The following is a 72,089-nucleotide window of genomic DNA, read 5'->3' as shown; positions in this document are numbered from 1 at the left end:
TAGGCTAAAACCTAGATTAGGCTAGCTAGGGCTGAAAAAATCACGGGCCAATACAGGCCGAAACTGCCTAAGGCCCATGTTTGGCCCAAATAGGATGACCAGTTAATAGGCCAAAATATATCTCGGGCCAGTTTCGCCCAATAAAATTATGGGCTTTAAGCAGGCTGGTATCCACGCAGGCCATAGGCCCAAAAGTTTCATGGGCCATTATCAGATGGGCTATAAGCAGGCCTGATTCAACGCTGAGTGTAATTAGGCCCAATTGTTCCACGAGCCATTAACAAGTCGATAGGCCTATTGGGCGGAAATTTATCCACGAAGACTACAGGTCTGTTAAGAGGCCTAAAGTTACTTCAGGCAAGAAATAGCCTAGTTTCTGCATGGGACATTAAAGGGCCTAAAGTTAAACCTGGCCGACAGCGTCCCAGATGCACCATGGGCCGCTAACAGGCTCAAATTATTATCGGGCCGAACTGGTTAACATGCATTTAACAGGCTGAAATACAAACGTGTCTTAGAATGGGCCCAAAAGAACAGTGGCCTGTTAATGGGCCGTAATTTGGCCCAAAACACGGCAGGATATGAACGGGCCTGATCTACGATGGGTCTCAATTTGGCCCAAAGGATGGCAGGATACTAACGGGCCAGCCCACTAGTGTCTGAAAAAACATGGTGCGTCTTTAGCTGGTCCGGCCTTTTCATCAGAATGCGCCTCTATTGGCCATGCCAAGTTAGTGGGTTATCGGATCCAAAACCGGACCGGATAGCTTAACGGCGACCCGTTACGGTCGATGCCACGTGTCGGTCACCCTTAATGGAAGCACTTCTATGATGTCATGGAAGTGGACACTTCAGTGATGGTAATTTTGGTAATGTCATGGAACACTTCTACGACAGCACAGGTATGACTATCTTGATTCTGTCACAAAATTGTCATGGATGTACATGCATGACAGAAAACGTGACCTACTGTGATGAACACGTATCATCACGGAAATGTCTTTTTTGTACTGATGGCTCTTCAGGATCCCCTCGCATGGAGCGACGAGATCTCCTGAGGTGCGGTCCGCACCGGCCGTGGGCTCGCCATTGATCCTGAGCTCTGCTTGCCGGACTGCTGCGCAGGGCCCCAGGTCCGCTCTGGAGCCGGACGTGCCGACCTAGGGCCTTGATCAAGCTTTCTTGGCATCACTTCTTCGGACCCCGGCCTGGGGCGTAGCTGGCGTGCCAAGGACTTCGCCAATGGTCATCGCCAACGGCTGGGCGACCCCAGCACCGGCTTTGTCTTTAGGCGGTGAGGCCGCGTCTCCCAGCACCTTTGCCGAAGCTCGCAAGGTGGTAGGGAAGGTGCCGGCCTCAAGCTCCCTGCCTGGGGCAAGCGGGCTAGCTCGAGCTTCCCCAGGAACCCTTGGCACGGAGGACACACTTGGACATGCACTGGAGCTTGTGCACGGGCGTGGCGTCATAAGCCACGAGCTCTTTCAGGGTGCGCTGGATGCGTTGAGCCGCCTCAGAGAAGAGCTCATGGCAGTTGACGCTCGCCTTGAGATGGAGGACCTCCGCCTGGCTCATGAGTGGCAACAATTGAAGGTCCCCATCAACCTTGGGCAGCTTCAGCACGAGTGTGACAAGGCAAAGGCCGCAGTGGCTCTCGCGGCATCCCGCGAGGCAAGCACTCGGGCCTTGGAGGAGGCGAGGGAGGCCGATCACTGTCGCGAGAGCGCCAAGAAGCGGGTACACGAGCTTCTAGCCTTGAATGCTGCCCTCGAGCAGCTGATCAAGGCGTGCAAGACCGTCTTGGCGTCGATGATGGGAGCTCCTTCCAAAGAGAAGGAGATCATGAAGCATGAGGAGGCTATTGCGCAGCCTGGAGCATGAGTGGCTGGAGATGAGGGAGCGCCAAGTGGCCTCGACTGAGGATGCCGTCACCATGCGCGAGGCCAGGATTCCAGAGGAGGTTGACCGGAGGGTGCTGAAGGTTCGTGCACATCTTGCCAATGAGCAGAGCCTGAGGCTGAAGTTCCTAGAGGCCGAGGTTGAGGGCAGGACCGCCACCCTCAGGACAAGGCTGGACGAGGCAGAGCGATGAGAGAAAGCCGCGGCGGCGGCTCAGGTCTCTGCCCAGGCCGACCTGGCCTCCGCTCGTGCCGATCTGCACTTGCTACAATAGCAGATTGATGGCACCGTGTCCCTCGCGCAACAGAACAGGGAGGAGGCGTGTAGTCGGCAAGCACTACAGCGTGAGCACGCCCCCATGCTCCCTCAAGCAGAACGTCCACCATCCCCGCATGGAAGATTACGCCAGCCACCTCTGCTTCTTTACCGAAGTCGTGACGCACCTGGAGGATCATGCTGCAAGGGCTCACGAGCTCGTCGAGGAGATGAGTCAAGGCCTCCTTGGGCGCGCATTCTCACATGTCTTCAGTCATCTTCAGAACCTCGACCCCCACTTTCATTTTGATGCCGCCATAACCCCAGTGCCCGGGGTTATCCCGGAAAACCTGTCGCACTGGGTGGACAATCATGTGGACGCCCTGGTTAGGGCGTTCGCCACCGAGGATGATGCGGTGGTGGCCGCGGTGGATGCAGATGGCGCGGTCAATGACGACAAAGACGACGCTAGCGACAGCGCTAGCAGCACGTACGAGAGTGAACAAGGTGATGCCGCGAGTAGCATGTCCAGTCAAGCCCGCACTTCTTCGCCTTGAACCTGCACGCAAAGACTGGCGCAAGGCCCCGCGGGGCGTGAGAGCATTTTGGAGGGGGAGCCCCTCGTGTATGTAAATAATGTTCTATTCTTCTTTTTCTTGTTTTAAAATTGAACCTGAAACACCCTTTCATGAGCTTACCAGCCCCTGAGCAGGGTTGTCGCTGTGACTTATCTTGATCCTAGCTGGCCTTGAGTGGGTCGTGAGGTTGTTGCCGCACCTTTCTCCTGAGGCAAACCCTTAGGAGCTCGCGGGCTCTGGGCCTCCCGAGGAGCCTATGGATCCTTCTGAGAGAGCCACGCCAGGAGCGTCCCGGAGACCTTATATAATGGAGTGATTATGTTTTTATCTCCACAACAAGTGTTTCAATTTGTGTACATGGCATTATAAAAAAGAAACTCTCTTTTTAAGGTGACTAACTGTCCGACTCCTACTTACCACTAGTAGTAATATTGTTCACTTGTGCTCCCCGGCCATCCATTCATTGAACAACCCCACGGGTGAATAAACATTCAGTACTAGAGTTTATATAGAACGAACAAGGTCAAACTATTTTTGCATAGTTAAATGTTGAGGGCGGGGCTTTTCCCGGGCAGTACACACAGAAGTTTTCGCATAGGCAGTTTAACAAAGAGGCGAGGAGGGTGAGGAAGTAGCGGATTGAACATACTTATTGCTGGAAAGGTCGGGTTGTGCGATTTTACGGTGCGTTACTGCTAGAAAGAGTTGTGATATCACTACTCACTATAGTTATGAATTACTGGCGCTATGACCGGGGTGATGCCCCCCTTATGTTCCGCACTCTAATCTGGTGCATGACACGTCGACCCGGATGCTGGCTCTCCCACATATCGGCGAAGTACATAGTAAGAAGGAGCAAATAATCATGTGGTATATACTAGTACTACTACTCACGTCAGAGCAGTGCGAACCATGGTGTCCAAAGTGGGGTTCCGGCAAACCCTTAAGGTTCGAAAACTGGGGTGCGCGCGAAGTCTTTCCTTCCCACCAATCGACGCCCTATCTCACTAAGATCTCGCGGGTGAACTCAACGAACTCGCAACACCGAAATACACAAGATTTATACTGGTTCGGGCCATCGTTGTGGAGTAATACCCTAGTCCAGTGTGGTGGTGGTGGATTGCCTCTAGGGCTGATGATGAACAGTTCAATGGAAGAACAGCCTCCTGAGGTTGAGGTGTGTGGTCTGAATGATCCGTCCCCTTTCTAAGGTGGTGGCTAGTCCTATTTATACGGGCCCTGGTCCTCTTCCCAAATATCGAGCGGGAAGGGAGCCAACAATGGCAGGCTAATTCGAAGGGGGACAACTAGTACAAACTATCCTGACAAAAGTGGTCTTCGCTTGCCAAAGGCTCTGGTGGTGACGCCGTCTTGGGCTCCATGATGACCTCCGTCTTGCCGTCCTCCTAGTATTGGTCTCATTGCACCAATTTAGCAACCTTTGCCTGATGCCTCGGTACTCTTCGCCTGTGCTGGCCTCCTTAGCACCAAAGAGGAAACAAGGACGCTACGAGCGCTGGCGCCCGCCAGGCGCCGTGCATCATGGCTCACATCACGAGGGTCTCGCGAGGTTTGCCCCACCTTCATATCTCCGCTCCTCGTGAGCCTGCCTAGCTAGGCTACTCGCGAGGAGGTCTTGCGTCGTCCGCCTCGCGAGGCTTGGACCCTCACGAGGGTCTTGGGTGCTTTGTTGGTGAAGATGGGCCGTACGGCCTGCTGGCTCAGCCACGCCGCGGGCCACAGGTAGGCAAGTCTGGGGACCCCCGTTCCCAGAACACTGACAGTAGCCCCCGGGCCCAAGGTGCGCTCGGGCTTAGCTTCACGGTGAAGCCAAGGGCCAAGTTAGGAGCACCGCGAGCCTCAAAAGCCTGAGGCCTCGATTGACGCGTGGCGGTTGATTGGACGTGGGCGTCTCCGCTTCCCCATGTTGCCTCGGCAACTGCATGACTTGACAAGTCCCTGCAACATGCAAGGAAACCATCATTACCTGCGATCATGGGGGACGCCGGTTGGCCTTCTCTTTCTATAAATGGGGAGGGCGGCGGAGCCCCCGTTGCCCATCTCTTCCTCTCTTTCTTGCTTTTTCCTCCTCGCTCCACTACTGTCAACAATGGCGCCCATCAGAAAGTTTTCTATTGAAGAGAAAGGAGAGGCTCCCCGCGATGATTCGGGGCCTCTTACACCGAAGAAGAGGTTGATCCATCACCGTGATGAGGCGGCGATGCAGCTGGTGTCGAGGCCTTGGTGCGAGCGGCCTCCTCCGGGGTACCCGCTACCCTTGTATGCCCAAGCCGAGGGCTCGGGAGAACAGAGTGACGAGCAGCGCTGCCCATGCCGCAGACAGAGTCGCCACGCCATGGCGACGCGTGCCATCGCCCCTGGGGTTCACGTTGTGGACTCGTCGCACGAGTTGGTGCTATGGGCGCCGATGCCTCCGAGCTCCTGGATCCGCTTCCCGCGGTTCTTCTCCTATGTGATGCCGCCGAGGGGTCCTCTCGAGCTCTGGCTGCAGCACGCCGACTGCAGCGCTCCAGTGACCGGAGCGAAGATCGAAGCGGTCCCCACCGGCAAGATCTTCATGACGCGCGGTTGGGGTGAGATCGCGTGGGTCTGCCGTTCGAGGAGCGCCCTCGCGATCCACTTTGAGTATGACGGAGTCTCCACACTCTTCTTCAAGGACTTTGATGCCGAGGGCCGCCGCCTGGAGTGCTGCTCCGGAGAGGAGCGCGCGGCTGATACGCGCCCCGCTTGCGACCACTCCAGCAACAGCAGCCCTTGGGAGTCCAGCAGCTCTCCTAAGCTATATGAGACTCCAGAGACGAGCGACGACAGCTACGTGCCCCCGAGCTCTCACCGCGCTCGGGGCAGGGCTGCGGCGTCCGGCCGTCGCCGCCACTGATATGGATGAGGATGGCGCCGGCCTCCCGTGGCCCACTGTTGATGATGGCGTCCACCACGGGAAGATGTAGATAGGATTCCCCTTAGTATCGGCTTTTGTTTCCTGCAATGAACCATGAATTACCCTGTGGGGGCATGTAAGGGTCCGTAATGTATTTTGTGCTTATCTTCCTTATTATGAGAATTTGGTGAACGCATGTCCCGTTAAGGCTTGGTCCTCCCTTTCTCTTCTCGCGATAGCTTGTTGCTCTACGCCGACAGGTATCGGTCCCAAGACAGGCTACAACCGTCGCTGGTACGTCAGGTCGCGTGCCATGGTCAAGGCCAGGAGGTGTGCGGCCCGAGGTCTAGTAAGAGCCCCTGAGGCGCGATGCTCAGGAGGTCCCCCTTAGTGCTCAAGCAGCCATGGTAAGGTGAGAAAGGAAGTTGACGTGGCTGCAACGGGGCTGCGGCAAGGCGTGAGTGACCATTAGGCCCAAACATTTAGCCCATTCGAGTGCGGGACTTATCTCGTTGATTTCGTGGTGACTCTTGACGTTGCGCTAGGGTTGCGCGCCTATTTCGTGCGGCATAGCTAGGCTGGCCCATACGAGTTTCCCTCCCCTCATCCTCTCCTTAGTGCTCTACATCCTCAGGTCCCGGCCCTTGAGCAAGCTCAACCGATGCTGGTATGGCAGGTCGCGATGCCATGGTCAAGGCCAGGGGGTGAGGGCTAGAGAGCCAGTAAGAGCTCCCGAGTCATGATGCTCAGGAGCCCCCCTTTATTGCCCAAGCGAATTGCACGAGAGGAAAGGAGACTCGCGGGGCCGCCTGCTATTCTTCCCTCAGGATCTCTACGAACAGGCACAAGAAGAAACACGGTTTGCCGTTACAGCTGTCAGCCTGCCTCTGGTTGCTTTGGATGAGGAGAAGGCACAGAGGGCTTCAATCTTCGGCCACTTAGTGAACTTGTCGATGGCGATGTAGAGGTATCTATAGCCCCCAGGCGCCTGAGGGAACGGGCTCAGAATATCCAGCCCCCAGACCGCGAACGGCCACGGGAGTGGAATGGTCTGGAGACCCTAAGCTGGCTGATGGATCTGCTTGGCATGGAATTGGCATGCCTCGCAGGACTTCACCAGCTCAGCCACGTCATTGAGCTCCGTAGGCCAATAGAATCCACTTTGGAATCCCTTGCCGACGAGGGTTCACAACGATGAGTGGTGACCACAGTCCTCGTCGTGTATGTCATCTATCAGCTCTTTCCCCTGCTCCATGGAGATACAACGCAGTGAAATGTCAATTGGTCGCTTCTTGTATAACTCACCGTCCTGGAAGCAGTATGCTGTGGCCTGATGGGCCACGCGCTCCGCGTCCTCCTCCTTCTCCGGCAACGCCCCTTGCATCAGATATTCCTTGAATTCCTTTGTCCAACATCCCTCCTGGGGCTGAAGCGCCAGGAGTAGGCGCTATCCTGAGGACGGGCCACAGGCTGGGGTTCCTGTGGCAGGAGGCTGCGGGGTTTCCTCCCGAGGCTGAGCTGTTCTTGAAAGCGGTGGCGTTGCCGATGGCTTGAAGAGCCGCTCCTCAAAGATGCCAGGCTCCTGGGTGGTCGCTTGGGCGCTCTTCTAGCGATGTCGTCAGCTTCCTGGTTGGCGCCACGGGGCACGTGCTGCAACTCCAGGCCCAGAAATTGCTTCTCCATCTTGCGCACCTCTGCGAGGTATGCTCCCATGTGCTCGTCCTTCGACTCGTATACCTTTTTGGAGAAGTTGACGTGGAGCTGTGAGTCGCCCCAGATAGTGAGACGCTTCACACCCAGCGCCGCCGCAGCCTTTAGGCCGGCTATGAGGCCTTCTTATTCTGCAATGTTGTTGGAGAACTTCTCGCCCTACTGGAAGCAGAGTTGCACGACGTAGTAGAGCTTGTCCTATGTGGGCAAGATGAGTACTGCTCCAGCGCGCGCACCCTGGCGCGCGACTGCACCATCGAAATACATGACCCAGCAGTCAGGCGCCTCGCTTCCCGGCGAGAGGGACCGGTCTTCGCCTTCTTCAATCGCCGGGGCGTCTGTCCATTCTTCCACAAAATCAGCGAGCGCGGCACCCTTGATGACCCTGGTAGTACTGAACTCCAACTGGAATGCTTGCAACTTGATGTTCCATTCAGCGACTCTTCCGACAGAGTTGGGGATCCTGAGAAGTCTCTCCAATGGGTAAGCTAAAACGTCCTTGATGGGGAGGCCTTGGAAGTCGCGCCACAGATTTCGCGAGGCCACTAGGAGAGCGAGTAGATGCTTCTGAGGCATGGGGTACCGCACTCTTGCGTCCCGCAACACCGTGCTGACGAAGTACACCGGGTGCTCGACGAGGGTTGCGTCTTCCGGAAGCTGGGGTGCCTCCCGAGGAGGTAGAGACCCCAACGCTTGATCGCTTGCCGAACTCGTTGCGAGTTTGGGGGCGTCGTCCTGCCGAGCCTGATCCTCTGCCACTGCTGCTACGGCCCATGTGGCGCCCTTCTGGTCTTGCGTCGTCTCTGCTGGAGGTGCGGCACGGCGTGATGCGCTCTTGGCTTGGTGTTCTTCCCGAACTGCCACCAGAGCTGCGCTGGCTGAGTATAGGGTGGCGGAAAGATAGAGCACTAGGGGCTCACGAGGTCGCGGCGCCACCATCACTGGAGGGCTGGTCAGGTATCTCTTGAGGTCTTGAAAAGCTTGGTCGGCCTCCGGGGTCCACTCGAATGGGCCCTTCTTTTTCATTAGCTTGAAGAAGGGTAGGGTGCGCTCTCCCAGCTTGGAGATGAAGCGCCCCAACACATTCACCCTACCAGCCAACTTGTGCATTTCCTTGAGGGTCTGTGGTGGACTCATGTCTTCAATGGCCTTGACCTTCTCTGGGTTTGCCTCGATCCCCCTGTGGGACACTAGCAAACCCAGCAGCTTGCCGGAAGGGACGCCAAACACGCATTTCTTCGGATTGAGCCGCTAGTCCACCTGGCAAAGGCCTTCAAAGGTCTTCTCCAGGTCTTGGATCAAGGTCCCCGCCTCCCGAGACTTCACCACGATGTCGTCCATGTAGGCTTCAGCGTTTCTCCCGAGTTGTCGCCCTAAGGCGATGTGCATGAGCCGCTGGAAGGTTGCGCCCGCGTTGCGTAGCCCGAACGGCATGCAAGTGTAGCAGTACACCCCACATGGGGTCAGGAAGGCCGTATTCTCCACATCTTCTACCGCCATCTTGATATGGTGATATACTGAGAACGCGTCCAGGAAGTATAACAAGTTGCACTCGGCGGTGGAGTCGACGATGTGGTCGGTGAGTGGAATCAGGAATGGATCTTGGGGGCAGGCCTTGTTGAGGTTGGTGAAGTCGACGCAGATCCGCTTCTTCCCGCCTTTCTTGGGGACGACAACGGGGTTCGCTAGCCATTCGGGGTACCGAAACTCGCGAATGACACCCGCAGCCTCCAACTTGCCGGTTTCTTGGACGATGACAGCTTGCTTCTCTGTGGACTGCCGCCTTGCCTTCTGCTTCACGGGGCGTATGTTGGGGCACACCTTCAGGTGGTGCTCTATTACCTCTCTTGGGACCCCTACCAGCTGAACGGGCTCCCAGGCGAACACTCCCTTATTTGCACGCAAAAACTTCACTAGCGCCCCCTCCTGAGCAGGCTCGAGGTTGGTGCCTATGGTAAAGGTTGCCCCTGAGGAACCGTCCTCCTCGAGCAACAGTTGCTTGGTTTCTGTCTTATCCTGAGGGAAGAACTGCTTCTTCTTGGTTGGTGCGGCTCCTTTGGCCTTGGAGGTGTCCGCGTTGGCGGGTCGTGCTATCGTGGTGGCCTTGAGGGCAAGCTTCAGCGCCGCCATGTCCTCCTTGGCATCCCATTTGATGGTGAGAACACCCTGGCTCCCCGGCATCTTCATGAGATTATAAGCAGGATGGGTTGCTGCCATGAAATGGGCCAGAGCTGGGTACCCGAGGATGGCGTTGTATGGGAGGCCAATGCGGGCGATGTCGAAGTCGATGAGCTCTGTGCGGTAGTTGCCGCGCGTGCCGATGGTCACGGGGAGGTGGATCTGCCCCAGGGAGCGGGCGGGGCCTCCGCCAACCCCCGAGAAGGGCTTGCTAGGGCGGAGCCGCTCGAACGGTACGTGAAGGAGGCTGAAGACTTCGACGGAGATCACATTGAGGCCGGCGTTGCCGTCGACGAGCATCTTGGTGATGGATATGTGGCAGATGGTGGGCGCGCATAGCGTCGGGAGCGCACCCGAGCCGACGGTGGAGGTGGGATGATCCTCCGAGTCGAAGGTGAGGTTGGCCTTAGGTGCGGCCCAGTCGGGTGGAGCCCCCGGGAGCTTCGAAGCGGCGCCGATCTGGCGAAAGTACGGCTTGACATGCCAATCTGAGGGTGGTGCCTGGGAACCACCGAGAAGGGCTGCGACAATGGGATCTGCTGGTTCCCCGAAGCGAGTGATGAAGAGGTTGCGCAGCTCCTCGTAGGTGGCGACAGAAAACTTCGGCAAATGGAGGAGCCCGGCGTGCGACGTGCCTACAATGGCCATTGGGAACCAGTTGGCCATGATCTTGTCGTCGCCCCCGGCTTCCAGGACGGCCTTCTCGTATGCTAGCAGGAAAGCCTACGAGTCCGCCGCTCCGTCGTAGCGCGACAGCATCTCCGGCTTGAACTTGGGTGGCTACTGCACCTGCCGCAAAGGCGGGGGAAAGGGCTCGGAGCCCTCGAGCGCCACCATAGGCATCGTACCTCCGGCTGGAGGGGCTCCCTCCATGGGGAGCGGGCGTGGAGATGGTGGAGCACCAGTTGACGGAAGGAAGACTCCGGCGTACCCTTACCTGGCGCGCCAAATGTCGGATCACGGGTTCCGGCAAAACCCTTAAGGTTCAAACTCTGGGGTGCGTGCAAAGATCTCCCCCCTACCGATCTACGTCCTAGCTCGGCTAAGATCTTACAAACTAACTTGATGAACTCTCAACACAAAGGACACAAGATTTATACTGGTTTGGGCCACCGTTGTGGTGTAATACCCTACTCTAGTGTGGTGGTGGTGGATTGCCTCTTGGGCTGAGGATGAACTGTACAAGGGGAAGAACAGCCTCCTGAGGTTCAAGTGTTCTTGTGCATGGTGGACAAGGATGTGGTGGCTCCAATCTAAGATCCGGTCATCTCCCCCTAGCTATGGTGGTGGATAGTCCTACTTATAGTGGCCTTGGTCCTCTCCCCAAATATTGAGCGGGAACGGAGCCAACAACGGCCAATTCGAAGGGGGACAACTAGTACAAGCTATCCTGACAAAACAGTCTTCGCCTGCCAAAGGCTCTGGTCGTGACGCCGTCTTGTGCTCCACAGTGACCTCCGCCTTGCCGTCCTTCCGGTCTTGGTCTCTTTGCACCAATACGGAAACCTTTGCTTGATGCCTTGGTAGTCCGTGCTTGCGCTTGCCCCCTTAGCACTAAAGAGGAAACAAGGACGCTGCGCGCGCTGGCTCTTGCCTGGTCTTGATCGTCATGGCTCACGTCACGAGAACCTCATGAGAACCTCACGAGGGTTGCCTGCCTTGAACTCTCCGTCCCTCATGAGCCAGCCTGGTGAGGCCGCTCCTGAGGAGGTCTTGTGTGGTCCGCCTGGCGAGGCTTGGCCCCTCGCGAGGGTCTTGATTCCTTGTTGATGAAGATGAGCCGTACAGGCCTGCTAGCAAAGCCACGCCGTGGGCTGTAGGCAGGCAAGTCTGGGGACCCCTGTTCCCAGAATGCCGACATGCATAACGTACTAAACTCGGAGTACAAGTGTATGTGGGTGGCATCGACCTACGGAGGTAGAGATGGTGCGTGCGAGAAGTCCCAAGAGATAGGTGTAATGCGTCTGTAGAAAAGACTAGCCTATAGCTCGCCACGAGGCTATTCCTATCGAACGCCCCAATAACCGTGAGATATGTATCTGACGGTGCCAGTTATTGCACGTACACAATAGTAGAAAAGAACTACCATGGCATATGCTACACCACGGCCGAGAACACGTGTCCACATTACGCCATTCGGGAATAGTTCCGCACTTCGAAACTAGGACCGTCAATAAATTTTGAGCTTGCGTCTCGTCACATTCCAAAATACTACTACCATGCCAGATTTAATTGCAAACCTGTTCACAACGATCACAACCTAAACGGTTTCCCACTTAAGAGCGTATTAGTACTAGGTTATAAATACTACTCTACCAAGATGATTGCACATTCCTGCTCAACACCTCATCCATGGAAACAAACAAGTCAATTAGCATCCTTCCCTTGTGTCTATCATGGCCAGTGTGAGTTCTGCGTCGAGAGATTACCACCAGGAAGTGGCGAGCATCAAAGTGGAAGCACGAGAGATGTCCCGCCTCGCCGTGAAACCAGCCGGCATGTCCCACCGCACGGAAGTAGTAGCATAGAGGTCCTACCACGCCGTTGAAGCAGCACCAAGGTCCCGTCGCGCCATCGATGCAGCACACTAGTCCGACCGCGCTGCGGAAGCAGCAGTGATGTCCCGCCGTGCCCCGGCGGCCTGGGAAAATGTCTCGCGGGCAGGCGACGACTCTTATAGCCGCATGCATGCGATCGTCCATATCCAGATGGATCAGATCACCGGCTGGGTAAGGTTGCAGGATGACATGAAAGCCTCGTTTGAACAGGCTACCGGCATCATTCGACAACTAAGGGAGGGCAATGAGAGGCTCCAGGCCGAGGGGGCTGATGGTCGTCTGAAGTGCAGAGCAGCAGGAGGAGACCAGTGCCTTGTTGAAGAGGACCGGCGTCATCATCAAGAAACTTATGAACGAGAATGACATGCTCCGCATCAAGTGCCAAAGGGTGGTGGAGGAATCTGCGGATGCTCTCAAGTAGCGTCTTGAGGACACGAAAGAGCTCATCTCCGCTTGCTGCAGAAACTAATTCCCGCAGCCTGTAGCAACGCATCAAGAAAGTAGAGATCAACGGTATAGATCGTTGTCTTCTTTCTTCTTTTGCCCTTGTGTATTTTGGGCATAGCCGCATGTGGCTTTTTTTAACTATCTTCCTAATTATGTAAGACAATTATTATCCACTGTCGTCGTCCTTATATATTCATCAGTCTCTCTATAAGTCGCAGTAGATGCTATATAGGTCCGTTGGATCTTACATCAACAACCGTGCACAATTTTCTTTTTAGATTTTCTTCTTTCTCTCTTAAATCTCAGTCGAGTTAGACATAGCCACGCCATTAAACAGAGGCTTGGGTGCCATTAATGGAGACCTTGGGAGAGAGGTGGACGACAGATGGAGGTCAAAGGGCTCTCCTCCCAATAAGCAGGCATATGGGTATGATCACATGCCTCCCGTACTCAAATAGATACCCTGCATGGCATCTCATGGCTAATGGAAAAGGGATGCATGGTGGCACGTACATGGTAAATAGAACGCCCACGTTTTCAATAACACTTGTGTTTCCGATTGTAACGTGACAGCAATTGTTCCAAAATGACTTTGTTGACTGTTAATGTGTGCGCCTTCGCAAATTGGATAGCAAAATTACCACATCATGTCGGTGCCATGTCATGACACCAAGCCAAGTTTCATGATTTCATGCTTGTTTTGGATTTACAGGAATTAAGAAACCAAGTTTCTCAATGTTTCCAGCCGAGCCACAATGCCCAGATGTTTGAACTTCATTCCCATTTCTTGCATGTGACCTAGAGATTTACCCGAGGACACACATGTGACTTTTCAACCAACTTTGGTGCACTGGCGCATGTGCTTGTATTTCAAATTTTAATTATGCACAGAAAGGTGACACGTTCCGGAGGGAGTCCTGGACTAAGGGGTCCTCGGGTGTCCGGACAATTTGATATGGGCCGGACTAGTGGGCCGTGAAGATAGAAGGCAGAAGACCTTTCCCCATGTCCAGATGGGACTCTCCTTTGCGTGCATGGCAAGCCTAGCATTCATATGTATTATTTCCTTTCTCTGTACAGATGTATTATTTCCTTTCTCTGTAAACTGACTCTGTACAACCCTAGACCCCTCCGGTGTCTACATAAACCAGAGGGTTTAGTCCATAGAGGCTAAGACAATTCACATAGGCTAGACGTCTAGGGTTTAGCCATTACGATCTCGTGGTAGATCAACTCTTGTAACCCCTATACTCATCGAATACAATCAAGCAGGACATAGTGATTTACCTCCATTAAGAGGGCCCAAACCTGGGTAAACATCATGTCTCCCCTGTCTCCTGTTACCTTCGATCCTCAGACGCATAGTACGGGACCCCTACCCGAGGTCGGCTGGTTTTGACACCAACATTGGTGATTTCATTGAGTGTTCCACTATTTCTTCAATAGAAGGTTCGATGGCTTGCTCGATCATCAGCAATGATGCCGTTTCCGGGGAAGTTTTCCTTCCCAGCCAGATTTTTGTGTTTGGCGGCTTTGCTCTGCGTTCCAACTCAATTGGCCACCTAGAAAACCACGACAGCTACGCCCTTGGTCATCAGATCAGTTTCGGGAACCTAAACTATGTTGCTGGTATCCATGGAGATTTGATCTTCGAAGGGTTCACGGCCCCGATTACCACTATGGCCTTAGATCCGGAGCAAATTGCCGGGTCCGAAGATGGGAGTTTGAACCCCGTTGGACTCTCGGGTATGAAACTCGCAATCGAGGATCCAGAGGCAACTCTGCCTTCGGCCAGCGCAGAGTCAGGCTTGGTTCCCCCATTATGGAACGGCCGGACTCGCCCCCGGACTCTACCTCCAAACTGTCGAAGCCCGCGCTCACCAAGCGTGGCCAAGAGGCCTCTGCCCTGGCCAGCCCGCGGACTCTCGTTTCCCCGTCCAACCCTCGCTCATGAACGAGGCTCTAGACTTGATGTGGACCCTCGCCATCACAGAGGAATCACCTCCGAACTATGCCCATCCCGGACTAGGGGCTGAAAACAGGGAATTTTATGTCCTACCCACCACCCACTTCATAGCCACCATCGAGGACTTAACCAATATGCTAGATTACACCTCCGAAGACATCGACGGTGTGGACGACGATGCCGGAGACGCACAAGTCCAAGACCCGCCGTTTACCGGACGTTGGACGGCCAGCTTCACATATGAAGTGTACATGGTGGACATACCCATAGAGGACAAACCTGATGAGGTACCGCTGAAGCATCAATGCCAGCGACGCCACTCAAAATCGCATCGTGGCGAGGATAGTAATACCGGTCAGAGACGATCACACTCCAAAGGACGCCAAAGACCCCAATCCCCTGTCGAGCCCACATCTGAACAGGATGATGTGGAGGAGGGGAAAGGTAACCCCGACAATCTTGTCAGGAACGAGGATTCAGAAGATAGTAACTATCTACCGCTCTCTGAGGACGATGTCAGCCTTGGCAACAAAAAATTCATCGTGCCAAAGGAACCCCACGAGCAGGAGCACTTTAACCGCCAACTAATCGCCACTGCAAGAAGCCTAAAAAAGAAGTAGCAGCGGCTCCAAGCCGAACAGGATACACTCAATGACATATGGACTTGGGTCCTAGCCGCCGAAGAACATGGCCTTCAATGCCCAAAAAAAAGTTGTCGAAACATGACCGCATTGATGAACCAGACCGGCCACCACGCGGGTGAGACAAAGCAGCCACCCACGCCGAACACCAACCCACACCACCTCGCTGTAAGGGCAAATAGACAATGGCTCCAAGATACACCCGAGCAGGCCAAGCCAGATCAATCTATGGATCACGGGGGCATGCCCCAACGCGAGAAGACGGCCATCAGGCCTAGCGCGACAGGCACAACCTCACCCGAGCCGAAAACCGCATACGGACTTCATTTGAACTACGTCGTGACGTCGCCCGATATAGAGGCACCGCACACCCCTTATGCTTCACTGATGAGGTATTTAAACCGATGAACATTGAATCATATGACGGAACGACAGATCCCGCATTATGGATCGAAGATTTTCTTCTCCACATCCACATGGCTCGCGGTGACGATCTCCATGCCATCAAGTACCTCCCCCTAAAACTCAAGGGACCAGCATGACACTAGTTAAACAGCCTCCCACAAAACTCTATTGGTAGGTGGGAAGAATTGGAAGATGCCTTCAGAGACAACATCCAAGGTACTTATGTTCGGCCTCCAGACGTTGATGACCTTAGTCACATAGTCCAACAACCCAGAGAGTCTGTCCGAAAGCTTTGGACCAGGTTCTTATTTAAAAAGAACCAAATTGTCGATTGTCCGGACTCCGAAGCCCTCGTGGCCTTTAAACACAGCGTCCACAAAGAGTGCCTCACCCAACACCTCGGCCAAGAAAAACCAAAGTCCATGGCAGCTCTCACCGCACTTATGACGAAATTTTGTGAAGGAAATATGCCCTAGAGGCAATAATAAAGTTATTATTTATTTCCTTATATCATGGTAAATGTTTATTATTCATGCTAGAATTGTATTAATCGGAAACATAATACATGTGTGAATACATAGACAAACAGTATGTCACTAGTATGCCTCTACTTGACTAGCTCGTTGAATCAAAGATGGTTAAGTTTCCTAGCCATAGACATGAGTTGTCATTTGATTAACGGGATCACATCATTAGAGAATGATGTGATTGACTTGACCCATTCCGTTAGCATAGCACTTGATCGTTTAGTTTGTTGCTATTGCTTTCTTGATGACTTATACATGTTCCTATGATAATGAGATTATGCATCTCCCGTTTACCGGAGGAACACTTTGTGTGCTACCAAACATCACAATGTAACTGGGTGATTATAAAGGTGATCTAAAAGTGTCTCCGAAGGTACTTGTTGGGTTGGCGTATTTCGAGATTTGGATTTGTCACTCCGATTGTTGGAGAGGTATCTCTGGGCCCACTCGATAATGCACATCACTATAAGCCTTGCAAGCATTGCAACTAATGAGTTAGTTGCGGGATGATGTGTTATGGAACGAGTAAAGAGACTTGCCGGTAACGAGATTGAACTAGGTATTGAGATACCGACGATCGAATCTCGGGCAAGTAACATACCGATGACAAAGGGAACAACATATGTTGTTATGCGGTTTGACCGATAAAGATCTTCGTAGAATATATAGGAACCAATAGGAGCATCCAGGTTCCGCTATTGGTTATTGACCGGAGACGTGTCTCGGTCATGTCTACATAGTTCTCGAACCCGTATGGTCCGCACGCTTAAACTTCGATGACGGTTATATTATGAGTTTATGTGTTTTGATGTACCGAAGGAGTTTGGAGTGCCGGATGAGATCGGGGACATGATGAGGAGTCTTGAAATGGTCGAGACGTAAAGATCGATATTTTGGACGACTATATTCGGACATCGGAATGGTTCCGAGTGATTCGGGTATTTTCGGGAGTACCGGGGAGTTATGGGAATTCGTATTGGTCCTTAATGGGCCATACAGGAAAGGAGAGAAAGGCCTCAAAGGGTGGCTGCACCCCTCCCCATGGGCTGGTCCGAATTGGACTAGGGAGGGGAGGTGCCCCTTCCTTCCTTCTTCTTTTCCCTTCCCTTTCCTTCCCTCCTACTCCTACTACTTGGAAGGGCTCCTAGTTCTACTAGGAAAGGCGGAATCCTACTCCCGGTGGGAGTAGGACTCCCCTAGGGCGCGCCATAGAGAGGGCCGGCCCTCCCCCTCCTCCACTCCTTTATATACAGGGGTAGGGGGCACCCCAAAGACACAAGAATTGATCTCTTGATCTCTTAGCCGTGTGCGGTGCCCCTCTCCACCATAATCCACTTCGGTCATATCTTAGTGGTGCTTAGGCGAAGCCCTGCGTCGGTAGAACATCATCATCGTCACCACGCTGTCATGCTGACGAAACTCTCCCTCAAAGCTCGAATGGATCGAAGTTCAAGGGACGTCATCGAGTTGAACGTGTGCAGAACTCAGAGGTGCCGTGCGTTCGGTACTTGATCGGTCGGATAGTGTAGACGTACGACTACATCAACCGCGTTGTGCTAACACTTCCGCTTTCGGTCTACGAGGGTATGTGGACAACACTCTCCCCTCTTGTTGCTATGCATCACCATGATCTTGCGTGTGCGTAGAATTTTTTTGAAATTACTACGTTCCCAAAAAATGGCATCCGAGCCTAGGTTTTATGCGTTGATGTAATATGCACGAGTAGAACACAAATGAGTTGTGGGCGATATAAGTCATACTTCTTACCAGCATGTCACACTTTGGTTTGGCGGTATTGTTGGATGAAGCGGCCCGGACCAACATGTCAGGACCCAGATTCCAAGTCACATCGATCTAAGCGGTAACACCTCATATCACTTTGCGGCCTCACGCACGGTATTCCCACGGGTGTCGCCTTACCATGGCCCAGGACCATTTGCTCCTTTTGTCTCACGTATATGATAGTGTCGCTTGCATCCATATGACAGAGAACCTGGGCCGACATGACTAGTCGTGAACCCAAAGTGGCACTAACTTACGGGGACAGGCATACATGAATCACATCGAGCATGTCGGTTAGCAGCGTGTGAATCTGGGCTGTAGCACTGGGCTAACAGGACTCCGGGAACCCGGGCTGTAGCAGGCTAGGCAGGACTCCAGATGTCACCGCGTGACATTTCCCCGAAGGGACATACACATGAACGAAGTGAAACACATGCTGGCTAATCAAGTGCCCTGAGCAGTAGTACTGGGCTAGCAGGACTCCGGTGAACCGGGCTGTAGCAGACTACTATGGCTCATGGAAGCACAAGACTACATTTCCCCATAAGAGAGGCTACCAAGGATAAACAACTAGGTTGTCAGATCCCACACATACCAAGCATTTCAATCATACACACAATATGCTCGATATGTGTTAATACAACATGGCATCACAACATAACTCTACGACTCAAGTATTTATTCATTAGGCTCCGAAGAGCTAGATAAAGAAAACATGGGTCTCATGACCCAACATTCAGAGCATACAAGTCAAATCACATGCGGAAGCTTAACATGTCTGAGTACAGACTACTACAAATGAAGAAGGCTCAGAAGCCTGACTATCTATCAGATCTTGCCGAGGGGACAAGATCGTAGCTGAGGTATCAAGCTAAACGTCGAAGTCCACACGGAACTACTAGCGAGACTGACGTCTCTCCGCAAAACATAAAATAGGAAAACGTGAGTACAATTGTACCCAGCAAGACTTACATCAGAACTATCTACATATGCATCAGTATCAACAAAGGGGTGGTGGAGTTTAACTGCAGCAAGCCAGCTTTGACTCGGTGGCTATCCTGAACTACGACTCTAAGTAACTCTTTGAGGTGGCGCACACGAGTCCACAAATTCACCATACCAATGCACCACTATGGATCCGTTCCCGTCTCCCTCCGAGAAACGCCATCCATAGCACTCACACTTATCTTGCGCATTTTAGAGTATCCACTTTCACTTGCCTACGAACTATGCAAGGGGTCCAAGTTTCCACATCCGAGGAATCCGGCTATTTGAATAGATAATGATAACCCTACAGGGGTGTACTTCTTCACACACGCTCTCGCCACTTACCACCATGTACACATCGTGTATCTCGGCAACCTTCAAGCAGAAGCCTGGCGAGGGAGTCAGCCACGACCTAACTAACCAACAAGTCTCTAGTCCAGGTTTATCGCCTATTCGGGTTCCATGCGCAAGGAGATCCGGCCGGGGTGTCGCTCACGGCCCCAAATGATGGTGCAGGGTTCCCAAGCCCACCTCGACGGATGGATCTACGCTTGGTACACCATGCCACGGTGCCTAGTCTGTCCCAAGCCCACCTGTACCGGGTACCACTTGGTAGACTACTAACACAACCTACAAACACCAGAAACTAGTTGCAACTCCTAGACAGAGATCAGGTTGATTAATAAGTCGACAGGGGAACTTAAGCATTCCAATGTGTGGTAATAGATGTTCATGGATCACAAACACAGAACTCAGTTCCTGAGGACGGCTTCAATGAGATAACCCACCATGTACTCCTACATGGCCTCTCACTGATGCCTTTACCAAATCGTGTTCACACGCTTAGCTCACAACAGTAGGACATGTTCTCACACCTCTAATTCATCCCTGATGAATCAGACCTGACTCAACTCTAAGCAATAGCAGGCATGACAAACAAGCATGAATGAGTAGGCACATCAGGGGTCAAACAACTCCTACTCATGCTAGTGGGTTTCATCTATTTACTGTGGCAATGGACGGTCATGCAGAGGAAAGGGGTTCAGCTACCGCAGCATGTAACAGTTCAAAACATTGTTGTCCTAATGCAGTAAAAGAGAGCAGGAGCGAGAGAGTGGGATTGTATTGGAATGAACAAGGGGGTTTTGCTTGCCTGGCACTTCTTAAGATAACATAGTTCTTCATCGGTGTCATCGTTCTCGTCGTCAGTACATGTCTACCGAGAGGGGACAAACACCGGCAATTGAGAAAGAACACAATCAATGCAATGCCACAATATGATGCATGATCATGACATGGCAATATGCTGTGATTTGAGCTAATGCATCTAGCTATGGTTTAAATGACGTCGGTTTGAATACATGATTCAAATTCCAACTCCATATATGATTATTTAAATGCCCTTTATTTTTTTGTCCAAAACAGAGGACAAACATTGTTCAAACTTGCATGAAAATGGTACATATGGATTCCTTGAATTTTTCTGATCATTTTTCATATATAATTTATCTTATTTGGAGTTATAGATAATTTTCTAAGATTTTTACAAGTTTTAGACATTTTCTCGAATTTCCTGATTATTTAGAAATAAACTAATTCCAGAAAATGCATTACTGCATCAGCAGTACGTCATGCTGACCTCAGCAGGTTAACAGAATGGGTCCAGGTCAAACCTGACCAGTGTGTCCCACTGGTCAGTCTCACAGTGCCGGCTCGAGTCACAGACAGGTGGGGCCAGTCAATGGTGACGTCAACGGGTCAACTGACATGTGGGGTCCATGTTGGTTAGGTTAAAATTTAATAGGGGTTTACCCTGTGGTTAACTAGGAGGGTGGGGCCAGTCTGTCAGTGGCAGAGGGCGAGATTAACGCGCTAATTAGCCTCAAGCTAATGACGCCATGTCATCTCACCGGAGTTGAATGCCGGCGAGCACATCCGACGACAGATGCTCCTCGGGATCGAGCTACGGGCAACCATTTGCCTCGCAGTTTGCTTCTACGGGTTCCTCGGGTTCGCGCGCATCCAAAGGAGCAAGCGAGAGGAGATGGGGTGAGCTGTGGCGTCGGCGGTGGCGAGCGAGGCGGCGGCCGGAGTTCGGCGTTCGTGAGTTTTGCTGCTACGGCTCGCGGTCGAGCGAACCAGTGCGCTAGGGATGCACTACGCAAGGTTGCGAACGCGTTGCACACCGACGGATGACCAAATGGTCACCGAAGTGACACCGGTGTCGAGCTCGTGCGGCGGGGCGTTTCGGTCAGCTGGGAATCAATGGCTACAGGTCGTGAACGGTGTCGAGGTAAGAGGGAAACGACGTAGGAGCTCACATAGAGGCTGTAGGGATGCTTAGCACGCTCGGGGATGGCTCGGAGGTGTCGAATCGGCGGTGGCGATCTCCGGTGCCCGAGGTTGAAGACGAGGGAGAAGGCGGTGTTGTGGGGCGTCCGACGTGGCGTGGCTCGGTGTGGAGGCCGAGGATGAAGCGGCGGAGCTCTTGGTAAGCTCGAGAGGTCGATGGAGCGGCAGTGGCTGCGGTGGTGCTCGGTGGCGCACTGTGGTGCGCTCAGGCGCGAGGTGGAGAGGAGCCAGAGGAGAGAAGAGGCACTGGGATAGCTAGAGATGGTCGAGGGGGTGGCGTGGCTTCACCAGGGAGGGCCAGGGCAAAGCGGCAAGCAGGAGGTGGCTGTGCGCGTGCCGGCGGGCGTCGGCCACGGGCGCTCCAGTCCTTCTGGAGTGAGCTAGAAGAAGACAAGGGAGAGAGATGGGCTGGGCCAACAGTGTTGGGCCAACACAATGCAGGTGAGGTAAGTGGCTCAGGTACTCTCCTTTCTACCTTTTATTTCTATTTTCTATTTTGTGACATTTGTTTCTGATTTAGTAAAATACTAAATCAATTTTAAACTTCACAAAAAAAATTGTGTGAGCTAAGTGGTCTTATACAAAGCCACACAACAATTTTCAGAATTACTGAATATATATTTATATATATATATATATAATAAATATAAATCCAATTCAAATAGTTATTGAATTAATTCCAAATGCCCAAAATAAATATTTCTGAGACTCCAAAAATATTGGTTTTAGTTTTACATCTTGCCAATATTTTTATAGCTTGACAGGAACATTTTCTTGGGTTTATTTGAAACAATTTTTAATGTTGATCATTTTTGTAAAAGACTTCTGAGGCTTTCCACTTTCCCCAATTCAACTTTCAATAAAATTTAAACATGATGCAGCAAGATCAAGCATGGACAACAGGGGCTGAGCTAGGGCTGTGACACGACATTACGCGTACGCTTACGCGAGACTGGTTTTACCGCCATGCTATGCACATAGGTGACTAGTGGGTGTCAGTTTCTCCAACATTAGTTGAACCGAGTGTCGCTACGCCCAGTCCTTGAGAGGGTTAAAACAACACCAACTTGACAAACTATTGTTGTGGTTTTGATGCGTAGGTAAGAACGGTTCTTGCTAAGCCCGTAGCAGCCACATAAAACTTGTAACAACAAAGTAGAGGACATCTAACTTGTTTTTGTAGGGCATGTTGTGATGTGATATGGTCAAGACATGATGAGATATAAGTTGTTGTATAAGATGATCACGTTTTGTTGAAGTTATCGGCAACTGGCAGAAGCCTTATGGTTGTCTCTTTATTGCATAAGATGCAAGCGCCAAATAATTGCTTTACTTTATCGCTATGCGATAGCAATAGTTGGCGAGACGACCATGTGACAACACATTGATATAGATCAAGATGATAGAGATCATGGTGTCATGCCGGTGACGATGGAAATCATGACGATGTTTTGGAGATGGAGATCAAAGGCACAAGATGATTATGGCCATATCATGTAACATATTTTGATTGCATGTGATGTTTATCTTTTATGCATCTTATCTTGCTTTAATTGACAGTAGCATTATAAGATGATCTCTCACTAAATTTCAAGATAAAAGTGTTCTCCCTGAGTATGCACCATGGCCAAAGTTCATCGTGCCCAGACACCACGTGATGATCGGGTGTGATAAGCTCTACGTCCATCTACAATGGGTGCAATCCAGTTTTGAACATGCAGAATACTCAGGTTAAACTTGACGAGCCTAGCATATGCAGATATGGCCTCGGAACACTGAGACCTAAAGGTCGAGCATGAATCATATAGTAGATATCATCAACATAGTTATGTTCACCATTGGAAACTACTCCATTTCACGTGATGATTGGTTATGGTTTAGTTGATTTGGATCACGTGATCACTTAGAAGATTAGAGGGATGTCCTTCTAAGTGGGAGTTCTTAAGTAATATGATTAATTGAACTTAAATTTATCATGAACTTAGTCCTGGTAGTATTAGCATATCTATGTTGTAGATCAATAGCTCACGATGTTGCTCCCCGTTTAATTTTTATATGTTCCAAGAGAAAACTAAGTTAAAAAATGTTAGTAGCATTGATGCGGATTGGATCCATGATCTGAGGATTATCCTCACTATTGCACAGAAGAATTATGTCCTTGATGCACCGCTAGGTGACAAAACTATTGCAGGAGCAGATGCAGATGTTATGAACATTTGGCTAGCTAAATATGATGACTACTTGATAGTTTAGTGCACCATGCTTAAACGGCTTAGAATCGGGACTTCAAAGACGTTTTGAATGTCATGGACCATATGAGATGTTCCAGGAGTTGAAGTTAATATTTCAAGCAAATACCCGAGTTGAGAGATATGAAGTCTCCAACAAGTTCTATAGCTAAAAGATGGAGGAGAATAGCTCTAGCAGTGAGCATGTGTTCAGATTGTCCGGGTACTACAATCGCTTGAATCAAGTGGGAGTTAATCTTCCAGATAAAATAGTGATTGACAGAATTCTCTAGTCACCATCACCAAGTTAGTAGAACTTCGTGATGAACTATAGTATGCAAGGGATGATTCCCGAGCTTTTCATGATGATGAAATCGATGAAGGTAGAAATCAAGAAAGAGCATCAAGTGTTGATGATTAACAAGACCACTAGTTTCAACAAAAGGGAAATGGAAAGAAAGGAAACTTCAAGAAGAACGGCAAGCATGTTGCTGCTCAAGTGAAGAAGCCCAAGTCTGGTCCTAAGCCTGAGACTAAGTGCTTCTACTGCAAAGGGACTGGTCACTGGAAGCAGAATTGCCCCAAGTATTTGGCGGATAAGAAGGATGGCAAAGTGAACAAAGCTATATTTGATATACAGATTATTGATGTGTATTTTACTAGTGTTCGTAGCAACCCCTCAGTATTTGATACCGGTTTAGTTGCTAAGAGTAGTAACTCGAAATGGGAGTTGCAGAATAAACAGAGAGAGCTAAGTTTGAAGTGACGATGTGTGTTTGAAGTGGTTCCAAGATTGATATGATCATCATCGCACACTCCCTATAGTTTCGGGATTAGTGTTGAACCTAAATAAGTGTTATTTGGTGTTTGCATTGAGCATGAATATGATTTGATCATGTTTATTGCAATATGGTTATTCATTTAAGTAAGAGAATAAATTGTTGTTCTGTTTACATGAATAAAACCTTCTATGGTCATACACCCAATGAAAAATGGTTTGTTGGATCTCGATCGTGGTGATACACATGCACCTAATATTAAAGCCAAAAGATGCAATGTTAATAATGATAGTGCAACTTATTTGTGGCACTACTATTTAGGTCATATTGGTGTAAAGCGCATGAAGAAAATCCATGCTGATGGGCTTTTGGAATCACTTGATTATGAATCAGTTGATGCTTGCGAACCGTGCCTCATGGGCAATATGACTAAGACTCCATTCTCCGGAACAATGGAGCAAGCAACTGACTTATTGGAAATAATACATACTGATGTATGCAGTCCGATGAATGTTGAGGCTCGCGGCGGTTATCGTTATTTTCTGACGTTCACAGATGATTTGAGCAGATATGGGTATATCTACTTGATGAAACATAAGTCTGAAACATTTGAAAAGTTCAAAAAATTTCAGAGTGAAGTGGAAAATCATCATGACAAGAAAATAAAGTTTCTACGATCTTATCGCAGAGACAAATATTTGAGTTACGAGTTTGGTTTTCAATTAAAACAATGTGGAATAGTTTCACAAAATCGTGCCACCTGGAACACCATAACATAATGGTGTGTCTGACGTCATAACCGTACTATTATTGGATATAGTGCAATCTATGATGTTTCTTACCGATTAACCACTATAGTTTTGAGGTTATGCATTAGAGACAGCTACATTCATGTTAAATAGGGCACCATCTAAATCCGTTGAGATGATACCGTATGAACTATGGTTTGGCAAGAAACCTAAGCTGTCGTTTCTTAAAGTTTGAGGTGGCAATGCTTATGTGAAAAAGTTTCAACCTGATAATCTTAAACCCAAATCGGAGAAGTGCGTCTTCATAGGATACCCAACAGCAAATGTTGGGTACACCTTCTATCACAGATCCGAAGGCAAGATATTCATTGCTGAGAATGGATCCTTTCTAGAGAAAGAGTTTCTCTTGAAAGAAGTGAGTGGGAGGAAAGTAGAACTTGATGAGGTAACTGTACCTGCTCCCTTATTGGAAAGTAGTTCATCACAGAAATCTGTTCCTGTGACTACTACACCAATTAGTGAGGAAGAAAATGATGATGATCATGTAACTTCAGATCAATTTACTACCGAACCTCGTAGGTAAACTAGAGTGATATCCGCACCAGAGTGGTACGGTAATCCTGTTCTGGAGGTCATGTTACTTGACCATGACGAGCCTACGAACTATGAGGAAGCAATGATGAGCCCAGATTCCGTGAAATGGCTTGAGGCCATGAAATCTAAGATGAGAACATAGTATGCACTTTGATTGACTTACCCATTGATCGGTGAGCCATTGAGATTAAATGGATCTTCAAGAGGAAGACGGACGCTGATAGTAGTGTTACTATATACAAAGCTAGAATTGTCGCAAAAAAGTTTTCGACAAGTTCAAGGTGTTGACTACGATGAGAGTTTCTCACTCGTATCTATGCTTAAGTCTGTCTGAATCATGTTAGCAATTGTCGCATTTTATGAAATTTGGCAAATGGATTTATTAAAGAAGAGTTGTATATGATGCAACCAGAAGGTTTTGTCAATCCTAAAGGTACTAACAAAATATGCAAGCTCTTGCGATCCATCTATGGACTGGTGCAAGCATGTCGGAGTTGGAATATACGCTTTGATAAGTTGATCAAAGCATATAGTTTTATACAGACTTGCGGTGAAGCCTGTATTTACAAGAAAGTGTGTGGGAGCAAGCAAGTAAAGGGGGTTCTAATATATATTGGTTGTGCTAGAAATGGTTGTGCTCGAAAGGCAGTTATGAATCGATTGACTAATCCAATTCCAATATCTTGATTTCGCGCGGCAATGCATCGTGAACTATAGCATTTCTGATAAGTATATGTGAATGACATATTGTTGATTGGAGATAATGTAGAATTATTCTGCAAAGCATAAAGGAATGTTTGAAAGGAGTTTTTCAAAGAAAGACCTCGGTGAAGCTAATTACATATTGAGCATCAAGGTCTATAGAGATAGATTAAGACACTTGATAAGTTTTTCAATGAGTACATACCTTGACAAGATTTTGAAGTAGTTCAAAATGGAACAGTCAAAGAAAGAGTTCTTGCATGTGTTACAAGGTGTGAAACTGAGTAAGACTCAAAACCCGACCACGGCAGAAGATAGAGAGAGAATGAAAGTCATTCCCTATGCCTCAGCCATAGGTTCTATAAAGTATGCCATGCTGTATACCAGACCTATTGTATACCCTGCCTTGTGTTGGGCAAGGGAGTACAATAGTGATCTAGGAGTAGATCACTAGACATTGGTCAAAATTATCCTTAATGGAATAAGGATATGTTTCTCGATTATGGAGGTGACAAAAGGTTCGTCATAACGGGTTACATCGATGCATGTTTTGACACTGATCCAGATGACTCAAAATATCAATCTGGATACATATTGAAAGTGGGAGAAATTAGCTAGAGTAGCTCCATGCAGAGCATTGTTGACATAGAAATTTGCAAAATACATACGGATCTTAATGTGGCAGACCTGTTGACTAAACTTCCCTCACAAGCAAAACATGATCACACCGTAGTACTCTTTGGGTATTAATCACATAGCGATGTGAACTAGATTATTGACTCTAGTAAACCCTTTGGGTGTTGGTCACATGACGATGTGAACTATGGGTGTTAATCACATGGTGATGTGAACTATTGATGTTAAATCACATGTCGATGTGAACTAGATTATTGACTCTATTGCAAGTGGGAGACTGAAGGAAATATGCCCTAGAGGAAATAATAAAGTTATTATTTATTTCCTTATAACATGGTAAATGTTTATTATTCATGCTAGAATTGTATTAACCGGAAACATAATACATGTGTGAATACATAGACAAATAGTATGTCACTAGTATGCCTCTACTTGACTAGCTCGTTGAATCAAAGATGGTTAAGTTTCCTAGCCATAGACATGAGTTGTCATTTGATTAACGGGATCACATCATTAGAGAATGAGGTGATTGACTTGACCCATACCGTTAGCATAGCACTTGATCGTTTAGTTTGTTGCTATTTCTTTCTTCATGACTTATACATGGTCCCATGACAATGACATTATGCAACTCCCGTTTACCAGAGGAACACTTTGTGTTCTACCGAATGTCACAACGTAACTGGGTGATTATAAAGGTGATCTACAGGTGTCTCCGAAGGTACTTGTGGGGTTGGCGTATTTCGAGACTAGGATTTGTCACTTCGAATGTCGGAGAGGTATCTCTGGGCCCACTCTATAATGCACGTCACTATAAGCCTTGCAAGCATTGCAACTAAAGAGTTAGTTGCGGGATGATGTGTTACGGAACGAGTAAAGAGACTTGCCGGTAATGAGATTGAACTAGGTATTGAGATACCGACGATCGAATCTCGGGCAAGTAACATACCGATGACAAAGGGAACAACGTATGTTGTTATGCGGTTTGACCGATAAAGATCTTCGTAGAATATGTAGGAACCAATATGAGCATCCTGGTTCCGCTATTGGTTATTGTGCGGAGACGTGTCTCGGTCATGTCTACATAGTTCTCGAACCCGTAGGGTCCGCACGCTTAAAGTTCGATGACGGTTATATTATGAGTTTATGTGTTTTGATGTACCGAAGGAGTTCGGAGTGCCGGATGAGATTGGGGACATGTCGAGGTGTCTCGAAATGGTCGAGATGTAAGGATCGATATATTGGACGACTATATTCGGACATCAGAAAGGTTCCGACTGATTCGGGTATTTTTGGGAGTACCGGCGAGTTACGGGAATTCGTATTGGGCCTTAATGGGCCATACGGGAAAGGAGAGAAAGGCCTAAAAGGGTGGCCGCACCCCTCCCCATGGGCTGGTCCGAATTGGACTAGGGAGGGGAGGCGCCCCATCCTTCCTTCTCCTTTTCCCTTGCCTTTCCTTCCCTCCTACTCCTACTACTTGGAAGGGCTCCTAGTTCTACTAGGAAAGGGGAATCCTACTCCTGGTGGTAGTAGGACTCCCCTAGGGCGCGCCATAGAGAGGGCCGTCCCTCCCCCTCCTCCACTCCTTTATATATGGGAGCAGGGGGCACCCCAAAGACACAACAATTGATATCTTGATCTCTTAGCCGTGTGCGGTGCCCCTCTCCACCATAATCCACCTCAGTCATATCGTAGCGGTGCTTAGGCGAAGCCCTGCGTCAGTAGAACATCATCATCGTCACCATGCCGTCGTGCTGATGGAACTCTCCCTCAAAGCTCGGCTGGATCGGAGTTCGAGGGACGTCATCGAGTTGAACGTGTGCAGAACTCGGAGGTGCCATGCGTTCGGTACTTGATCGGTCGGATCGTGAAGACGTACGACTACATCAACCGCGTTGTGCTACCGCTTCCGCTTTCGGTCTACGCGGGTACATGGACAACACTCTCCCCTCTCATTGCTATGCATCACCATGATCTTGCGTGTGCATAGAATTTTTTTTAAATTACTATGTTCCCCAACATTTTGCATGGGAGAAGGTAGCTGGCTAGCTCGTAGAAGCAACAGCACCAGCGACCCCGGCACCTCTGAAGCCCGAGATGGCAATGGCAGGACAAGACGCAACAAACACAAGCGTCGAAGCAACAACGAAGATACCGAATACTTGGCGGTCAACGCCGGATTCAGTGGCTCTAAATCCGGTCAGCGAAAGAAGCCATTCAAAGGGAACAAAGATGGTCCATCTAGTCCGGAACGAATACTAGATCGGCATTGCCAGATCCATGGCACCATGGACCAGCATGCCAATCATACCAACAGAAATTGTTGAGTATTTAAATAAGGCGGTAAAATAAACATCGAACATAAGGGGAAAGGGCCACCTAGCGAGGATGATGTTGAGCCTCACCCATCGAACACAGGGGGCAAAAGAAATCCCCCTGAGGTAAAAACAGTGAATATGATCTACGTCACTCATATCCCCAAGTGGGAGCGCAAGTGCGCACTAATGGACATCTACGCCATAGAGCCAGCCGCCCCAAAATTTGACCCATGTCTAGCCTGTCTGACCACTTTTGATCGCAGAGACCATCCGACCAGTATCCGTCATGGAGGTTCGGCAGCATTTGTCCTCGATCCAATTATCGATGGATTCCATCTCACACGAGTCCTTATGGACGGTGGTAGTAGTCTTAACCTGCTTTATCAGGACACTGTCCGCAAAATGGGCAATGATCCGTCAAGAATCAAGCCCACTAAAACCACCTTCAAAGGAGTGATACCCAGCGTTGAGGCCTGCTGCACAGGGTCCATAACGCTGGAAGTAGTCTTCGGCTCACCGGATAACTTTCGAAGCGAAGACTTGATCTTTGACATCGACCCTTTCCGAAGTGGTTACCATGCACTGCTCGGACGAACTACTTTCTCTCGTCTCAATGCAGTCCCACACTACGCATATCTAAAGCTCAAGATGCCCGCACCACGCGGCATTGTAACAGTCAATGGAAACATGGAGCACTCCCTCCGTACCAAGGAGCATACCACGGCCCTAGCAGCTGAAGTACAGGGTGGCCTTATCAAGCCGAATACTACATCGGTAGTCATGCCCCCAGACACTGTCAAACGAGTGCGGCTACCCTGCAGAATAATAGTCCGGCTCTTCTAGAGCTAGATTAGAAATTCGGCCTCCGTCAAAGCCCCAACCTGATCGCGGCATACGTACCGCGCCTACATAACTATGCACTAAAAATACCATGGGCAAGGACGGAGGCACACTGAAAACTAAGTCCACAATAGGGCTCGACCCTATTCGGACCTTCATCTTCCTTTTTTCCTTTTTTTCAGGCTCTCTAAAACCCAAATCACTTTTCGATGGTCCCAAGGGCCCCTTTTCAGGCCCCATATGTATCCTCAATCGATTGATCCTCTCAAAATATCCTACACCAAGTTGCAATTAAGCGCAGACGTGCGACAGAGTGTCCAAAGGATCTTCAAGACCACCTTTTCCTTTTTTAGGACCTGTATAGAGCTTTCCCTTGTTCTCAAATTCTTGGCATGCAAAGTAGACTTGATAATTATTGCATTCTCTATAAAGAGTAGGTTCAATCTATCAATCAGAATATAGCGGAAACGGTTTTGTCCTACCTTATTCGGTATTGGCCTATCCCATAATGTGTATTCTGTCTTCATGGCTAATTGACATATACACATTGGCTTCAATTGCGAGTGGCTTCATTCGGCCAGAAATATTCAAAAACAAAAAGCCCGAACACTTTTATAGTACACTTTGGCATCCCGAGTACCACATTATATGCATCGGCTCCGAATCATGTCTTTGGTCAATAGTTTGGTTGCCTGGCTCCTGTGGTTACCACCTTATGTTCTGCTTGTTCGGCTAAGGTAGTAAAGGGAGAACTACTATGATTGTGTTTCTGGCTCGTCCGGTCAAATACCTCAGTAGAGAAAGCCGAAAACGGACTGTCATGATATGGCGAGAGCTGGTCAGTGGATCAGTGACTTATTAAATCTTTTCGTGATTTTTTCCATATTACACGAAGGACTGGCCTTCACCTGGTCAAGCGTATAAAGCACCCAAGTTCGGATAGCCGAACAAAACTAGGGGCTAATCCTATAATCCCATCGTCAAACTCCTATGGCTAAGTGAGAGTCATAAAGCCGAATAGTCTGGTTGCCTAGTTCGCTGCATGATCACCTCCTTTACGGACAAAGACCTTGGGACAAGATTGTTCACGTGGTAATGTGAACAACCTCGTAGTATCTACGTGGGGGCTAAAGCCGACGACTGGCAAATTTTCAGATACAAAAATGGTCGCACAGGAGGAAATTAATTTGCGATAAACAAGCAAGTAGATTATACAAAGAAGTTGTTTCATAATACACAGCATGGGTAGCTCGGGCAAATTCATTCAACATAATGTCCTTCGAGCATTGACCCTCTATCAAATGGGCACCCTCCAGGACGTCCTTGAAGTATGCTCCACCTTGCGGTAGTCCTTGCCGTTTGGTGGACCCTCAACGGCTTCGACGGCGGCCTTCATCTTCGCCCAGTGCATCTTGACGCGGGCAAAGGTCATCCGCGCACCCTCTATGCACGTCGAGCGCTTCACAGCCTCAACTCGGGGTAAGGCGTCCCCGAGTCGCTAGACTAGGCCAAAGTAGCTGCTCGGAACAGGTCCGGCCGGCCACAACCAGACTATGATGTCCTTCATGGCCATACTGGACATCCTATGCAGCTTGGCCAACTTCATAATTTGTTTGTTTAGCAGTTCTTGCCTTTCTGGCGCTTGGTACTTGGAGCAGAGGAGCTTCTCCATGGTGTTTCCCTCCTAGGACCGGAAGAATTATGCGGCATCGGCCGCACTCCTTGGGAGATTAGCAAAGGCGTTTGGAGAACTCCATAGTCAATGAAGCAAGGCATATCTTCGACCGCTAAAAATACTCTGTAAAAGAAAGGGCTTACCAGCCACTATTTGTCTGGCTTGCTTGATCTCCTCGCAAGCCGCACAGGACACGTGCCACGCCTCCTTGGCCTCCAAAGAGCCTTGGTGGGACCATCCTCTTGGGCATTATTTTTCTCCTCCAAGGTCTCACACTTGTTGGCGGCATCTTGGAGCTCCTGCTCCACTTCTTTCACCTGCTCCTCATACTTGCAGTGGGTGACCTGCTCGGCCACAAAATTCGTAGCCTCTTTGTCAGTGGCCACTTGGCTCACCCGCGCCTACTCCTTGGCTTGGGCAAGGGCGCTCTTCAAGTCCTCGACCTCAGTCGCCCTATCTGAAAATATGATCAGCGGCACATGAGATTAGACTCCGTATTAACATATTATTTTAAGTGTGTCAATAATTTCTTCCAACCATACTTTGCGATTCCTCAAATCGCTTATTGGTGCGGACGAGTTCTTCATTGGCCCGCTCCAACTTCTGCTTAAGTTCGGACACGTCGATGGCCTGGGCGGTTATCGCTAATAGTGAAGCATGTTTATCAACATAGACATGTATATTATCTCCTACGAATAACTATTTGATCCTCTGTTTGGCCCTTCTTTTCAAAAGCCAAACAGAGTCTGAGGGGCTACTATCTATACACAGGCATATTTTGGCATATACAAAGCACCTAAGAATACTACATCACATACCTCGAAGCCTATTAATAGGCTATTGAAGGTTTCATTCAGTCTGCTTTTGGCGTACTGAACCTTCTCAACCACCGTACCTGTCAGGGTTCGGCGATCCTCCACGGTGGAAGCACGTCGAAGTGCTTCCATCAAAATGTCCGGCGCCTCCGGATTGATAGAGGTTGCTGGTGGAGTCGGAACTCCCCCTCCTTCAAAGGGGGTTGCTCGCTTGATTCCGGAGCCGTATGGGTCTCTAGAGTGGTATTCGGTTCGGGACCGGACTGGTCCGGCCCCCAGTCATCAGTCTCCATGGGGGTTATACCCCCCGTGTTCTCCGTGGCCGAGGCATTACCCTCTCGCGCCGTCTTGGCGGCCTTCTGCACTTCTACCTGGCCCGGAGAAGTACTTTGGGATAACACCTCAGTGTCGTCTACGACATGTGGCGGAGAAGCTCGCGGAGGCGTCTAGCTCTCTGTCGGTGTAAAAACCAGCGGATCTCAGGTAGGGGTTCCCGAACTGTCCGTCTAAGGTCGATGGTAACAGGAGGCTGGGGACATGATGATTTACCCAGGTTCAGGCCCTCTCTATGGAGGTAATACCCTACGTCCTGCTTGATTGATTTTGATGAATAGGAGTATTACAAGAGTTGATCTATCTCGAGATCGTAATGGCTAAACCCTAGAGGTCTAGCTGGTATGAGTATGGGAATGAATAATTGCCCCTCCGGACTAAGTCCTCCAGTTTATAAGAGCACCGGGTTGATCTAGGCTTCCACAAAGTCGGTTACAAAGAAAGTAATATTCATATCCAGTCGCCAAGCTTGCCTTCTGCGCCAAGGAGAGTCCCATCCGCACACGGGTATAGTCTTCGGTCTTCATATCTTCACAGCCCATCAGTCCAGCCCATGGCTAACAGGCCGGACGCCCGAGGACCCCTTAGTCCAGGACTCCCTCAGTAGCCCCTGAACCTGGCTTCAATGACAAGGTATCCGGCGGGTAGATCCGTCTTCGGCATTGCAAGGCGGGTACATCCTTCCGAACTCCAAAACAGTATTTGGACGTACCGGTGGGTCCAGACCTGTAACTCACATCACACACAACCATAGAGAGAATATAATATTTCACGAATCCAATCTGCTCACAACAATATGACATAACGTCTGCCCCGTCACTATATCAAACCGTTTTGTCTGCCATCCCATGTTTCGAGATGTGATTTCCATTGGCATGTCTTGTCAGAGCAGAGATTGTGTCCCTTGATTGGGGGATTCTCATCAATACGGGCGTGGGTAACCCAACCGTGCCATTTACATAGCCCTTGGGAGCCAGCAAATTTTAAGGCGAGTGGGGAGGCATGTAATATTTACTGCCTTTGTACGGAGATAAGAATTCCTTTTCTTCACCCACGCCTTCTCTCTTCCTCCGCACTTCCACTCTTGAGCTCCAGTGCCCAAGTTCTCATCTTATCCGTCTCGAGCAAGCACTCAACCATTTCCGGATCCGGACGTCAAGGCAAATGGACGGCCTCCTCCATCTAGGAGGAGGACATCACCGAGCTTTGGGCTGCCGGGTACCTGGCGAAAGGAATCGCCCACCGCCTTCCGACCCAAGGACAAATCATTCCCACGCTGAAGCCCAACGAGAGGGTAGTATTGAACCCTCGTTTCCTCCGCGGGTTAGGATTCCTGCTCCCCCCCTTCATCTGCGGGCTGATGTTTTACTATGGGATAGATTTCCATGATCTATCCCAAAACTCCTTCCTCAACATCTCGGTGTTCATCATCGTGTGTGAGGCCTTCCTTCGCATCCAACCCCACTTTGGGCTGTGGCTCAAGGTCTTCCACGTGAAGCCGAAGGTGGTGGATGGCCAGCACACGGAGTGCGGAGGTGCCATGGTTAGCAAGCTAGCCAATGTCTCCTAGCCGAAAGGCACTTTCATGGAGACTGTAAAAGAATGGCAAAAACATTGGTTCTATATTACAGAGCCCCGTGACACCACCTAGGCCGCAACTGCCGAATTCAAGTCTGCCGCTCCCATGCGGCTCACCTCTAGGTCGAGAAGGGGGCAAACTGGTGTTCGTCAGATGAGCTGACAGTGGTGCAGACACGCATTCAAAGCATGGTGGATAGATATATCAAACTCGTCGATATAATCCAGGTGATGCTAGTTCGCCGGATTCTTCAATGCCAAAGCCGAAGCCGCCCTCTCGGGGAGTTCAATCCGAAGAAGCACCATACCCCGAAGAGGCTCTTTGAAACCACTCACGAAGATGCCTGGAGGTTGCTTTTTAAGGGCAACGAAACACCGCCGGCCATAGATTCGGACCACGGGCATGACATCAACCACCTCACCAACGAGGTATATTATTCTTACTGCATCCCTTACTTTGCTTGTTTAAAGGATGAGGTCTAAGCCTTTATTATCATGGCTTCTTCAGGAATGGACGTGTCAGGACCCCGATTCCAAGTCACATCGATCTAGCCGGTAACACCTCATATCACCTTGCGGCCTCATGCACGGTATTCCAATGGGTGTCGCCTTACCATGGCCCGGGACCGTTTGCGCCTTTTGGCTCACGTATATGATACTGTCGCTAGCATCCATATGACAGAGAACCCGGGCCGACATGACTAGTCGTGAACCCAAAGTGGCACTAACTTACGGGGATAGGCATACATGAATCAACATCGAGCGTGTCGGTCAGTGGCGTGCGAATCTGGGCTGTAGCACTGGGCTAACAGGACTCCGTTGAACCGGGCTGTAGCAGGCTAGGCAGGACTCCAGATATCACCACATGACATTTCCCCAAAGGGACAAACACATGAAAGAAGTGAATCACATGCCGGCCAGTCAAGTGTTCTGGAGCAGTAGTGCTGGGCTAGCAGGACTCTGGTGAACCGGGCTATAGCGGACTACTATGGCTCATGGAAGGACAAGACTACATTTCCCCATAAGATAGGCTACCTAGGATAAACAACTAGGTTGTCGGATCCCACAGATACCAAGCATTTCAATCATACACACAATATGCTCGATATGTGTAAATACAACATGGCATCACAACAAAACTCTACGACTCAAAGTATTTATACATTAGGCTCCGAGGAGCGAGGTATTACAAACATGGGTCTCATGACCCAACGTTCAGAGCATACAAGTCAAAGCACATGCGGAAGCTTAACATGTCTGAGTACAGACATCTACAAATGAAAAGGGCTGAGAAGCCTGACTATCTACCAGATCCTGCCGAGGGCACAAGATAGTAGCTGAGGTATCGAGCTAAACGTCGAAGTCCACACGGGACTACTAGCGAGACTGACATTTCTCTGCAAAACATAAAATAGGCAAACGTGAGTACAAATGTACCCAGCAAGACTTACATCAGAACTAGCTACATATGCATCAGTATCAACAAAGGGGGCGGTGGAGTTTAACTGCGGCAAGCCAGCTTTGACTCGGTGGCTATCCTGAACTATGACTGCAAGTAACTCTTTTGAGGTGGCGCACACGAGTCCACATATTCACCATATCAATACATCACTATGGATCCGCTCCCTTCTTCCTACGATAATGCCATCCATACCACTCACGCTTATCCTGCGCATTTTAGAGTATCCACTTTCACTTGACTATGAACTATGCAAGGGATCCAAGTTTCCATATCCGAGGAATCCGGCTATTCGAATAGATAATGATAACCCTACAGGGGTGTACTTCTTCACACACGCTCTCGCCACTTATCGCCCTGTACACGTCATGTACCTCGGCAACCTTCAAGCAGAAGCCGGGCGAGGGTGTCGGCCACGACATGACTAACCAACAAGTCTCTAGTCCAGGTTTATCGCCTATTCGGGTTCCATCCGCAAGGAGATCCGGTCGGGGTGTCGCTCACGGCCCCAAATGATGTGTGCAGGGTTCCCAAGCCCACCATCCGGGTGCCACTTGGTACACCGTGCCACTGTGCCTAGTCTGTCCCAAGCCCACCTGTACCGGGTGCCACTTGGTAGACTACTAACACTACCTACAAACACCAGAAACTAGTTGCAACTCCTGGACAGAGATCGAGTTGATTAATAAGCCGAGAGGGGCCAAGTTACCGGAATCCAATGTGTGGTAGTAACTATTCATGGATCACAAACACAGAACTCAGTTCCTGAGAACGGCTGCAATGAGACAACCCACCATGTACTCCTACATGGCCTCTCACCGCTACCTTTACCAAATCGTGTTCACACACTTAGCTCTCAACGGTAGGACATGTTCACCACGTTCCAATTCATTCCCAATGAATCAGACCTGACTCAACTCTAAGCAGTAGCAGGCATGACAACAAACATGCATGAGTAGGCACATCAGGGCTCAAACAATTCCTACTCATGCTAGTGGGTTTCATCTATTTACTGTGGCAATGACAGGTCATGCAGAGGAAAGGGGTTCAGCTACCGCAGCATGTAACAGTTGAAACGTTGTTGTCCTAATGCAGTAAAAGAGAGCAGGAGCGAGAGAGTGGGGTTGTATCAGAATGACCAAGGGGGTTTTGCTTGCCTGTCACTTCTGAAGATGATATAGCTCTTCATCGGTGTCATCGAACTCATCGCCGAAACATACACCTACCGAGGGGGAACAACTACTGGCAAACAAGAGGGAACACAATCAATGCAATGCAACAATATGACGGATGATCATGACATGGCAATATGATGTGATTTTGCCTAATGCAAGTAGCAACACAATTAAGTGTAGTTGGTTTGAACCCAAGGTTCAAATTGAAACTCCACATATGGTTATTTAAATGCCATTCATTTGATTTGTCTTAAAGACTAACTATAAGTTGTTCTAAATGCATGAAAATGGTATAGATGGATAGATTGGATTTTTGTGATCATTTTTCATATATAATTTATCTTATTTGGACTTACGGCTGAAATTCTATGATTTTCAGAAGTTTTAACTATTTTCTGGAATTTTCTAAACCTTTTTCTGATTTTTTCAAATTTTAGAAAATAGTTACAGCATCAGCATGGTGTCAAGATGACATCATCAGGTCAACACAGCTGACCAGGGTCAAATCTGAGTTGTGGGTCCCACGTTCCATGTCACTGTGTTGATTAGGTTTAGATTTAAACTAATCCAAAACTTAACAGGGGCTGGCCCCACCTGCCATGGACCCAGGGGGTCATTAGGTTAGTGCCTAATGGCGTTTTCGCCGGAGTTAGGCCGCCGTCCATGGACAGACGCGGCGGAGGTGCTCAGGAATCGCCCACAGGTCTCGGTTCGAGTTGTTCTAGGGCTCGCTGGAGAGCCCTCGCTCGCGTGCGTCGAACGGTGGTGGTGGCCGGGCCTGTGGTTGCCGGAACCGACGATGGCAAGCTCGTGAGCGGTGGTCGGAGCTCGGGTGCAGTCTGGTTCGGCGCTGCTACTCACAAACGAGCGAGCTGAGGCGCTAGGGGTGCTCTACGGGTCACGGCAAGCACAACGGGTGCACGCCCATGACGGTCACCGGGGCTTCGCCGGCGACGAGCCCGTGCGACGGTGGCTGCTATTAGCAAGGGGGTGGATGCTACGGCAATCAAACGGAGGCGGGGTTAGGGGGGAAATGACCGGGGGCTCACAGCGGTTGCAACGGGGGCCTCGGCGAGCTCGGGGATGGGCTGGTGACGTCGGAAGGTCGTCGGCGATCTCGGGGCAGGGGCGGCAAAGATGGCGGTGCAGAGGGTGATGCAGGGCGTCCAGCGTCGCGTGAGTTGATGGAGAGGCGCGGGAGATGGATGCGGAGCCCGTGGACAGTACGGGGAGATGAGGGAAGCACGATGGCTGCGGCTTTACAGCGGCACGGCTGCATCAGCCATGGCGGGGAGAGGCGAGGGAGAGGAGTAGGGGGAGTGAGTATGTCGGCCCAATCTAGACGGCAGGGGGAGGCCGAAGCGGCGTCGACATGACCTAGGGAAGCAGGCAGGCAGGAAGCGTGGCTGCACGGCCGTGCGCGCGCGCCGGCCACACGCCTGGCCGACTAGCGCCAGGAGGATGACGGCGCTGATGGGCTGGGATGCCAGCATAATTAGCAGGTCGGCTGCTGAGCGCCAGGTAAGTGGGGCTGCCGCTATAGGTAAGTGGCCTAGGTGGTTTTCTCCCTCTCTTTTCCTATTTCTTTTTTGTTTCTATTTTGTTCTGTTTGTTTGATTTGGTTTAACTACCAAATCACTTTATAAACTTCTGAAATTCAATATATGGACCTAGGGAACTAGTCCAGAGCCACATACAAACTTTCAAAATTATTTTACCCATTTTTAATATATAACAAATATAAGTCCAATGCAAATAATTTTTAGATTAACTCAAATTCCCAAAATAAATATTTCTGACATTCCAAAAATACTGGTTTGAATTTTACCTCTTCCCAATATTTTCACAGAATAACAGGAACATTTTCTTGGACTTATTTGAGAAAATTTTAATGTTGATCATTTTTAAAATGTTTCTGAGGCTTTGAAAATTCCCTCAATTCAAATTCCTTGAATTTTAAAAAGATGCATGGATGCTCACAAATGCAATTAATTACAAGAAAGAACTAGGGCTGTGACAGGACGGAGAAGGCGAAGCTGATGCAATGTCTGGCTCCGTTGCCTGAAGAACCAGTCATCCCGCGTTTAGTGAACATGTTGGTACCAGCGTCTTATGGGCGCCGGAGAAGAAGGCCACAAGGAAGGCCAAGGGGGTCCAGAGTGGCCCCCGCCGCAGGGGCACTTCGGACGCGACGTCTGAAGATAAGACCCGCTCCTCCGCCGCCGAAGGCGATGACGACAAAGAGGAGGAGGAGAATAACCCTCCCCCTGATGAGGGAAGGAAGAAGAGGGCGGCTTTGGCGAATCTGGAGGCGGAGACGTCCAAGAAAGGGAAGAGCTCCCTTGCAGATAACACCGCGTGGGACGTCAGCAGTAGTCCGGAGAGACGCCCCCGCAGTAAGCCTCGGGCCGCATCATAAGTGCTAAAATCCAGATCTGCCCATAAACCAAGTATTTCCTCTTTGTTGTATTGATATAATCAGTTATGCCATTGCAGTCCAGCCCATGACAGTTCCCGGCGATCCTCATCACGAGGTTCACTGGACACGAAGGTGATGGCCAACGATTCACCGCTGGCCGCTCACTCCCCCATGGCCAAGGACGATGCGGAGGTGCTGTCTCAAAGGACTGTTCCAGACGGGGGAGGGGCTCAGGTGGCACCAGAAGGAGAAACCCCCATCGTCGGACACCAGGGGTAGTCAATCCCCATGGAGACTGGCGGGGAGGGCCATATTTAGTTTGGCCCTCAGCCGGACTCGATTCCAGAGTCCAATGCGACTCCGGAATCCGGCACGCAACCTCCTTCGGAACAATGAGGGATGCATGTTCCCCTAGTGACCCCTGTCCAACCAGGGGCACTGGATAATCTGCTGGGAGTGATGCGAGGCGTTTCCATTGTGGATGAGCAGCGTGTCCTTATGGTCACAGTAATTGAAAGGGTTCAGTCCACCAAGAGCGGACTAACCAAAGCCTGCAGCAGCTTGTTGACAGGTTTTGAGGTAAGCGGCACAAAAAGGAGAAAATCGTAATATAGACAGTAGCCCCTGAGACACTGTCCGGTGTCCGGAAAGAAAAAAACCGGAAAGAGGATAAATCTCCTATTGCAGGAAACTAACTAAATTTGTCTAAAATGTATGCACAGGCGTCGCTATTGGCCACGGCCTCCCATACTACCGAAGTCTCCGGACTAAAGCAGAAAATGGCGGAGCTCGAGTAGGAGCTGGGCCAGGTGAAGAGGCAGCTCCAGGAAAAACAAGGTAAGTAATAACCTGTTATGTATTCGAAAAGGGGAAAAATATATGTAATGACCGAAATGCCATGATGTGTACAGAGGCGGCAACCGAGGTCGAGGCCCTGAAAACGGCCCTGGTCGAAGCCGAGGGGAAGGCTGTCAAGGAGCAGGCCGCCCATAAGAGGCTCAAGGCCCGGGTCAACGAAGTCAAACAGGAGCTCCAGTGCGCGGTGAGGAAGTGCGAGACCTTGGAGCACAGTGCGTCGGCTCAAGAGGCTGAACTCGCCAAGACTCGTAAGAGTGCGGAGACAGCTCGGAGTGAAGCCCATGGTGCCCTCCAGGAGATCTAGGAGGCTAGGAAGATTGCGGCGGGTAAGGCAATCAATATGCAAAGCAAGAATGTGAAGGAAGTGTTCCTTTTACTTACCCGAATTTGGAGCTCTCCAGGGGCGTTTACAGATTTGCCGCGCAGCGTATCAGACGCTGCCGAGTTCTATCGAGCCGAGGAAGGGAGTTCTACGGAGAAGCTGTTCTGTTCTCAATATCTTGGACCCGACCATCCGGTGTCCTTCCGCGACTAGCTGAAACAGCTAGTCGAGCTGCACAAGGCGGCCGACCTAGCCATGAAGGAGCTGATAGTCCGACTATGGCCTGCTACTTTGGACTTGTGAAGCGGCTTGTTGATGCCTGCCCCCGGCTTGAGGTGATAAAGAGGTCGGTCTGTATCGAACATGCACGGATGGCCTTTGCCCGCGTCAAAACACACTGGGCAAAGATGGATGCCAGAAGCTAATGACCGAGGGGCCGCCTGAGGGCAAGGAGCACCGCCGACCCGAGTTGTATTTTGATGGTGTCCTGGAGGGATCCCGCATTGTGGCTGATCACTGTGCGAAAGACACTATCTTTGAATGAATGTATTCGAGCTCCCTCTGCCTTGTATGATGGAACAAAGTGTTTATGAAATATAATGCTTGTTATGTTTTTAAATTTTTACTTCCTGTGTGGCCGTGTTGTATGAAATCTGAGGGTTAACCAGTCATCAGCTTTTGCCCCCACGTAGGTAGTACGGGGGTGTTCGGGATGGAATCTAAACAATCTTGATCCAATTAGATGGTCCTTGAAGGAGTTGTTTAGCTCAACGAACCAGGTAACCAGACTATGCGTCTGTAAGGCCCTCACTTAGCCATAGGAGTGCGACAATAAAAACATGGGTGCAGCCCCTAATATCCGAACTAGAGTGCTATAAGCGTCTGATTGGGAAGTACCAATCCTTCGCATAATGCGGAAGAAATCTCCAACGATTTGCAACCTCCAAACAGCTGACCGGCTCTCGCCGCATCATGATAGTAAGTTTTTGGCTATCTCTACTGAGGTGCTCCTTTGGATAAACCAAGGCACAATCGCAGTAGTTCTCCCTTTACTACCTTAGCCGATATAGCGGGACGTAAGGTAGCAAGCACAGGAGCCGGGCAACCCAACTATTGACCAAAGACATGATTCGGAGCCAATGCATATAATGCTAAATTCGAGGTGCCGAAATATACTTATAAAGTGTTCAAACTTTTGTTGCCGTAATGTGGGGTGCTATGAAGCCCCTAATAAATATCAAACGTACCAAAGTGTACGGGTGCTACCTGATAGGTTATCCACAAGGGAGCTAAAAAAGAGAGAGAAAACAAAAAGGTACAAAGGTAAAAAGCTGCGGTCGTACAGCTCCAGTCGCAAACTGTTCTCATTGTAATTTAATTAGTACTTCAAGGCGCATTGATACAGGTAGTGCAATAAGCAACAGGTTATTTGACAAGCCGAAACAAAGGGAGAGATGCATGTGGGTCCTGAAAAACAGGTAGAGTTATTATTGAGGGAATCACCTAAAAAGACCCCCATATGTCTGCATTTCTCGTAGTCTTGGTGTGTTTATCCTTCAACAGGACCGATGACCAAGCTACCAGATGGTGACTGTGGGATTGATACCTGAAAAGGAAACAAGTAAAAGTGAAATTATGTGTGTATCCGATGTCGGTTGAGCCGTACTATGGAACACAAGCGAGCTATGCCTCCGTCGATGCCCATGGGATTTTGAGTGCGTAATTATGTACGCGCAGCACGAATGCCACCACTTCATCGGGACTGAGACGGAGGCCGGATTGCTAGTTGAGCTCTCCCACTGCAGAGTAGTTCAGACCCTCTTGACGGTGTCCGTGGGCTCGGCAGCCGAATTAAGGTTCTGCTTGAGAAGGCCGCTCTGTACTTCTGCTGCTAAGGCAGCTATGTGCTCTTCTGTATGGAGGGAGTGTTCCATATTTCCATTGACCGTTATGATGCCACATGGACCGGGCATCTTGAGCTTGAGATAAGCATAGTGTGGTATTGCGTTGAATCGAGCAAACATAGTTCGTCCGAGCAGTGCGTGATAGCCGCTGCGGAAGGGGACGATATCGAAGATTAACTCCTCGCTTCGGAAGTTGTCCGGAGATCCGATGACAACCTCTAGTGTGATTGAGCCCATACAACAAGCCGCTACGCCTGGTATGACTCCTTTGAAGGTAGTCCGGGTGGGCTTGATTCGTGATGGGTTAATGCCCATATTTCGCGTTGTATCCTTATAGAGCAGATTGAGGCTGCTATCCCGTCCAAAAGGACGCGAGTCAGGTGGAGCCCATGAATTATTGGGTCTAGGACCAGTGCGGCTGAGCCACCATGACAGATACTAGTCGGATGATCCCGACAATCAAAAGTGATCGGGTATGACGACCATGGATTAAATTTTGGGGTGACTGGCTCTATCGCATAGACGTCCGTAAGCGCACGCATGCGCTCCCTCTTGGGTATGTGGGTAGTGTATATCATGTTCACCGTCTTGACCTATGGGGGAAACTTCTTCTGTCCCCCTGTGTTCGGTTGCTGGGGCTCTTCGCAATTGTCCTCGCTTTGTGATCCCTTTTCCCTATTCACGTCGTTTAATTTGCCGGCCTGTTTAAAAACCCAGCAATCACTATTTGTATGATTGGGTGGTTTGTCTGATGTGCCATGAATATGGCACGGACGAGCAAGTATGCGGTCCAAGCTGGATGGGCCTGAATTGTCTTTTGGAATGGCATCTTCCGCACACTAGACTTAGAGCCCCTGAATCCGGCATTGACATTCGTGTCCTTGGTGTTTTCACTCTTGTTTCGATGCTTGTATCTATTGCGTCGAGACTTGTCTTTGCTAGTTTTAGCTTTAGGGGTGTCGGTGTGTCTTGCATTGTTTTTGCTACGGGCCAACCAATTGTCCTCGCCCGCACAAAAGCGGGTCATGAGTGCCCTGCCATGGATTTTGGCTTTTCTTGGCCGAGGTGGCGAGCTAGCCATTTGCCGCGAATGCTATGTTTGAAGGCTCCTAGGGCTTCGACATCCGGATAATCGATGATTTGGTTCTTTTTAGTTAAGAACCTAGTCCAGAATTTCTTGGCGGACACTCCGGGCTATTGAACTATATGGCTTAAATCATCAGCGTCCGGAGGTCGAACATATGTACCTTGCAAGTTATCGAGGAAGGCCTCTTCCAAGTCCTCCCAGCTGCCAATAGAATTTGCAGGCAGACTGTTGAGCTAGTGCCGAGTTGGCCCCTTGAGTTTTAAAGGGAGGTATTTGATGGCGTGGAGGTCATCGCCGCGGGCCATATTAATGTGGAGAATGAAGTCTTTGATCCACACCGCGGGGTCTGTGGTTCCATTGAATGATTCTATATTCACGGGTTTGAACCCTTCTAGGAATTCGTGATCCAGGACCTCATCAGTGAAGCAAGGAGGGTGTGCGGCGCCTCTATATTGGGCCGCATTGCGACGTAGCTCTGATGGAGTCCGTCTGCGGTTTTCAGCCCGCACATGACTAAGTTTGTCACGTCAGAATAGGTGGCCGTCGTCGTGTGTCGAGTCACGTCCTGGCGATCCGTAGATTGATCTGGTATGTCTTGCTTTATTGTTCAGGTTTTGCCTGAGGTCATATGTATGACCGTGCGCTAGTTTACCTCTACCTGTGCGATGAGGTGAGGCTGGCTGGTGTTCGGCATGAGTTGCCGTTTTGTCCCGACCATGTGGTGGTCGGTCTACCACATTGTACGATGGAGGTATGTATTCCGGCGCCTCCTCGTCAAACTAAGGTAGCAATTTGTGCTTTGGGTAGCTTTTGGTTGGGCGTTTGAGGCCGTATTCTTCGGCTGCTAGGAGATCAGTCAACTTATCATTGAGCAGATGTTGGTCACCTTGAAGCTGCTGCTGCTTCTTTTTCAGGCTCCTTGTAGTGGCGATTAGCTGGCGGTTAAAGCGCTCCTGCTTGAGAGGTTCCTCAGGCATGATGAAATCGTCGGTGCCAAGGCTCACCTCATCCTTGGAGAGCCGAAGATAACATCCATCCTCTGAGTCTTCATGCATGGCTTGCTTACCAGGGCTAGCCTGTCCATCTTCCCATTCATCTTGTTCATTAGCTGTTTCAACGGGATCTTCATTGTCTTCGGCACCTTCTAGAGTGTTACCTTCTCCTGTGTCGGTGTTGCTGTCTTTGCTGCAGTGTGTCTTAGAGCGGCGCCGCTGACGCTGGCGCTTGGATTGTATTTCGGAAGGTTTATCCTCAGCTGGATATTCCTTGTCATCGCCACTGTTCTCCTTTGGTGCATCCACCATGTATACATCATGCAAGGAAGTGGACATCCAGCGTCCGGTGAATGGCGGGTTCTGGGCCTCTTCTTCTCCAACATTGTCGTCCGTACCGTCAATGTCCTCGGAGTCATAATCAAGTGTGTCGGTGAAATCCTCGATCGTGGCTATGAAGTGGGTGGCGGGTGCGAAGCAAAATTCTCCACCGTCAGCCCCTAGTTCGAACCGGATATAGTTCAGTTGTGAGTCCTCCGCCAAGGACATGTTCTTTAACGAGTTTGGCACATCACCAAAGGCGAGTGCTGGAAGATGTCTGCAGCGCTGAACTCGAAGATCGATAAGCGATCAAGTTCGGCGTCCGCGGGCTCACGTGGTTCGGAACTTACGGCCGGAGACGAGTCCAGAGTTCCAGTGACAAAGACGTCGTGAGAGGTTAAGTCTATGTGCGGCTCCAACACCCTGGAATCTATGGCCTCCATGGTAGGGTTGATCCTCTCGTCCTCGGATGGCGCAGTCTGCTCCGGCTCTACGGCCAGAGCGGTTACAAGAGCGATATCCTGGATGCGGTCTAATGACAGATTTAGGTCATGATCATCGGGGTGACCGGGAGCGGTCCCCACGGTCTCGAATCCGGCGAATATTAAATCTTCATAGATGTCCACAACATAGCTCAAACTCCCAAATTTGACCTGATGGCCAAGGGCGTAGCTATCGATCTGCTCCAGGTGGCCAAACGAGTTGGCCCGCAGTGCAAATCCGCCGAACACGAAGATCTATCAGAGGAGGAATGTTTCTCCCTGGATAGCGTCACTATCGACGATTGAATGGGCCATCGAACCTTTCGTCGATGGCAGAGTGGAACTCTTAATGAAAGAACCAATGTTGGTGTCAAAACCGGCGAATCTCGAGTAGGGGGTCCGGAACAGTGCGTCTAAGGTCGATGGTAATAGGAGGCAGGGGACACAATGTTTTACCCAGGTTCAGGCCCTCTCTATGGAGGTAATACCCTATGTCCTTCTTGATTGATATTGATGAATACGAGTATTACAAGAGTTGATCTACCTCGAGATCTTAATGGCTAAACCCTAGAGGTCTAGCTGGTATGACTATGGTAATGAATAAGCCCCTCCAGACTAAGTCCTCCAGTTTATATAAGCACCGGGAGGATCTAGGGTTACACAAAGTCGGTTACAAAGAAAGGAATCTACATATCCGGTCGCCAAGCTTGCCTTCCGCACCAAGGAGTGTCCCATCCGGACACGGGTACAGCCTTCTGTCCTCGTATCTTCACAGCCCATCAGTCCGGCCCATGGCTGACAGGCCGGACGGCCGAAGACCCCTTAGTCTAGGACTCCCTCACTCTCCATCATCTCCGAAGCCAGAGAGTTCCCCGTAGACGATGATTGTTGGGGGAGATCTCGAGCCGGACTACCGCGCAAAATTTAAACGTGTTATAATCACAATCATAAAAATCGGGTATGTCTGCGATATCCTTTTACACTTACGATGCGGCCAGGGGCTTCGGCCTAGAGCACCACTCGGGGATCACTTTGGCGTCCGAGTCTGAGTCGTGGGAAAGGGAAATCTTCCCCTTCTTTGATGCCTCCGCCTCTAGGTCCACGGAGGCCGCCCTTTTCTTCTCCCCCCTTAAGGGTAGAATTGCTCTCCTCCTCTTCTTCCTTATCTTCATCTCCCTCGTGGGAGGAGTGAGCTTCGGTATCTTCGGATGTAGCGTACGAAGTACATTTATGGTGGAGGCCACTTTTGGCCTCCTTGCCCTTCTTCTTGGTCTTCTTCTCCGGTGCCTAGTACGGCGCCGGGACCAGCATCCTCGTTAGCAGGGGAATGGCTGGGTCTTCGGGTAGCAGAGTCGGACACTTGATCCGCTCCGCCTTCTTTCTCCTTCCCTGAGAAAAGAATGGAAAACTAAGCATACCCTTTGATTTAAGAGTTAAAGTTATGTTCGGAAATCAAAAAACTTACTGGGGTGGCCGGATGAGCATAGTCGAGACCGATGTCTTCGGTCGTCTCCGGCCACAACATCTGGGCCTTGAGAAGCAGCTTCCAGATATCTTTGTGTGGCGTGCCAAAGAACCGCTGTAGGGTCTGAGGGCTAGCCGGATTGAACTCACACACATGGAGAGGCCGGCGCTGGCACGGGAGAATCCAGCTAAAAAGCATCACATTGATCACATCAGCAAGACTGGTGTTCTTCTCCATCATATTCTTGATGCGCTTCTGCAGCATCATCACCTCATCAGATGATGCCCAATCCAGGCCATTGTTAATCCACGAAGTGAGCTGCATTGGGGGTCTGGACTTGAACTCAGGAGTGGGTGCCTATGTGGTGCCGCGAGGTTCAGTGATGTAGAACCACTCCTGTTGCCATCCCTTCACGGTTTCCACAAGCCTCCCTTGGGCCAGGTGACGTTGGGGAGCTTTCTCACCATGACTCCGCCACAGTCCGCATGTTTCCCATCGACCACTTTTGGCATCACATTGAATACCTTAAGCCATAGGCCGAAGTGCGGGAGAATGCGGAGGAGCGCTTCGCATACGATGATGAACGCCGAAATGTGGAGAAAGAAATTTGGGGCTAGGTCGTGGAAATCTAGTCCGTAGTAGAACATAAGGCCGCGGACGAAGGGGTGGAGAGGAAACCCTAGTCCGTGTAGGAAGTGGGGGATGAACACCACCCTCTCATTAGGCTCCAAAGTGGGGATGATCTGTTTTTTGGTAGGGAGCCGGTGCTTCTCGTAGTTCCTTGAAGTTCCTATTCGTGACGGAGAAAGCCATCAACTTGCCCTGCGAGCCGGATCCGGCCATGGTTGGAGGGGTCTGGCGGTGGAAAGGGCTGAAAGCTTGGGTGCTGGAGCTCAAGGACGGGAAGGCTAAGGAAGTTAGAAGGTGTGGGGTAAAGGATGGATCTTTATCTGCTTATATAGGCAGTGAATGCCAAGCGCCCCCACTAGCCTTATAACTTGCCTATTCACAAGGGGTCGTGCGAACGGCACGGTTGGAGTACCCAAACCCGTATTTATGAAAATCCCTTAATAAGGGGCACAATCTTTGCTTTGATAACATGTGTCAATGAAGGCCACACCTTGAACACGCAGCGGGAGGCCAAAAAAAGTTAGAAATAATAAAAAGTACAAACATAACATTTCACCAAAAAAGCTGTCAGAAGATATGCATTATTAAACATTATGCCCTTGTGATTTAGGGTTGTAGCTATAATGCGGAGCCGGATACAGCTCTTTTGGTAAAGAGACTGCTTTCTATGCGGAGAAGGAACCCGCCTTGCATTGCCGAAGACAATCAACGAGCCGAATAAATTGTCATTGAAGACTGGTTCTGGGGCTACTAAGGGAGTCCTGGAGTAAGGGGTCCTCGGGTGTCCGGAGAATTTTATATGGGCAGGACTAGTGGGCCGTGAAGATAGAAGGCAGAAGAAGTTTCCCCATGTCCAGACGGGACTCTCCTTTGCATGGATGGCAAGCCTAGCATTCAGATGTATTATTTCCTTTCTATGTAAATCGACTCTATACAACCCTAGACCCCTCCATGTCTATATAAAATGGAGGGTTTAGTCCATAGAGGTTAAGACAAATCACATAGGCTAGACATCAAGGGTTTAGCCATTATGATCTCGAGGTAGATCAACTCTTGTAACCCATATACTCATCGAATACAATTAAGCAGGACGTAGCGTTTTACCTCCATTAAGAGGGACCGAACCTGGGTAAACATTGTGTCTCCCCTGTCTCATGTTACCTTCGATCCTCAGACGCATAGTTCGGGAACCCCTACCCGAGATCGGCCAGTTTTGACATTGACAGTTCCCTCTCAGAACCACGAGCCTTCTTGAGAGAAGCTCCGGTTTGCAAGAAGCTTATAGCAAAACTTGTTCCTATTCGGCCTAATCTTTTTACCACAGCATGGTAGTAAAAACCATGACATGACACCTTGCCAACTTTCATGATTTCCAGGCGTGTTTTCTGTTTACAAGAATTTTAAAACCAAGTTTCTCAATGTCCTCGGTCGAGCCACAATGCCCAGATGTTTGAATTTCATTCCCATTTCATGCATGGGACCTAGAAATTCACCCGAGGACACAAAATGTGATTTTTTTAACCAACTTTGGTGTACGGGAGCATGTGCTTGTACTTCAAATTTGAATTATGCACATTAAATGACCAAAAACTCAATTACTGTATAAAAAAGGCCAAACGAACCCGGAATAATTCCAAAATTTAACAGGGCACTCATGTAGTTCTATGTTGCCTTTGTAAAGAAACTCAAGGGGGGCAGCGTATATCGTTTCACACTCAAAGGAGACATGTTCCCTCTTAGAACCATGATCCTTCTTTAGAGAATCTCTGGTTTCCATGAAGCTTATACCAAAACTAGTTCCAAATCGGCCCAATTTTTTATCATAGCATGTTAGTGCCCTGACATGACACCATGCCAAGTTTCATGATTTCCAGGCGAGTTTTGGATTCACATGAATTTAAAAACCAAGTTTCTCGATGTTCTCGGCCAAGACACCACGCCCAGATGTATGAATTTCATTCCCATTTCTTGCATGGGACCTAGAAATTCACCCGAGACTTTGGTGTATGGGAGCATGTGCTTGTATTTCAAATTTGAATTATGCACATTAAATGACCAAAAACTCAATTAATGTATAAAAAAGGCCAAACGAACCCGGAATAATTCCAAAATTTAACAGGGCACTCATATAGTTCTATGTTGCCTCTGTAAAGAAAATTAGGGGGAGGTAATGTATATTGTTTCACACACAAAGGTGACACATTCCCTCTCGAAGCCACGAGGCTTGTTGAGAGAATCTCTGGTTTTGCAAGAAGCTTATACCAAAACTTGTCCCAATTCAGCAAAATATTATACATATGAAAATAGGGTTTAGATTATCCTGAACATCTCGCTACTTAGACCAATGTAATTTGATTTGAATTCAATATAAAGTGGATACAAATATTTGAATTGGAGATCGTATGGTACATGTAGTTCATAGTGAAATATGATTACTACTATATGCATGTTTTTTATCAAGATAATATTTAAATGATTGCATAACTTGACAACAATGGTATTCAAATAAGGAAAATTGATTCAAATTTAGTCCACATGGTAGACGATAATATATATGTTCGTAGGGTGGAGTAAAATGTTCATATATGATGGAAGATCAAAATGTAGGACTAGATCCATTATAAACCGCAAGGTCACCTAACTATATATTCAAATTCAACATAACATGGATTCAAAAATTGAAATTCGAGATCCTGGCATTTGTAATCATATAAAGAGGGACATGACTCTTTCTTTTGGTCGGAATTGATTTGTTTTTTGTTGTTGTTGAGGGAAGTGCGAATCAATTTGGTACTGTACAGGGTAATATTGTTCTCCCGATTTTTTTTACATTTTTCTTGTAGTTTTTTCAATGACATTTATAGCAATATAGTAAAAGGGGACATGACACTCTTGTGTCTTGTATGAATTGTTCTTTGTACACGTTAAGTTTGTTCTGCCGAACAAGGAATCCACGGCTTGTTATCCCAAAATTTTCAAGCTCGAGTATCTTTTGTCTAATCTACTTTGAAACTCCCGCCTCTTAAACCCGTGCTGTGCCTTGTTATGTCGAAATTTCGACGCACGCGAAAACTCCCTCCTCATCCGAAATCGGTCCCGTAGCCCAGACATGTGAAATCCCCCTTCTACCACTCCACCAGAAATGTCGTGTCGACGTCGAGGTGTCAAAACCAATGGGGGTATGCTGGTAACATACCCTACATTTCAGACAAGCGCGTCCCTAAGCCATGGCTCCCCACTACCTTCCCCTTCGCCCCCACCCCCGTTAGTACAACGAGACCGCCAGAACCCGCGAAACCCCACACTCCTCTGCCGACCTCCTGGCCGCCGCCCAGCCGGAGACTCTTCCCCGATGATGTTGTCCACCGCAACAGCTCGTCGTCCCTCATCCACCGCACCGGATGAGGATCCGTCGTCGATCTCGTCGTCCTACCGGATCAGCCGCCCCATCCTCCACCTCCAAGGAGCTGCCCCGATGTTCGCCTTGTCTATCGCGCCACCTCCATCCCTATAGCGCCGTCTTGACATGCCCCACTAGAACCACAACACCCTCACCAATCCCTCTGATGAAGCTGAGGCCAACTCGGCGCCATCAAGGAGGTTCTGCACTCGAAGCTGCATTTTATCTTTTATTTGATCTCACAGGGCTGCCGGAGCTCAAAACCGAGCAGCCATGGTGGGTCCCCATGTCGTTGCTTCCTCGTTGGGGACTTCCACACCAGCACTAGTTGGTGCTGCTCCGGCTTTCGCTTGCGCTGCTACTCCGGCTCCCGCTCGCGCTGCGGCTCTATTCTTGAGGTTGGTCCCGCTGCTAGACTGCTCTTGCTTTTGTTCATGATGCTGCTCTGCTATTGTTGTCGGTCGCGCTGCTGCTCCGCTCTTACTCTCGTTCGTGCTGCTACTCTGCTCTTTCTCTCGCTCATGATGCTCCTTCTATTGCACGACCTTCGATAGCTATAGGAGTTGCTACTTTAGCACTCGCTCATGGTGCTTCTGCATGACTTGCTCTCTGCTAGTGTGCTCCCTGCTCAAGCGTCTGCTGATTTAGATCACTACTTCTCTGCTACTAATGCTCGAATGCCCAAAACATCTATTGCAATGCTCTACTACTAGTTCAATCAGTTTCGACAGTAAAATTCAATTTCGACTGTAAAGTTTAGTTTCTTCAGTTAAGTTCGGAGTGAATAGCATTTACATCATCTGTCGGAGCGGCTGTGGTGCGGCTGATGCATTTTGCATCTAGCACTTTTTGGTGATGTATTTTACATCATCTATTGCAGATGATATTAGAGTCCCACTTCAGATTAACGTGGTCTGTCTTGTCCTGCTTCAGCCTTGCCGTCGTACACCTCACCTGAGCTGCTCCAACGACGGAACCGTCCATCATAGCGGAGCAGTACCCTCAGCGCCATTTCCATAGGCCTCAGTTGTTCTTCCCCCCCCCCTCCGACAGTCACACCAGCATCACCATCCTCCACGTCCAACCCAATGATATTGAGCTCGACAAGGCTATGCCAAAGAGGTTGTACACTCGTCGCATCACTTTGTTACTCTGCATTCAGGTCGATCCCTCGTGGATCCTTTGCTATGAAACTCCTATGGTACTACTATTCGTGCATTTGGTTAGAAGTAGTGGAGCAATGGAAAACTGGGGGATTTTTTTCCTTTGGTGTCTCTTTCAAAGAAAAAATGTAGGAATTTTAATATCCACTTGGACGTCCTTTTCAAATTAATATGCATGAACAGTAGGACTAATCCCATTATTGTCTTAATAAGATTCTTATTTTTTCATTTTCACGTGGTTTGACTTTAATTTGACCATGTTTCTCCATTCCTGTGTTCTTACAATTCATGTGAACCAAACACCCAGGTTGACAGAAATCCTATGTTTCCAAATGCTCTGTTTTGCACGTGCATTCCTATCCCATTCCTATGTTTTTCTTGTCCCTGCATTTATAGAATCCTCCAATTCTAAGGAGCCCTCATAGATTTACTTCATTTTAAGATAGGTGTCAAAGAAAACTCTGGGTGTTATGTCCTGCTCCTGCCGTGTCGTCATCCACCCCACCCGAGGTGCACCATCGATAGAAGCATTCACTGCAGCAGAGATTCCCCCTACAGACTTTCTTTCACCGCCTTAGATCATCTTCCTCGTTCTCGGCAGCCACACCAACTGCATTACCATCATCGACTAAGCAGATGAACCCGAGGACTACACAGTTCCGGAAGAGAGGTCACAGTCTTTTGTGTTAGCTTATGTTATACATCAGTTATTATTACCTGCTACTTTATCGTTCAAACTTGAGTTTTAAAAGGCCCGTGGGTCTCATATCGAGGCAGCAACAAATAGTATCTGTCTACTATCTGGTTCATCTGGGTGTTCTATGTGGTTCATGTTGGGTGGGCGACAAACAGTAGATGATCCATTGTCTATCTTTTTAAACTGAAGCTATAATCTACCTGCTATCATTAGTCCGACGCCCCTCCCCCACCCCTTAGTTCGGCGCTAGAGTGCTCGTGGTCGTGAGTCCTCGGCGCCTGCTTCTGCTCCAGGCGGGAGCAGCTCCTCTTCCCGCACTCACAGGTGCCCGCAGCTCGGCCGGAGGTGGCCGGGAACGGCGGGGCCAGCGTCGCGTAGCCTCGTTTCTGCCTCTGCCAATCGTGGGGAAGAAGAAGTAAGCAGGAAGGAGGAGAGTAGTCAGCCATGGGCCCCACGTGTAAGTGACCCTGCCCAGTCCAGCGTGGATAAGTGACGGGCACCACCCCGTGGGACCCGCGCGTTAGCGACCCCACGCCCGGCCCCGCCACTGTCCACGTGGTTAAGTGGAAGCGTACTTCAGAAAGTATGTTTTCCCGCAAAGTAAGCGTATTCCGCCTGTGCTTTATTCCAGAATGCGCTTTCTCAGTTTTGAAGATGTATCTCCTAACATGTGTTTTCTGTTTTCTCACTCAGGGGCCTGTTTGCGGGAATCTTTTCACAAATAGGTCCCAAGCAGAAAACACTTTATAACTTTTCAACCGCAACTTCAAATCAGGTGATTCCAAAGCCCACTTCTTTGTTTCCTCGAGCCCGTTCCGATGGAATCATTTTCACCATGTTTTGACATTCGGAAAATGACCATTTCCCCTGTCCTTATTCAGCCCCCTCTGAGAGATTACGTTTTCCGGCGATTCTTTCTGCGAGGCTCTCGCACTTCTTCTCGTTGATTTCTTCCACCCCATACAAGCCACACCCTCCATTAGCATGATTGCAATGCAGTGACATGGTTTAAGTTATTTGAACTTGTTTAAAATATTGCATTAGCTATGTATGATTTGTTCATGGCATTTCTCGGAGTATTGTTTTGATCTTGATATTGCCATGATATTGCTTGGAGTTCTAGGACTTATATTTTGATGATTACTTCGGATATCATGTTCCTTTGGATCGTTAGTGGCTAGTATGATTATTTTCATGATGGTATCTGGTATTATCTTAGAGCAATACTTTGGATATCATGTTGCCTTTGGATTATTAGTGGCTAGTTTTATTTTCATCATGATGCTAGATGATATTATGTTTTGGAGTATGATGTTGGAGATGATGCTTGATGTGGGTCATAGTTGGATAGTTAGTTCTTGGTATTTGAGTAGTACTCTTATCATTCTCGGATTCATCATGATAGTAGTGTTATGCTGTTCTCAGAGTATTTTGAAAATACGATATTCAGCTTTGGATTACTTGTTGGATATTGCTATGACTTGGATTATAGGTAGATAAATGATATCGGTGTTTCAGGCATTACTATTATATTTTGGTGATAAATTCTGTCATTAAGTTGGTCAGGTGCCACCGAACCGAGCTTTTTCAAGTGCAACCACATTTGCCTTTTATGGGAAGGCCATAATGCGGTCTATTGTCGTGCCTCTCGCAGGTGCCTCCAATGAGGGAAGGTTATGGGCGTGCGGTACCCTCGCCCAGTAAGCAGCCATAACCTTGTGTGCCTGTTGTTGTTGTTATGTGCATGTGTCCCCGTTTGGGACAGTTTATTGTTTTGGCCATGACGGTGGTCGTGTGTCTTTGGTAGACACGGGGCCACCCAGGACTAGCCCAGAGGGGAGTGAGTCGGAGTGGCCGGGAGAGTGTCATGGCAGTAGATCGGTTTTGTCGGAACGTCGTTGGTCCACCCGAATGGGAGTGCGAGGCCATGGGTTCCGTGGTGTGGGTAAAGTGCGTCACCTCTGCAGAGTGTATGTAAACTATCGATAGCCGCATCCTCGGTCATGGGCATGGATTCGTACTAGGTCACACCGTTCGATCAACACTCACATGACGGAATGACTAATAGGTGATTTATATGTTGATATTTTGATCAGTAAAGATTGGTAGTGATCGCCGGAAAGATCACAGTTTGAGACCAAGTGTTGGTCACTGTAGTGATCGCCGGAAAGATCACCGTTTGAGACCAAGTGTTGGTCATGGTTGTGATCGCTGGAAAGATCACCGTTTGAGAACAAGTGTTGGTCAGGGTAGTGATCGCCAGAAAGATCACCGTTTGAGACCAAGTGTTGGTCATGGTAGTGATCGCCGGAAAGATCACCGTTTGAGACCAAGTGTTGGTCATGGTAGTGATCGCCGGAAAGATCACCGTTTGGTTTGGATCATGAGGTGATCGAGATGGTATATTGTTTGGCCAGTTAGCCAAGAGTGATATGGTTATGGAGATCTGAGATGGTGATTTATTAGTATTGTATTAGTTTCATACCATGCTTAGCAGTTGTTTCATCATAATAGCTGTTAATTTAATTAACCTATTAAATTCTATGTTATTGTCTTGCCTTGATGTTTATGGTTGTTGTGAGCTTGCAAGTACATTCAATGTACTGACCTGGCGTATCATGCCAGATTGTAGGTGATGCCATGATTGCTTGATTGCTTGTCGATGGTTGTCGTGCGTGCGAGCTAGATCATGGCCCAGCCAGAGTCCCTGCGGAGTAGAGTTCACCACCTTCATCGTTGTTCCGCAATATTCACTACCATCATCGTAGGTGCTTCGTGTCGTGCTAGCACTGCTCCTCAAGACCTCAACCCATCAAGCAAAACAACATGCCACTTGTAATTCCAAAGCTCAGGTGTTGAAATACGAATCTGATATGATGCTCATATTACTAAAATAGAGAACGTTTAATTGGTCACCTAATGTTCCTATATTCGTTTCGAAAAGCATGTGCGCCACCCACTGGTCCAGCTAGTTCCACTTTCCTGATTTTACTCTTGATGCTTATGGTTTTCCCCTTTTATCTACTCTACTATGATCTGCGTAGGTGCTTTCTGTCATACTAGCATGATTCCACCCATCAAGCTAGACAACACAAGGCTTAGTTGTTCAAATATGATTGTGATATGATATTGATATTAGTTAACAAACACATTTAATTGGTTAGCTAAAGGTCCCACTTGAGTTTCCAAATGCATGTCAGGACATATGGAGAGACAGCAGAATTGCATTTCTTTGTCACGTGTTGACTGTACTTTATTATCCATACCCAATCTTAGTTGTTATTCCAAAGCAAAGATCAGTTGCTAGCTACCCTTTGCACGGTTTGCAGCTTCAGATCTGACATCCCATTGCCACGGTCAACACTATACTCATCATGCATATGTTTTCCCCATTTTATGATGACCACAATTAGACTACGTGGTTCATGTCGTAATAGCACTTCTCCACCCATCGAGCTAAACAAGCTTAGTTGTACAAATTCAAATTTTATATTATGCTGATATTAGTAAAACTGAGAGATATTTAATTGGTCATCTAAATGTTCCTACTTTAGTTTCGAAATGCATGTGAGCCACATATGGAGAGACGGGAAGGAATACTATTTCTTTGTGCGCTCTGGTTCATCATGGGTGGGCAACCGACATTGTATAGAAAGACTAGTAATATCTTCAATCTGCTTGCTCTTCTGCTCTTCTTTAAGATGATCCTCTTATCTTGTTTAATAAGTATGTTCCTTGTTGGGAAGAGTAGCATAGATATTTCCGGTCGACTGGTCAGGTCGAGTTGTTCCCCCTTAGTATATTTTGAATCTGTCAGGTCAGGTCGACTTGTTCTTCTTTACTATATGTTGAAGCTGTCATCTGCGAAGTATCATCACTTCTGGAGCTCTCATATTTTGAGTAGTAGGCCACATTATATTAATGCACACACCAAGTTATAACATGTGTGGCATCTCTCAGAAGAATTTCATAGATAGCACAAAGGGGTTTACAGGGAGGCATTATTGGATTAGAATCACTTGTGCATTACAAAGATAATCTCACTTATTTCTATGTTTTCATGCATGTCACGTACTGAACATTATCAAAATGAATATGAGAATGGGCGGACGAGAGGAATATTGTGGAACAATCCACTGGCTAACAAACATGGCATGGTGGAGGATGCCTATCTTATTCACCCATCAAGGTGCTTGCTCTAGCATGGCAAGGTTGTATTGGTCACACATATTTTGCATCTAACATCTTGCATTACTTCTACTTTGGTACACCATCTGCTTAGTTTAAGCATCATATATGAGTATATGTCATACCTATCCATTTTCTGTACCTATTCCATGTGTCGTCATACTATGTTTTTCCAATAAAATGTTGTTCTTTCGTAATAGATGTCCAAAAGGAAGAGGGTGAGTGCAAATCCTCAAGGAGTACAAACTAGGTATTTGGAAAAGGTAGTGATACCTGATAAATCAGATAGATAAGCAGCCACAGAAAACACAGGCCCAACTGTACCACACTCTACCCCTACTCAACTGGCCAAACCCCTATTAGAACTACTGACATCCCAGTGTCAGGTACTGTCTATGATATCAATTCAAAATTTGAACTCCTAAATTTCTGCATGTGCTTTACCTTCTCAATTTGTATGAAAACTAATTTCAAATGAATCTCCTTGCTCAAAGGATCATAGGATCTCACAACAATACTAGGCTCTCCATTGCTCTTGTCAGTACGTCTTACCCTTTGTCAGCATGCGCACACTCATTGTTGTTTGATTATGTAGCACCACTATAAATGTTCGCTTCTTTATCCTCCCTTTGCTTGAAATTATAAGATCTATATTTACTCTTAGATAAATGTAGAATTAACAAAATGGTTATGAAGTTTTGGATTGCTCATGTATGTACCTGTTGTCATGTACTCCCTCTGTATTGAATTAATTGTTGCTCAATTGGATGTATTTAGAACTTAATAGTGTTAGATACATCCATTTGAGCGACCAGTAATAACGGATGGTGGTGGTATTGCTATACTTGCATCGTGAGATAGTTGATTGTCTAGCATTACTCTGCATCTTATATGCCCTGCCCTCCACTTTCTCCAAATTATCATATCAACATTTACTCTTACCAAAATGTTGAATAAAGCCAATGCCACTTCAAACGTTGATGTCTGCATTCCTCTTGTCAGTACCTTTTGCCTTGTAACCATGTACTTAATTAATTGCTATTCGATTATGTATCATTAGTCTGCAACTGAGCTTCATTATCCTCTGTTTCTTCCAATATTATTTTATCTATATTTACTCTTTGCAAATTGTAGAAAATGGCAACGCTTATAAAGAATTTTCTTTGGGCAATTTATTGAATTATCCTTCCATCAAATGGAGATGGGCTTTGTCCAGCCCGTGTTAACATGTAATGTAAGTTCATCCTTCTCAAGCCTTCAAACTTTCTTCTAGTATAGAGTTGGATTGGCATCATTTCCTCCACTGTTGTTTACTTTGCTGTTTACATATGATTGGATGTTTGCAAAAACTACCAGTTTTAAATCATAGTTGTAAAAACATGTTCCTTATGTAGAATAGATCCATTTTTGCTTATATAATTGTGAAACATGTTACGTGTCTCCTTGTTCTCTTTCAAAGTCATATCTCTTATGCCAGGTAGCACTTTAGGGAAGATAGTGAGCCAAATCATATTGAGGACAACGAGAGGACCCCAAGGTCCTGTCTTGATGAAGACAGTGAGTTGAAGCTACTCACCAGCAGGTGTGAGACAACATCTATGCAGTCGCTGCTTCAATCAATTTGACTGCTTCAGTATCAACTTAAAGGAGGAAGGCTTGCTTTAGCTCAGCTCCGACTTGAAGTCAAAGATGCAAAGAAGATGTCAGAGGACTGCCATGTGCACTATCGTGCCATACAGCTAGGGATGGAGCATCAGTCCAAACGTTGAGCCACCACATGTTTCCTCCGGCTAATGAGAATTTTACACGTGGAAAATCCCAATTGGTCTGGGCTGCTAATGGGTTATCGGATCCAAAACCAGACCCGATATCTTAACGGCGACCCGTTATGGTCGATGCCACGTGTGGGTCACCCTTAACAGAAGGACTTATATGACGTGTGATTTATCGTCATGGAAGTGGACACTTCCGTGATGGTAATTTTGGTAATGTCATGGAACACTTCTATGACAGCACATGTATGACTATCTTTATTCTGTCATAAAATTGTCATGGATGTACATGCATGACAGAAAACGTGACCTACTATGACAAACATGTATCATCACGGAAATGTCTTCTTTTTTTGTAGTGATGGCTCTTCAGGATCCCCTCGCATGGAGCGACGAGATCTCCTGAGGTGCTGTCCCCACCGGTTGTTGGCTCACCATTGATCCTGAGCTATGCTTGCCGGACTACTGCGCAGGGCCCCAGGTCCGCTCTGGAGGCGGACGCATCGACCTAGGGCCTTGATCCAGCTTTCTTGGCGTCACGTCTTCGCGCCCCAGCCTGGGGCGTAGCTGGCATGCCAAGGTCTCGTCCACTGGTCATCGCAGGCAGCTGGGCGACCCCAGCACCGGCTTCGTCTTCAGGCGTTGAGGCCGCATCTCCCAACACCTTTGCCAAAGCTCGCAAGGTGGTAGGGAAGGCGCCGGCCTCGAGCTCCCTGCCTGGGGAAAGCGGGCCAGCTCAAGCTTCCCCAGCAACCCTTTGCGCGGAGGACGCACTTGGACATGCACTAGAGCTCGTGTGCGGACATGGCATCATACGCCACGAGCTCTTTCAGGGTGCGCTGAGCCGCTTTAGAGAAGAACTCGTGGCGGTTGACGCTCGCCTTGAGATGGAGGACCTCCGCCTGGCTCATGAGTGGCACCAATTGAAGGTCCCCATCAACCTTGGGCAGCTTCAGCACGAGTGTGACAAGGCAAATGCCACAGTGGCTCTGGCGGCCTCCTGCGAGGCCAGCACTCATGCCTTGGAGGAGGCGATGGAGGCCGATCAATGTCTCGAGAGCACCAGGAAGCGGGTACACGAGCTTCTAGCCTTGAATGCTGCCCTCGAGCTGTTGATCGAGGTGCGCAGGACCGTCTTGGCGTCGATGAGGGGAGCTCCTTCCAAAGAGAAGGAGATCATGAAGCGCGAGGAGGCACTTGCGCTGCATCGAGCATGAGCTGCTGGAGGTGAGGGAGCACCAAGTGGCTTCGGCTGAGGATGCCATCACCATGCGCGAGGCCAGGATTCAAGAGGAGGTTGACCGGAGGGTGCTGAAGGTTCATGCACATCTTGCCAATGAGCAGAGCCTGAGGTTGAAGTTCCTAGAGGCCGAGGCTAAGGGCAGGACCGCCGCCCTCAGGACAAGGCTGGACGAGGTAGAGCGGTGAGAGAAGGCTGCGGCGGCGGCTCAGGTCTCTCCCTAGGCCGACCTGGCTGATGACCCACAAGTATAGGGGATCTATCGTAGTCCTTTCGATAAGTAAGAGTGTCGAACCCAACGAGGAGCAGAAGGAAATGGTAAGCGGTTTCCAGCAAGGTATTCTCTGCAAGTACTGAAATAAGTGGTAACAGATAGTTTTGTGATAAGATAATTCGTAACGGGCAACAAGTAACAAAAGTAAATAAGGTGCAGCAAGGTGGCCCAATCCTTTTTGTAACAAAGGAAAAGCCTAGACAAACTCTTATAAGATGTAAAGCGCTCCCGAGGACACATGGGAATATCGTCAAACTAGTTTTCATCACGTTCATATGATTCGCGTTCGGTAATTTGATAATTTGGTATGTGGGTGGACTGGTGCTTGGGTGCTGTCCTTACTTGGACAAGCATCCCATTTATGATTAATCTCTATTGCAAGCATCCGCAACTACAACAAAAGTATTAAGGTAAACCTAACCATAGCATGAAACATATGGATACAAATCAGCCCCTTACGAAGCAACGCATAAACTAGGGTTTAAACTTCTGTAACTCTAGCAACCCATCATCTACTTATTACTTCCCAATGCATACCTCTAGGGCCAAATAATTGTGAAGTGTCATGTAGTCGATGTTGACATAACACCACTAGAGGAGAGACAACATACATCTCATCAAAATATAGAACGAATACCCAATTCACATGACTACTAATAGCAAGACTTCTCACATGTCCTCAGGAACAAAAGTAACTACTCACAAAGCATAAACATGTTCATAATCAGAGTGGTATTAATATGCATATAGGATCTGAATATACGATCTTCCACCAATTAAACCAACTAGCATCAACTATAAGGAGTAACTAACACTACTAGCAACCTACTAGCACCAATCCCGGACTTGGAGACAAGAATGGGATACAAGAGATGAACTAGGGTTTTGAGATGAGATGGTGATGATGAAGATATTGATGGAGATTACCCTCTCCCGATGATAGGAGCGTTGGTGATGACGATGGCGATGATTTCCCCCTCTGGGAGGGAAGTTTCCCCGGCAGAACAGCTCCACTAGAGCCCTAGATTGGTTCTGCCAAGGTTCCGTCTCGTGGAGGCGGAGTTTCGTCCGAGAAGATGTCTTATGATTTTTTTACCATCAAAAGACTCCATATAGCAGAAGAGGGCCACCGGAGGGCCACCAGGGGGCCCATGAGGTAGGGGGCACGCCCGGGGGGTAGGGCGCACCCCCCACACTCGTGGGCAGGGTGTGGCACCCTTGGTGAAGTTCTTGATCTTAGTAATTTTTATATATTTGGAAAACATCTTCCGTGAAGTTTCAGGACTTTTGGAGCTGTGCAGAATAGGTCTCTAATATTTGCTCCTTTTCCCGCCCAGAATCCCAGTTGCCGACATTCTCCCTCTTTATGTAAACCATGTAAAATAAGAGAGAATAGGCATAAATATTGTGACATAATGTGTAATAACAGCCCATACTGCAATAAATATTGATATAAAAGCATGATGCAAAATTGACATATCAACTCCCCCAAGCTTAGACCTTGCTTGTCCTCAAGCGAAAAACTGAAATCGAAAAATATGTTCACATGTTTAGAGATAGAGGTGTCGATAAAAATAAAATACGAACATGAGGGCATCATGATCATTCTTAGAACATCAACTCATATAATTATTTGTCATATAATCTCTAATGCTAGAGTAATAATTCAATCACAATATCAAGTATGAATCGTAAACTTCATTGAAAACTGACAAACTACAATCTTAGTCATTGAAGCAATTGCAATTTATCATAACATAGGAAAGAGTCAATGTATAAGAGCTTTTCAGCAAGTCCACATACTCAACTATCATATAATCTTTCACAATTGCTGACACTTACGCAATACTTATGGGTATGGAGTTTTAATCAGACATTGAGAAAGATAGGGGCTTATTGTTTTGCCTCCCAAAGTTTTAACTCAAGGGTAATGTCAACAGTAATAGTTCATGAAATCTCACATCCAACTATCCATATATACCAGGATCTTTCCAACATATTGTGCTTGCCAAAGGATAAAGTGTAAAAAGGAAGGGTGAAAATCACCATGACTCTTATGCAATGTAAGAGATAAAAGTAAAAGATAGGCCCTTCGCAGAGGGAAGCAGAGGTTGTCATGCACTTTTATGGTTGGATGCACAAAATCTTCATGCGAAAGAACGTCACTTTATATTGCCACTTGTGATATGGACCTTTATTATGCAGTCTATCGCTTTTATTACTTCCATATCACACGATTGTATAAAGCTTATTTCCTCCACACCAATAAATCATACATATTTAAAGAGCAATTTTTATTGCTTGCACCGGTGACAACTTACTTGATAGATCTTACTCAATCCATAGGTAGATATGGTGGACTCTTATGGCAAGACTGGTTTAAGGGTGTTTGGAAGCACAAGTAGTATCTCTACTTGGTGCAATGAGTTTGGCTAGCATGAGGGGGAAAGGCAAGCTCAACCATGTTGGATGATCCATGACAATATAATTTATCTCACATGTAAGAAAACATAACCCATTATGTTGTCTTTCTTGTCGAATGTCAACTCTTTAGCATGTCATATTTTAATGAGTGCTCACAATCATAAAAGATGTCCAAGATAGTATATTTATATGTGCAGACCTCTCTTCCTTTATTACTTCCTATTAATTGCAACGATGACCAAAACTGTGTTTGTCAACCCTCAACAACTTTTATTCATCATACTTTTCTATGTGAGCTCATTACTCTCCATAAGACTCACATGATCTCTGTGTTTCTTTTTATTTCTTTCTATTTTCTTTTATTCACATAGGATCATGGCAAAATAATCAAGCCCTTGACTCAACACTAATCTTTATTACATAGCTCACGGACTCGATTACATAGAAGGATAATAAAGCAAAACTCACAGCTAGATCACACTAAGAACATTTATTCTACTAGATCAAGATATTACCAAGAGGATCGAACTAAGAAAAACGGTAAAGATAAAAGTGATGGTGATACGATACCGGGGCACTCCCCCAAGCTTGGCAGTTGCCAAGTGGAGTGCCCATACCCATGTGATTATCTGTCCTTTGTTGGTGAAGAAGGTGGAGTTGTTGATGATGGATAGTCGCACATCAAGCGTAGGAGGTCTTCTAACTTGCGGATAATGCCCTTGAGTGCGATGATATGCTCCTTCAACAAAATATTTTCACATGTGAGATACTTATTTTGTATACGAGCCAACTCAATCATCTTGAAAGCTTCAATTTCTGTTGGGGTAATAAGATTGTGATCAAGTTGAAGGGTGTCTTCTATTGCTCGAACTTGGTCCTCCATGGCCTTCTTGATCTCTTCATCCTTGTTGATCTCCATAGGTTCTTCTCTCTTCAGCTCTATCTTCATTAGCCAAGAATCATTGTCCTCATGGTTGGAGGAGGAGGGAGACGACATAGTGCCTGGCCTTGACAACCCTGACAAAAAACAGCTCGAAACAAAGACAGGAGATTTTTGTGTGATACGGTAGTCAAAACCCCCGGGAGGTTATATAATGAATTTTTATAGACCAAAATACGTGTCGTGTACGAAAATGGAGTCCGTAGAGCACACGAGGTGCCCACGAGGTACGGGGCGCGCCCAGTAGGGTACGGCGCGCCCTCCACCCTCGTAGAGCCCTCGTGTCCTTCCCGGACTGCTGCTTATTTTTCTATTTTTTTTGAATATTCCAAAACGGAGAAATATTGCCTTAAAAACTATTTTGGAGTCAGTTTAGTTACCGTACCACATACCTATTCCTTTTCGGAGTCTGAAACATTTCGGAAAGTGTCCCTTATCTATTCCTCCGGGGTTACGGTTTCAATAACATTGGTTTCAACATTTATGGGATTACCTGAGATATAGTGTTTGATTCTTTGAACGTTCACCACCTTCGGATTTGTGCCTTCGAAGTTGTTGATTTTTATGGCACCGGAACGGTAGACCTCCTCGATAATGTAAGGACCTTCCCATTTAGAGAGAAGTTTTCCTGCAAAAAATCTTAAACGAGAGTTGTATAGCAACACATAATCACCTACATTAAACTCACGCTTTTGTATCATTTTGTCATGCCATCTTTTAACTTTTTCTTTAAAGAACATGGCATTTTCATAGGCTTGGGTTCTCCATTCATCAAGTGAGCTAATATCAAATAACCTCTTCTCACTGGCAAGTTTAAAATCATAATTAAGTTCTTTAATAGCCCAATAAGCCTTGTGGTCCAATTCGAGAGGTAAGTGACATGCTTTTCCATAGACCATTTTATACGGAGACATACCCATATGATTTTTATATGCAGTTCTATAGGCCCATAATGCATCATCAAGCTTCTTAGACCAATTCTTTCTAGACCTATTAAAAGTCTTTTGCAGAATTAATTTGAGTTCTCTATTACTCAATTGTACTTGACCACTAGACTGAGGGTGATAAAGAGATGCAATTCTATGATTAACATCATATTTAGCAAGCATTTTACGGAAAGCACCATGAATAAAATGTGAACCACCATCAGTCATTAAATTTCTAGGGACTCCAAATCTTGGAAAAAATAACTTCTTTAAGAACTTTAATAGAAGTGTTATGATCAGCACTACTAGTTGGAATAGCTTCTACCCACTTTGTAACGTAATCAACAACAACTAAAATATGTGTATATCCATTAGAGGAAGGAAAGGGTCCCATATAGTCAAAGCCCCAAACATCAAATGGTTCAATAACAAGTGAATAATTCATAGGCATTTCTTGACATCTACTAATATTACCAATTCTTTTACATTCATCAAGATAAGACAAACTTACGGGCATCCTTGAAGAGAGTTGGCCAATAAAAACCAGATTGCAGTACCATATGTGCAGTTCTGTCTCCAGCATGGTGTTCTCCATAAGCTTCGGAGTGACACTTGCGTAGGATCTATTCCTGTTCATGCTCAGGTACACAACATCTAATAACACCATCTACTCCTTCTTTATAAAGATGCGGGTGATCCCAAAAGTAATGACTCAAATCATAGAAGAACTTTTTCTTTTGCTGGTATGTGAAACTAGGTGGTATAAACTTAGCAACAATGTAATTAGCATAATCATCATAACATGGAGCAGTATGAGAAGCATTTATGACACTTAGTTGCTCATCAGGAAAGCTATCATCAATAGGTAGTGGGTCATCAAGCACATTTTCTAACCTAGACAAGTTGTGTACAACGGGGTTCTCAGCTCCTTTTCTATCAACAATATGCAAATCAAATTCTTGTAGCAAGAGAACCCATCTAATAAGTCTAGGTTCCGCATCTTTATTTTCCATAAGATATTTAATAGTAGCATGATTAGTGTGAATAGTTACTTTAGAATCAACAATATAAGGTGTAAACTTATCACAAGCAAATAAAACTGCTAAGAATTCTTTTTCAGTAGTAGCATAATTTCTTTGAGCATTGTCTAGAGTTTTACTAGCATATTGAATAACATTTAGTTTCTTATCAACTCTTTGTCCTAGAACAGCACCTACAGCATAATGACTAGCATCACACATAATTTCAAAGGGTAAATTCCAATCAGGTGGCTGAACAATAGGTGCAGAGATCAATGCTTTCTTAAGTATTTCAAATGCTTCTACACAATCATCATCAAAGACAAATGGTATATCTTTTTGTAATAAATTAGTCAGAGGCCGAGAGATTTTTGAGGAGTCCTTAATGAACCTCCTATAAAAACCGGCATGACCAAGGAAACTTCTTATACCTTTGATGTCCTTGGGACATGGCATCTTTTCAATAGCATCAACCTTGGCTTTATCAAGTTTAATACCTCTTTCAGAAACTTTATGCCCCAATACAATACCTTCATTAACTATAAAGTGGCACTTTTCCCAATTCAAGACAAGATTAGTTTCTTCACATCTCTGCAAAACTCGATCAAGGTTGCTCAAGCAATCATCAAAAGAAGATCCATAGACGAAAAGTCGTCCACGAAAACCTCACAAATCTTTTCACAAAAGTCAGAGAATGTAGCCATCATGCATCTTTGAAAGCTAGCAGGTGCATTACATAAACCAAAAGGCAGACGTCTATAAGCAAAAGTACAAAAAGGGCATGTAAAAGTAGTCTTTGATTGATCTTTGGATGACACAGGTATTCAAGAGAAACCAGAATAACCATCTAGAAAGCAAAAAATGTGAATGTTTGGACAATCTTTGTAGCATTTGATCGATAAAAGGTAAGGGGTAATGATCTTTTTTAGTATCCTTATTTAATTTGCAGAAATCAATTACCATCCTATAACCTATAATAATTCTTTGAGGAATCAATTCATCTTTATCATTAGGAACAACAGTAATACCTCCCTTCTTAGGGACTTAATGGACATGGCTTACCCATGGACTATCAGCAACGGGATAAATTATACCTACCTCAAGGAGCTTTAGTATCTCCTTTCTTACCACTTCTTTCATTTTAGGATTTAGCCGGCGTTGATGATCACGAACTGGTTTAGCATCTTCTTCCAAATTAATTTTATGTTGACATAGAGTGGAGCTAATGCCCTTAAGATCATCAAGAGTGTACCCAATAGCAGCGCGGTGCTTCTTCAGAGTTTTCAATAATCTCTCTTCCTCATGCTCTGAAAGGTTAGCACTAATAATAACATGATATATATTTTTCTCATCAAGATAAGCATATTTAAGAGTATAAGGTAACGGTTTAAGCTCAAACACGGGATCACCCTTGGGTGGAGGAGGATCCCCTAGGATTTCAACAGGTAAATTGTTTTTCAGAATAGGTTCCCGTCTAAAGAATACTTCATCTAATTCCCTTTCTTTCATTCACAAACATGTCATTTTCATGGTCTAGCAAGTATTGTTCTAAAGGATCACTAGGAGGTACGGCAATAGATGCAAGACCAATAATTTCATCCTTACTAGGTAATTCTTCTTCGCGGTGTTATCTACTAAATCTTGAAAAATTAAATTCATGAGTCATATCATCTAAACCGATAGTAACACATCTCTTTTGCAATCTATGGTAGCATTAACAGTATTTAAGAAGGGTCTACCAAATATAATGGGACAAAAGCTATCTTGTGGGGAACCAAGAACAAGAAAATCAGCAGGATATTTAGTTTTCCCACACAAGACTTCAACATCTCTAACAATTCCCATTGGTGAAATAGTATCTCTATTGGCAAGTTTAATTGTGACATCAATATCTTCTAACTCAACAGGTGCAATATCATGCATAATTTCTCTATAAAGGCTAATAGGTATTGCACTAGCACTGGTACCCAAATCACATAAGCCATGATAACAATGATATCCTATTTTAACAGAAATAACAGGCATGCCTACCACGGGTCTAGGTTTATCTTTATCACAGGGTTTAGCAATTCTAGCAGTTTCATCACCGAAATAAATAACATGCCCATCTATATTATCAGACAAGAGATCTTTAACAATAGCAATATTAGGTTCAAATTTAACTTGCTCAGGAGGTGTATATGTTTTAATATTGCTTTTACAAACCACAGTTGAAGCTTTAGCATGATCCTTTATCCTAACAGGGAAAGGTGGTTTCTCAACATAAGAAGTAGGAACAATAGGATCATTATAAGTGATAGTCTTTTCTTCAACTTTAATAGGTGCAACTACTTTTACTTCTATGGGAGGATAATATTTAAACCACTTCTCCTTGGGGAGATCAACATAGGCAACAAAAGATTCATAGAAAGAAGCTACTATCTCAGAGTCAATTCCATATTTAGTGTTAAATTTACGAAAAATATTGGTATCCATAAAAGATTTAACACAATCAAAACTAGGTGTCATACCTGACTCCTTACCATTGTCAAGATCCCAATCTTAAGAGTTGCGTTTAATTCTTTCCAATAAATCCCATTTGAATTCAATAATCTTCATCATAAAAGAGACAGCACAAGACGTATCAAGTATGGTGCGATTGTTATCAGAAAGGCGAGCATAAATTTTTTGAATAATCATTTCTCTTGAGAGCTCATGATTGGGGCATGAATATAACATTGATTTAAGCCTCCCCCAAGCTTGAGTGATGTTTTCTCCTTCGCGAGGCCAAAAATTATATATATAATTGCGATCACGATGAACAAGACGCATATGATAAAACTTCTGATGAAATTCCAATTTTAATCGTTTGTAATTCCAAGACCTCATATCATCACATAGCCTATACCATGTCGATGCATCTCCCCTCAAAGATAAAGGGAAGACCTTCTTCTTAACAACATCTTCGGGTACACCTGCAAGCTTAAATAATCCACAAACTTCATCCACATATATCAGATGTTCATCATGATGTTTTGTTCCATCTCCTAAAAAAGGATTAGCTAGCAGTTTTTCTATCATACCGAAGGAACTTGAAAGCAAGCATTTTCATTTTCATTTTCATTTTCATTTTCATTTTCATTTTCATTTTCATTAGGTTCAGTAGGTTGAGGAGAAACTCTTTGCTCTACTGGTCCGGGTGAAGATACCCGAACAAGCCCGTCAGAGGATTACTTTCCATGGTAATAAGTGATAGTAAATTTCAGCACACTATATAAATTTTTCCTTACCAAATTCCACCTACCAAAGGCGCTTCACTCCCCGGCAACGGCGCCAGAAAAGAGTCTTGACGACCCACAAGTATAGGGATCTGTGGTAGTCCTTTCGATAAGTAAGAGTGTCGAACCCAACGAGGAGCAGAAGGAAATGATAAGCGGTTTCCAGCAAGGTATTCTCTTGTAACGCCCTCGATGCGGCTATATCTCCTACGTGTCGAAGCACGACTTAGAGGCATAACAGCATTGAAAGCAATGTCGCAAGTAAGGCAATCTTCACAACATCCCATGTAACATAGATAATAAGAGGGGAAGGTACATAGTTGGCTTACACTCGCCATGTCGAACAAAGTACATGAATAACATTACATCATCCAATCACTCATGGCCCGACTACGGTGCCAAAATAAAAGATCAACCCAACATGCGACACGATCCCGATTGCCCCAACTGGGCACCACTACTGATCATCAGGGAAAGACACATAGTAATGGGGTGAGTCCTCGTCGAACTCCCACTTGAGCTCAAGCGCGTCATCTGGAACGGAGTCATCAGGCCCTGCATCTGGTTTGGAAGTAATCTGTTATTCACAGGGACTCTGCAATCTCGCACCATCGCGATCAAGACTATTTAAGCTTATAGGTCAGGCAAGGTAATATGTGGAGCTGCAGCAAGCGACTAGCATATATGGTGGCTAACCTGTTCGCAAAAGAGAGTGACAAGAGAAGGCAAAGCGCGAACGAAAAGCTAGAGAACAACCTGCGCAAGCATTACTCCAACACCGTGTTCACTTCCCGGAAACCGCCGAGAAGAGACCGTCACGGTAACTCACACAGTTGATTCATTTTAATTAATTTAAGGTTCAAGTTATCTACAACCGGACATTAACAAATTCCCATCTGCCCATAACCGCGGGCATGGCTTTCGAAAGTTCAAATCCCTGCAGGGGTGTCCCAACTTAGCCCATGACAAGCTCTCACGATCAACGAAGGATATTCCTTCTAGCCGGAAGACCCGATCAGACTCGGAATCCCGGTTACAAGACATTTCGACAAGGTAAAACTAAACCAGCAACACCGCACGAATGTGCCGACAAATCCCGATAGGAGCTGCACATATCTCTTTCTCAGGGCGCACTCAGATTGTCTTAGGTACGGGTAGGCCAGCCCAGAATTGCCCCTGGTGGCCACCGGCAGCTGACAGGTTGGACCAACGCTCAGAGGAGCACTGGCCCGGGGGGGTTTAAATAAGATGACCCCCGGGCTCCGGAAACCCAAGGGAAAAAGAGGCTAGGTGGCAAATGGTAAAACCAAGGTTGGGCATTGCTGGAGGAGTTTTATTCAAGGTGAACTATCAAGGGGTTCCCATTATCACCCAACCGCATAAGGAACGCAAAATCCGGGAACATAACACCGATATGTCGAAAACTAGGGCGGTAAGAGTGGAACAAAACACTAGGCTAAAAGGCCGATGCATTAAGATAACAAGATAATATAATGATATCCCAACAAGAAAATAATGTTCCAACAAGGAACGGTCTCCAATCTTCACCTGCAACTAGCAACGCTATAAGAGGGGCTGAGCAAAGTGGTAACATAGCCAATCAATGGTTTGCTAGGACATGGTGGGTTAGAGGTTTGACATGGCAATTTGGGAGGCATGATAAGCAACTGGTAGGCATCGTTGCATAGGCATAGCAAAAGAGCGAGCATCTAGCAAAGCAAAGATAGAAGTGATTTCGAGGGTATGATCATCTTGCCTGCAAAGTTGTCAGAGTTGACTGGATCCTCGAAAGAAAACTCAACGGGCTCCTCGTTAGAGAACTCATCTCCTGGATCTACCCAAACAAGGCAAACAAGCAAAAAGGACACAATCAACCACGTGCAAAGCTCAAACAACATGATGCAAACATGGTATGCTATGCGGGATGCGATATGTGATGCATATGCAAGATTTGACAAGGAATGAAAGAACCTGGACTCAACATGGAAATCCAAGAGTGCGACTGCAAAGGTGAGGTGATTTCGGTTGAAATCGATATAAAGAACACCGGAATCGGATGCACGGTTTGGAAATGGCAAGCAACTCAAATATGGCACCGGTCTGCGATAAACAGCAAGTAGCCATCTAAATGCAACAAGACAAACATGGTAACAAAATACATGGCAGGGATCCATCCATGAAGCTTAACAAAATATGAACACTGAGCTATGGCCAATTCATCCATTAACAGGTTCAAACAAGCATGGCAAAAGTGCAATTGGTAAACAGATCTCAGACTTTGTGAAATTAACACTTGTTTGGAATTTCGGATCAGGTAGCACACTTTGGAGCATGAAAACTAGATGCTACAGGAACTTAACATGGCAAAGTAAAGCATGGCATGGATCTACTCAAAGAGCTTAACAAAAGTCCCTTAGTGACCTTGAGCCAAAAGGGATCAGAAAATACAATTGCAAGCATGTGAACAATTGCAAGCATGTGAAAAACTGGAGCATGCAAATCAGATATCAAGTAGGCATATTTACGAGCTCGATGCACTCACTACAGAGCAAGGCATGACAATCTAAGCATACACCCATCAATAATACACATTATACAAGCTAGACATGGCAAGAACAACAACATAGCATGCACGGATCAACTACAACATCCTCGGCAAAATCGCTAACAAGTAGACAATCTGCCCAGATTCATGAAATAGCAAAAGTAGAGCTCGATTGACTCAAGCTAGGGTGCTCCATAATTGCAAACAAATACATGGATGGATAGATCACTACAATATTAACAAATCATCCTTACTGATCATCCTCAAAAGAGGCACAGATCACTAGGAAACAACATGAACATATGGCATATTGATAAAAACAGATCAAGGACTTGGTGGAATTGCTAAGTCCCTAGAATCAGCATTAACGAATGCACCACTTTGCAAGCGTGTGCTAGTCACCACACACATCACAAAAATACATGCATAGCACCTCTGTAAAGATGGAAAACATATAACAAAACACATGTAGAGCTCATGGGCATATCATGCACACATTAATCATGGCAAAAATGACAAATATCTATTTGGAGCAGCAGATCTGACAATTAACTCAAATAGCACTCTTCCAACAGCATTTCGGGCATCCAGATGAACTCAAATGAAAATGATGCAATGAGATGACATGATGTGCTCTCTGAGGCGAACATTTTGATATGCTACACGCCCAAAACGGATCTACGGATGCAAAGTTACGAC

The sequence above is a fragment of the Triticum aestivum genome, chromosome 4A (genome assembly GCF_018294505.1).
Source record: "Triticum aestivum cultivar Chinese Spring chromosome 4A, IWGSC CS RefSeq v2.1, whole genome shotgun sequence".
NCBI lineage: Eukaryota > Viridiplantae > Streptophyta > Magnoliopsida > Poales > Poaceae > Triticum > Triticum aestivum.
Note: the sequence above shows the minus strand (reverse complement) of the source record.